Source organism: Carica papaya, chromosome 9 (genome assembly GCF_054855325.1).
Source record: "Carica papaya isolate Zhongbai chromosome 9, ASM5485532v1, whole genome shotgun sequence".
In the NCBI taxonomy this organism is placed as follows: Eukaryota; Viridiplantae; Streptophyta; class Magnoliopsida; order Brassicales; family Caricaceae; genus Carica; species Carica papaya.
In genome coordinates this window covers 11,158,423-11,230,511 of record NC_142317.1, presented here as the reverse complement: position 1 = coordinate 11,230,511, position 72,089 = coordinate 11,158,423, and the positions used below count along the sequence as shown (strand labels likewise).

Sequence of the window (72,089 nt, the reverse complement as noted above, 5' to 3'; positions counted from 1 at the left end):
CATCCTTTAAATGTAAAATATAAGCATATGTATGATGCTATAAATTTTATTGCCTATATTACTAAATAAAAGTACGAAATAGTAACCTTAATCTTAGAGTCTAACTTCCAAAAGTTCGTTCGTATCACTGCTCACTCTGCAGTGGTATCTTTAGTATCTGAAGGGTGATAGGGGGTGAAATAAAAGATTCCGATAAACAATATTATGAAATCACAACATAGTACATGCAATATATAATTTTTTTACATACAACAAAACATTTGTCATAAAATATTTTCAAAACAGATATACGAATCAGAATACGAATGCACAAATCAGAAAATAGATTCACAATTACGTCATTGTATAATTTATCACTATTATAGAATCAATCAGTTACCATACATTATGGCGTAAACACACATACTTATCACTAGTTTTCCATGTACTTGAATACGGAACGATATACATGAGTACCTTAAAACAGTGCTACCCTTCAAACACGAAACAGTTAGGGCACGTATATCAGACTATTTTTTCATGCACCCGAATACGGAACGGTTATGTACGGGCACACACTTATCACTTCGCCAATACACCCGAATACAACACGATTATGTATGGTCATATTGAAGGCTAACATAATGCATGTATTTTCAAAACAACTCATTTCCATAATGAGTGATGCACGTATATCAAAGTCACATTTCGAAAATAAAAAGTGAAATAATACTTGTACCAAAGTAAAACTTTAATAAATACTTACTTAGCAAATATAAAAGACAAATCGAACACTTTCACATTTTTATACTAAAAATACATAAAATACTTCAAAAGTACATAGGTTATGAATCTATAATATCCATTTATATTAGGTCCTTAACAATTATAATCTTAATTTCGGCAGAATTCCAACTTTATTGATGACCTTTTCCTCTCAAAAATTTGATGGAGTTTCGGGATGATTTTTGGTCACTTTCTTTACCAAAAAATATCCAACACAATACTCAAAAACTAATTCTAAAAACTAAAGAGAAATCGAACTTCAAAAGTTAAAAAATCATTACATTTCTAATGATTTATAACATCCTTTTGATCGTGAGCCTTCTTCTTTTTCCTCTGCTCTTACAAATATAATAGAGTTTCCTCAAGATTTTTATCTAAAATATCAAAATACTCTAAAAAAATCGCACACTTCGTACTTCTTATTCTTCCTTCACCTCTATGCTTCTCACTATTTTTCTCTCATACGAAATGTCTCTTCCTCCTTATCTCATCTCCTATTTAAAGGAATGGGGAACTACAAGAGAAAGGTTGTCATTATTTCATCACGTGACTTCATCCAAAAGTTGTCACTTTTTATTATGTCACTTTATTTAAAAGGTTATCACTTTTTACATGTTGTTTTATCTAAAAGATTGGCGTTTTTCACATGCCACTTCATCAAAAGGTTACCACTTTTTACATGTCATTTCATCTAAAAATTATCATTTTTCATATGTCATTTAATCTAAAAGTTGTTATTTTTCCTTATGTCATTTTATCTAAAAGGTTTCTACCTTTTTCCACACCTTTTCATGCTTATTCTAGCTCATTCATTCTTATCCATCATTTTTCCATTTGACTTTAAAATATATCCTTAACCTTATTATATATTTTCAAACATATATGAAGGCTTAATTAAATATATCAAACATAAGAAATTAACTCGAGGGTATTTTCAAGTTATCACATTATCCCTCTCTTAAAAAAAGAAATTTAGTCCTCTAAATTGGACTTACTAGTGGTCACAAACATATGTGGGTATTTGATCTTTATTTCCTCTTCTGGCTCCCATGTGGCTTCTTCAATCGAATAATGTTGCCACAGTACGTTTTCTAAAGAGATTACCTTGGATGTAATTTTTTTTCTGCGATCCACTATCTGCATAAGAAGCTCAAAGTCGGATAGGTTGTCCTGAAGTGCAAGGGGTTGATATCAGAGTACATGCAATGAATTGGGGTGATGTTTCTTTAGTATTGATACATGGAAGACATTGTGTATGTTGGCTAACTCAGGTGGCAATACTAAACGATAGCCAACAGCTCCCACTCTATCCAATATCTCAAAAGGTATGATAAATCTTAGATTGAGTTTTTCTTTCTTCCCAAATCTTATGATTCCTTTAATTGGTGAGATCTTCAAAAATACATAATCGCCTACTTCGAATTCTAAATATTATTTCTAATTTTCGGCATAATTTTTTTGTCTATTTTAAGCTATCAGAAGATATTTCTTGATCACTTCACCTTATCTGTAGTTTCTTCCACTAATTCAGATCTGGTAGAATATTATAAAATATTTTATGTACATAATAGTATGATTATATTTCTAAATATGTTAGTGTAATTAATAAGATGTTTTATGTTGGTTACCATATATGAATCCATCTACATGTATATATATTCTTATTTTTATTTCAATAAAAAAAATGATATTTAGTATTTTTCCTTCCTTATCTCTTTACACGGTATCAAAGCTAGGGTTAGGGTTAGGGTTTTACAGTCAGACCAAATGCAGGGTGAATAACCCATTCCTGGTGTCGGAGGAAGTCAACCATCCTGTGACTAGTTCATATCGCGGCCAACATGGTGGTGCACACAAAGAGGTAGAAGAAGCCTTTCTCTCTTAGTTTTGGGTCTGCAAATGTCAAGTGAAATCGCGTTCGGCTGTTTCATATGCGTGTCGTGTTCAGCCTAAAGTCAAAACCTAAAAAAAAGGTCGGTCAGCCTGGTTTGAGCAAAAAACCAGAAGACTGGAGTAGAGAAAGCAATGGTGGAGCAGATTTTGTGACAACAAGCTTTTTTCGATCTTCCGATGTGATTTGAGGAGATTTTATAAACATCATTATGGATTCGAGCATGCATTTGGGTTATGTGGTGATTTCTAATCGAAATGAGATATTTTGGTGATTTTCGGTGGTGGCACATGGCTCTCCGACGGCAGCGCATGAACTTTGATGGTGGCACGTGCGGCAGTGCGTGGACTCAAATGGTTAGTAATGAGGTCTTAATAGGAATGTTGACAGCTGTATGTGAAGAGGTACTTTATTTTCTCAGAATACAACAAGCTAATGATACATGTCCTGCACCAGGTTCGTCGTCATCTAATTCTACCTCATAAGATCTTGATCTTCCTATTGGACTTCATAAAGGTAAACGTCAATGCACCATTCCTAAGTTAACTTATCCCATTGATAATTTTATCTCATATAACCATCTATCTCATTCGTCTAGTGCTTTAGTTATTTTTATAGATTCAACTTCTATACCCAAAACAGTTAAGGAGGCTCTGAATCACCCTAGTTGGCGTAGTGCCATCTTGAGGAGATAAATTCTCTTGATAATAATCATACCTGGGATCTAGTAGATTTACACAAAGGAAAAAATGTTGTGGGGTAGAAATGGGTATTTGTAGTCAAAGTGAATCTAGAATTCTCTGTGGCGAGACTTAAAGCTCGACTGATAGCGAAAGCTTATACTCAGACTTATGGGGTAGACTATTCTGATACATTCTCTCTAGTGGCTAAAATTACCTCTGTTTGTTTATTCATATCTATTGCAGCCTTCCGAAATTGGCTGTTACACCAGTTGGACATTAAAAATGTATTTTTTCGTGGTGATCTCTTAGAAGAAGTGTATATGGAGCAACCACATGGGTTAGTTGCTCAAGAGGAGTACAAAAAAGTATGTCTCATTTAAAAAAATCTTTGTATGGTTTGAAACAAAGTCTTCATGTATGGTTTGATAAGTTTAGTGAGGTAGTTTGTGAGTTTAAATTGAAGAAGAACAAGTGTGATCATTCAATCTTTTATAGACAATCAACAATTGGTATTATACTTCTTATTATTTATGTTGATGATATTGTGATTATAGAAAATGACCATACAAGAATATTCTCTCTCAAGTCATTCTTGCATACCAAATTTAATGCTAAAGGCTTGTGACAACTAAAATACTTCTTGGGGGTAGAAGTAACAAGAAGTAAGAAAGAGATTATGTTATCTCAAATAAAGTATGTATTTGATCTACTGGTAGAAAACAAGAATGTTAGGAGCTAAGCCATGTAATACACTAATGGTACCAAATGTATATCTTACAATGGTGATCCCCTTGATGATCCAAAAAAAATACATGCGACTTGTTAGGAAATTGAATTATCCCACTGTGAGTCGTCCAGATATTACATACTCTGTTAATTTTGTTAGTCAGTTTATGTCTGCACCTACAGTCAAACATTGGAGGTTCTTAAATAGATTTTGTGCTACTTTAAAGATGCTCTGACACTTGGTATAATGTTTAAAAATTACCAACATACTCACATTGAATGTTTTACAGATGCTGATTGGGCTAGATCTAAGATTGATAGGAGGTCTACTATGAGCTATTGTATTTTTATTGGTGAGAATCTCGTATCATGGAATATAAAAAATAAACAGTTGTATTTCACTCAAGTGCAAAGTCTGAATATAGAGCTATGCCCTAGTTTACATGTGAAATCTTTTAGATACATCATCTTTTAGATGAAGTGAGTTCGAGGCCCACATCTCTTGCAAAACCTGGTGTGATAATCAGGTTGCTCTTTATATTGCCTCGAATCCTGTATATCATGAGAGAACTAAATATATCGAGATTGATTGTTATTTTATCTAAGAAAAGATTTAAGAAAACTTTATATCTACTAGTCATGTAAAGATAAGAAAGCAACTAGGTAATATATTCACAAAGCCTCTAAATAGAACACGGATTGAGTATCTTCAAAATAAGTTGTGCATGATTAATATTTATGTTCCAGCTTGAGAGGAAGTGTTAGAATATTATAGAATATTCTATGTACATAATAGTATGATTATCTTTCCAAATGTGTTATCGTAATTAATAAAGTGTTTCATGTTGGTTACCATATCTGAATCAATCTACATATATATATATATATATCTCTCTATTCTCATTTTAATAAAAGACATGTAAATATTCAGTATTTTTCCTTCGCTATCCCTTTACAAAGTCCACCCAATTTTTGTTCTCCAACTTCTCCCTAACAAATAGGTGATCTGCAAGTTCTTCCATACAAAGCCTCATAGGGTATCATTTGAATGCTGGACTGATAGCTATTATTATATGCAAACTCAATGAAAAGTAAATCATCGCCCCAATTATCTCGCAACTCAATGACACAGGCTCATAACATATCTTTTAGAATTTAGATTGTCCATCCTAATTGACCATCCTTGTGAGGATTGAAAGTCGTACTAAAACATAGCTTACTCCCGATGACATTCTATAAATTGGTCCAAAATTTTTAAGTAAAGCGGGGATCTCAATCGGAGATGATCATGATTGAAATTCTATGCAATCTCACAATCTCTTTGATATAGAGACTAACTAACTTATCCAGTGGGTCATTTACTCTCATAGCCAGGAAATGAGCAGACTTAATTAATATATTAATGATAACCCAAATGACATCATGCTGGGATCTTGTTTTAGGTAGACCCACAACAAAATCCATGGTAATATGTTCTCATTTTCACTCTGCTACCGGTAAAGACTGAAGTAGTCCTGTTGACCTTAGGTCGGACATTCAGGTTCAAATTCTAGAACTCCTCCAAGAGTCTCCACTCTGAGGCCATCATATAGGCAAGAGTGCAAGTACTATTCCTACTAAAACATCTGTAACTATATAGCCTTTTTTTTGGATGGTATATGATCTTACAATCATAATCCTTAAGTAAGTCTATCTAGATCTTTAAGGCAAAAACTATGGTGTTTAGTTCTAAGTCATGGGTAGGATAGTTCTACTTATGATTCTTTAATTATCTGGAACTATGAGCTATCACTTTTTTATATTGCATTAGCACTCATCCCAACCTTTGCTTCGAACCATCACCGTAGATAGAGAATCCACCAATTCTGTTATGAATAATCAATATTGGGGCTGTTGTCAACTACTTCTTCAGTTTTTGAAAACTTTGTTCACACTTATCATTCGACTCAAATTTTGAATCCTTTCTAGTGAGCTGAGTTAGTACAGTAGTGATCTTTAAAAAACTTTAATAAATTTTTTGTAGTATTTAGTTAGACCGAGGAAACTTTGAACTTTAGTTACCGTTATAGGTCTTTTCTAATTTACTACTGCTTCTACCTTAGTTAGTTCTACTGATATCCCGTCTTTTGAAACTATATGTCTAAGAAAGAGAATCTCCTTTAACCAAAACTCACACGTCTTAAACTTGGCATACAACTTCTTTTTCCTAAGTATCCCAAGCACTATTGTCAGATGCTCAGCATGTTCAGGCTCGCTCCGTGAATAAATCAGTATATTATCAATGAAGATGATGATAAACTTATTCAAGAATGACTGGAAGACTCTGTTCATTAAATCCATAAATATTATGAGAGCATTTATTAGACTAAAAGGCATGACTAAGAATTCATAATGGTTATACCTGATCTTGAAGGTAGTCTTGGGAACATCCTCTTTCTTAATATTTAATTGATGGTATCTAGAATGTAGATCAATCTTTGAGAATACTTAGACTCCTTGAAGTTGGTCAAACAGATCATCGATATGAGGTAACGATTACTTATTCTTTACGGTAACTTGGCTCAATTGCCTATAATCGAAATAGAGCCGCATGGTACCATCCTTCTTCTTTAGAAATAATACAAGGGCTCCCCATGGTGATATACTTGGTTTGATAAAACCCTTGTCCAATAATTCTTGCAGTTGTTTCTTGAGTTCCTCTAGTTCGATTTTTTTCATTCGATGTGGAGTCTTAAAGATAGGGCTTGTACAAGAAATTAAGTCAATGAAGAACTCAATCTCCCGATCTGAGGGTAAACTTAAAAGATCTTCTGAGAAAATATTAAAAAATTCCTTCACCACAAGTATTTGTTATAGATTGACTTCTTTACTTTTATTCTCCACTACGTAATCAAATACTCTACACATCCCTTCTCAAGCAATCGTTGAGCTTGAATATAAGATATAAGACATGGATGTTGGGGCTCCCTAATCCCCTTGAATTTAAAAGTTTTATCATTGGGAACATTAAAGGTCATCGTCTTCGCATGACAATCTATATTGACATGGTATGCTGCCAACCAATCCATTCCTAGTATGACGTCAAAATCATACATATTTAAGAGTATGAGATCTACTGGTAACTCTCTGTTGGCAACCTCTCCAATACATGCTCGGCAGACTATACTTATCATCAAGTTTTTATTGGCTGGGGTAAAGACTACTAATACATAATCTAAAGGTGAATGTTCAATATTCAGATGTTGAGTAAACTCATGTGATGCAAAAGAGTGTGTAGATCCTAGGTCTATTAAAACTTTAGACAAGGTACTAGAGATTGTGAGCATACCTTGGATTACATCCTAAGAGGCTTGAGCATCTCACTCTGTAATGGCACATACTCTTCCTTGAATTCTTGACTGATTTGTTCTGTATTGATAAGACATTTTTTGATTCGATGTTGAGTTTTACCGCATCTGAAGTATCCATTTGTCAATTTTTAGCAAGGTCTGCTACTATTATTTTTTCTACTGTGGGCGTAAATTTATTCTTTCTCTTGTGCTAGGGCTCTTAGAGGAATTATAAAACCTGTCTTCTGCCTCTTATCAAGTTGCTATAGCTCCTAGGCCTTCATCTTATTGTGTGGTATGAATCGTCAAGTCTATTAGATTTGTTGTGGGACTGGGTTTGTAGTCTCTTCTATAATTTGGGCTTGTTCTAGTGCTTTTTGATAGTCATTAATCTTTAGAACTGAGATTTTATCCTAGATCTCCTTACACAGGCCTATCTAAAAATTCCAAGCTCTTAGGCTTCCATTTGCTGCTACGTTGAGCGCGAACCAAGACAACTCTATGACCTTTTTTAACATATTTTGCCACTATAATATTCCCTTACTTTAACTCTACAAACTCTATTTGCTTATGTTCTCGAATAAAGGTAGGAAAATAATTCTCATAGAATGTTATTTCAAATGTTTCTCAAAAGGATTGATGTCCTCAAAAATCCCTTCTTTAAGCATGACTAACATTCTGTAACTCCCTTAAACATGAATGTGACTAATTGTACCTTTTGCTCTAAAGTGAGGTTGAGAACCTTGAACATTTTCTCTAACTTCATGATCCACTGTTCAGCTAATATTGGGTCAGTTGCTCTAACAAATGATGGTGGGTTTATTCTCTTGGACCTATAAATGAGTTTTTCATTATTTCCCTCCATTAGTTGAGTGTTATTGATACTAGCATTATTATCGTTAGTAGTACTTTTGTTATAGACTACATATTGACCCATCATCATTGTCAAGTCTTCAACTATACACATGAGTCTATCTAGAATTTTCTTGATACGGTCTTCTAGAACTCGATGTGTCTACTCTCTTGGCCTCCTTGCCATTTCCTACATTCATTAAATTCGAACTTAGAGGCATTTAACTATGTTTTACAACTCTATCTAAGTCTCATATAACCTTAAGTCTCATATTCAAGGGATGTCTTACAATCGTGCTTTAATACCACTTGTCACGAACCATACCATGTCTTATAAGGTAATGACTGGAGAATGCTTACTTAAATTACATAGACTCAAGTTAAGTAAAATAATTTAACTTTATTAATCATAACAGAGTTGCAGAATCGTTACATCTCTTCAATATAAACATAAATATATGTACAATAATATAAATTTTCTTGCTTACATTACTAAATAAAAGTACGAAACAGTAACATTAATATTAGAGTTTATCTTCAAAAATTTCCTTCGTATCACCACTCACTCTGCAGCAATATTTTCAGTATCTAGAGAGTGATGGGGAGTGAGATAAAATATTCTAATAAGTGATATTATGAAATCACGGAACAATACATACAATATATAGTTTTTTTACACACAACAAAATATGTATCATATAATCTTTCCAGAATATATATACAAATCAAAATATAAATGCACAAATTAGAAAATAGATTTACAATTGCTTCGTTATATAATTCATCACAATTATGGAGAATCAATCAGTTACCATACATTATGCATAGGCACACATGCTTATCACTGATTCACCATGTACCCGAACACAAAACAACATAGATGAGTACCTTGAAACAGTGTTATCCCCCCGAACATGAAACAATTAGGGTACATAGATTAGATTGTTTCCCCATACACCCAAACACATAACAATTATGTACGAGCACACACTCATCACTTCACCAATACACCCGAACAGGAAACGATTATATATAGCCATATTGAAGTCTAACATAATTAAGATATTTTCGAAACAACTCATTTCCATAATGAGTGATGCACACATATCAAAATATACATTTCGAAAACAAAAAGCGAAATAATACTTATACCAAAGTAAAATTTTAACAAATACTTAGCAAATATGAAAGACAAATCAAACACTTTCATATTTTTATATTAAAAATACGTAAAATACTTCAAAATTACATAGACTATAAATCTATAATATCTATTTACCTTAGATCCTTATGAATTGTATTTTTAATTTCGGCAAAGTTCCAACTTTATTTATGACCATTTCCTCTCAAAAATTCGATAGAGTTTCGAGATAATTTTTGGTCACTTTATTTTCTAAAAAATATTATCCAATACAATATTCAAAAACTAATCCTGAACATTAAAGAGAAATTGAACTTTAAAACTTAAGAAAATGCTTACATTTCTAACAATTTATAACATCCTCTATTTTTCTATTTTTCTCACTATTTTTCTATAATTTGAAATGTCTCTTCCTCCCTTCTCTCATCCCTTATTTATAAGAATGAGGAACCACGAGAGAAAGGTTACCACCATTCCATTATGCGACTTTATCCAAAAGTTGCCACTTTTCATCATGTAACTTCATCTAAAAGGTTATCAATTTTCACATGTCATTTTATCTAAAAGGTTACCAGTTTTTTCATGTCACTTCATCTAAAAGGTTACCACTTTTCACATATTACTTCATTTAAAAGTTACCACTTTTCATATATCACTTAATCTAAAAGTTACTACTGCGTCCTTTACCGAAACCTAAAAAAGAGCTTGAGGCGCAGAACTAGGTCCCTTATTCTGCTGAATTGGTGCAGTAAGTGCTGACATGCAGTGTGGGACCAAGGGTTTTGGATTGCCCACTGCTGGAGGAAGGATGTGAAGGTTTCTATCTATTAACTGTGCCTTGGCCAGAACTGCTGAGTAGGTACTGAGCTCAAATACATACAATTTTTGTCTGATATCAGGAAATAGGCCCTACTCAAACTTCTTTGCCTTTCTACCTTCGTCCAGTATGCTCCCAGGAGAATACTGTCCAAACTCTAGGAATTTTCAGGCATACTCAGACAGTGTCATCTCACCTTGGATTAGGTGTGCAAACTCCATCTATTTCAAATGCCAAAGATGCTATAGGAGGTACTCTATTTTGAAAGTTATCAAGAACTGTTCCCAAGTGACTGGGATGGGTAGGGTGGCCTACTTCAGCTGCCACCAGTGACCTGCCTCATCCACGAGCATGTAGGTAGCAAGTTTGACCTTTTATTTAGGAACCACTTCAAGAGTTGCGAAAGTCTTTTCTATCTCTACTGACCAATATTCGACCTCTTCGAAAGAGGATACTCTTACAAAGGTAGATGAGTTAAGTCTCTTATAACTCTCAATGTAGTTTGGATCCATCATGAACGAAACTAGGTCCTGTTAAAGAGGGACTGGATTATGCTGGGGAGGGGTCGGGTGGCCCTGTGGCGGCACCTGATTGTATGGCGGGGGCACCAGATTATATTATGGCGATGCCAGATGATACAATAGAGGAGTAGGGTTATATCGGGGTGGCACTAGATCTTCTCATTGCAGGGGTGGTTCATACTACGGTAATGGTGAAGGGTCAGACAACTTCCTCATCTCTTCCTAGTGCTGCTAGGCAAAGATAAGTCTCTCCAGCATAACGAAGAGTCTATTGAGATCCTCTTTAAGCGACCCATCTCAGGCTGCTCTGTTTAGTGAGGGCCTTCATCTCCTCATATCTTAGTACCTACATTTCACAAGAAATGGTTGAGTGTCGGGTTGTATTTGAATTATTCAAATCTTTGTGCAAGGAATGGTTATGAGGAACGCGACTCTGATACCAACTATAAAGGCCTAGAACTTAAGGAAATGAAAATATTAAATTAAATAACTATAAGCAGAAGCAATTTACAGTTTAGAGTTTACATTCATTACACAATAAATTGGGGTGCCCAATACGGTTATGAGAATGCTAATTTTCTTGAGTTTCAGCAACGAAATAAATAAATAAAATAAAATGCAACTAAAGATCCTATGGAGTTAATCTCCACTGGACAACTTTGATTGGATGTGGGAGGCAGCTTTCATTCGCAACCTGCTTGCAATTCAATATTTGGATATTCGTCTTTCTGATCTGAAATGGTTAAATAAGGGGAATGAAGTACACTAACCCAATAAGAATATCACACTTAATACCGATACGAAAAATCAAGGTTGGTAAAAATCGTTAAACAACCAATGAAGCCATTATTTCTTTTTAAATCAATTCGTTTAACTTAAAAATCATCATTTCATACTTACCCTTATGAGTTTTCAAAATCGACCTATGAAGACAATAACCCGAATAACATTTTTATTATAGATTCGAATGAACAATAACAATAAACTTACATTTTTACCTGCTTACCAGTACCTCTAGGGGTCCATAGGGACGTCCCTTTACACGTGAACTCAATATCTAAATTATCAATCAACCGGCCGTCCTTATACCCCATCCAGTAATGGGTGCTAAACATACCACCACCTCGATACCCCGTCTGGTATGAGGGTGATCTATACCTCCCAATCCCTTCAAGTATGGGACTTTTCAGTTCTGTTCGACTGAAAAATTGTCCATGGTAGGGTTTTTTCTATGCACCGGGTCCGTACACCCTTCCCCAGGGTACTAGATACGCTCTTTTACAGGGAAAATAGAACAATGATTTAGTAGACTATATAGTTTAAAATTGAACATTTAGAGAGAAGCATAATCAAAGATTTATTTCAAAACCAATCAAATGATAGGGATAAACAATCAAGTAAATTAATAAACAAGAAGACAATTAAACCTATGAATTTAAAGTGCATGCAATAAACAAATAATAACAATCTAGCAACAATTGAACAGTATCGATGAAATGGGCAATTTCGTACTGACCAGTTACCAGCTCCATTGGTGACCTTTAATTAATTTTAAGATTTTTTAATTTTTATAAAATACACTATTACTAATTATTTAACTTACCTCGGATCGGTGTTCGAAATACCATTCTTTTTACTGCGCCTCCTGGTGGTTCCTGAGTTTTTTGAGTTTTTTATGCAGAAATCAAAAATACGCCACGTATTCTAAAATACCTCAAAAGACCAAAATAATTATTTTTAAACTTTTTCAGACGATTTAGGGTTCCGACATGACGGCGCTACCGTACTCCGGTGCCAATCTACTGCCCATGACGGCCTTTCCTCTTGACCTAGTCATTTTTGACTAGTTTTAGTCCATTTTTGGCTGGTTTTGCATGGAAATCTGTGAAAAACAAGGTTAATGAGCCTCTATTGGCCGGAAAAAGAAAAAACGAAGACCCTACCGGCCGGGGGGGAGGGATTTTTCTGTGCGGCAGCTCCGTCATTCCTCTCTTGCAGTTGGAATTTTTTTTCAGCTAGCCTGCATCAGAAAGAGACGAAGAACACATTGATCAAAAAATTGAAGGAAATGGGAAACGAGAAGGGGGCTATCGGAGAGGTTTTTGAGTTGCGGCCGTGGCGGCACAGTTGAACTCTACTCGCATTTTTTTGGCTCACCCGTTGCCCTTTTGCCTTTGATATGGGTGTGGGCAGGTTCAGAATTCAATTTTGAGTGGAAAGAAATTTTTTTACCTTTTTTGGCGTTGACAGTGGCTCCAGTGCGGCGACGACAGTGTCCCTCCAGCAATTGAGCTTTCCTCTGGATGCCCTTTTTCTTCTTCTCCAGTCAGGGGTGTCAGCTAGGGTTTTAGGAGCCGACCGAAGAGAGGTTTAAATACCTCTCTTCCCTTGATCCTAACCGTCTATTCGCGTCGACGTGGAGCAAGAAGAGCAGTCTAATTCGAGACCCTTTTAGGCCGATCCGTGTGCAAATTTGGGCCGTCTATCGCAATCAAATCCAGTCATTTGATCGCGTTCCGCGTGTCTGCCACGAGGGGCACGGAGACTAGCCGCTCTGCTGAAGTGGTTGTCTACGTGGCCAAACTTTTAAAAATTTTAGTTTTACCCCAATTTTTTAGATTTCTTTTTAAATAGGTCCTGCCTTGTTTCTATTTTAGTCTTAATTTTCGAAAATATTTTTAAATGCATACAAAACCCTATTTTCATAAAAAATTCCTAAAAACTTAAAATTTAAATTATTTTAATTCACTTTTCTTATTAATACTAAATTATCCCGGACCAAATTTTCGGGTCCGGGTGTTACATTTGCTCCTACGTCACGGTTGTGATAGATTTGACCAAATTGAGTTTTGTTTTAATAATATATTATTTTATAGAAAAATAAATATTTTGTGACAATCAAATTCATTTAGTTGAGTTAATCACAATTGATTAATACTCAAGCTAACTTTTTTTATGAAAGAAGTATCACCATCAAAACTTTAACTCTAAAAGGTGAAATTTAGTAAAGTTTAAGAACTCTAAAAATCTTCATAACTTTTCCATCTAAATCCAAGTTTTTTTATCCAATAGCTATTAAAGCCTTTATATTTTGTTTTTTTCCCCATAAAACTCATTGAAAAAGAAATATTCATGAAGCCTTTGAATGCACTCAATCAAAATTATATTTCAAATTTGAGTCTCTCAAACAATCAAATTGTTTTTATGATACTCATTTATTTGCAAACTAACATTAGATTGTTAATCCTCTCATCTTGTTTCTTAAAATAGGAATATGGTAATTTTCAAAGGTCAATATTATTTAAATTCTTAAAATTGTAATTTTGCACTCGTCTTTTTCATGCATGAATCTACAATTAGGAACAAGAAAAAAAAATCAAACTTTACTTTATCTTTTTCTTAAAAAAAAAAAAAACACACACAAACTTAATCAATATTATCAAAATTTTGAATTTTTATCCTAATAATTCTTATAAAAAATTATTAAATTTCAAGTACTTTTGGCATATTGGATTTTAGTTAAAATAGTTAATTGTCATGGCATTAATTTATTGAAATTTCAACTTAAATCTTATAATTTTACCAAACACTTTGATAATTTGTTGAGATTTTCAGGTAATAAGAAAAGAGTGATGGGAAGATTCAACAATCAACAATTTATCAAAGTGTTTTTTTTAATTAAAATGTTAGTTTAACATGTGGAAAATTTATGTCTCCTAAAAAGATCTTTGCATGATTTACAATCATGAAATCTAGAGATTCCCACTTTCTCTGGTAATTAAATAAAGTTGTAGGGGACACACACTCTTATTTCTTCACCATCTTTTTCAATGAAGGAACACTTTTTCTCTACCTTTAATTCTTTAGATTTTTAAGTTCATACTTGTAAATTGCTCTTATTATAATTAACAATATAATTAAGATTGCATTTCTGAGTATATGTTAGTAGATCCTGTCACGCGAAAGTGGAATTTCATAATTTCATCACACTATTTAAATTTAAGTAAAGAGCACTAAAAATAAATAAATAAATAAATATAAATGGAGTAGAAAGGAGAACTCAACAGTGGTTGAACAAATAATAATAAAATTACAAGTCTTCATCAAGTCCAGAAATTGAATAAATAAATAAATAAAAGTGAGGAGGAGCATGTAACGGCCCCGGAAGTTTAAAATGAAATATGTGTATTAAAAATATCAAATGCGGAAGCGTAATAAAAATTTTGATTAACATCCCTTACACTAAAACCAAAAACGTGCTCAAAATATGAAAGAACAAACTAACTAAAAGAGATACTCGAAATAAGAACTATAAATATAACTACGAAGTCTTTAGGCGTCTCCTTCGCCGTCTTCCTGCGGAACGGGCTCGGAAACAATGTCTTCCTGATCTGAAATGGTTAAATAAGGAATGAGCTACACTAGCCCAGTAAAGACATCACACTATCTCACCGCCACGGAAGTAAAGGTGGGTAGAAAACACAAAAAAACTAATGGAGCATAACTTATAATAAACTCGTTTATTAACATAAAAACCTTTACTGTCCACTTAACTCGGTGAGATTCATGAAAATAACTTATAAAAATAATAACATTATCATCATCATGAAATCATATGAACTGTATAACAGAATACTTATCACGCCTTTGTATCTCAATCATTAGACAACATATTTTCCTCATTTACCAGCCTAGTAGTATCCATGGGGATCCATAGGGGTCCCGCTGCCCGTGAACCCTTAACATTTATAACCTGATTCCAGGGCCGTCCCCATAACCCGTCCGGTATGGGCGCCAAAACCATGAACCTCAATACCCCGTCCGGTATGAGGGTGAAACGGGCCGTCCCCATACCCCATCCGGTATGGGCGCCAAAACACATAAGGTCTCCATACCCCGTCCGGTATGAGAGACCACGTTCCTGGTAGGGTTCTCTACGGACTCGGTCCGTCCATCATCTCCCAGGATATCTAGTTAGGCTGTGCACATTATTCACTATCAATTCACATAACCTTTTTGACCTTTTTCTTGGTTTCAATCAACCAAACACACACAACATGTAACCCAGTAATGGACACTAACAGACAACACAGTATCGGGTTAAACATAATACCGACCATAATAAGGAAACCATGATTCATGAATACATGACCATAATATAATTACATCAAACATCATACTGCATTTAATACTGGAAATTAAATCAAACAATAACAGACCAATCCAGTATTAGACTTGGGCTTCATTGGCAACCTTAATCAATTATACATCTATAGAGTCACACAGTACAGTTTAATTATTTATTTAGCTTTAATACCGTGATAGGAAATATGGTGAGCGGTCCTTACTTGTTTCGGGGTCTGAATACGACTCTACAGTGCGCCTACAGACTGTCCCTAATTTTTCCTGAATTTTTCCTGGGGAACTGAAACGCACTACTAGTACTTGCACGTGTCCCAAAAAATCCTAAATTAGACACAGGGCCCCCTTTCGGCCAATGTCGCAATTCCGGCACGGCGGCTCTGCCGTGCTCCAGCGACAGCGCCGCCGCTTGCGGCGGTGATTCGCCTCGGGTTGGCCGTTTTCAGCCGAATTCGGCCATGCTTGCATCGATCCCTGCGATATAACAACCCTAGGGCCCTCGGTGGGCCGAAAAATCACGAAAAACTGAAACTTACCAGCGGCGGTGCTCTCGGGTGCGGCGGCTCCTCCGGTGTGAGTCACGTTTTGATGTTTGGCTCCGATTAACCTGTAGAGAAAAGAACGATGATCACAGTGGTATAAAATTTGCATCAAACGGAGGCTGGGAAGGGCCTCATCGGAGGCAAAAACTGAGGAGGGGCGCGGCGGCGCTGCTGGGTTTCGGCTGGGTTTTTCGGCCGTTTGGCCAGTGGTTTGGCTCCGGTTTGGCCATAGGCGGACTCAGCGTCGAAAAATGAGCAAGGGGGAGAAAATTACCTTGATCGGTGGTCGGAAACTTCCCCGGTGTGGCGGCGAGTGGCGGCGGCTGGCTCTTCCGGCGTTTGATTCTTCTTCTCCGACGTGCACTGGTGGCTAGGGTTTCTTTGGTCAGGTGTGGGTGGGGGTATTTATACCCTTTGCCTTTTAATCTTGACCGTCCATCAAGATTGAATCTGGACCGTCCGATCGCGATTTAATTGGGATTAAATCTGGACCGTTCATCGCGATGCAATCTGGGCCATCTGTGCCTGATCGAATCTGGGCCATCCGTGCCTGATCGAATCTGGGTCGTCTGTGCGCGTGGATCTGGGCTGTCCATGCGCACGTTTGATCTGGGCCGTCTGTGTGCGCGAGAACGGATCTAGGCCGTTCGATCGCGCGCACGCAAATCGCCCACGTGGCCCGTTCCCTGATCAGCGTTGCCTTGCCACGCGGCGCGTTCTGGTTGGCCGGAGCTGCTGACCGAGCCGCTGACGTGGTGCTGACGTGGCACAACTTTTTTAAATTGTATTTTGACCTCCGGTTTCCGATTTTCTTTTCAAAAATACCCCCAGAATCCAAATTTTCACCCCTTTTTCCCAAAATCAATTTCAATTAAGTCCAAATAATATTTTTACCCAATTTTATCATTTTTATTATTTATATTTTTATTGAATTAAATTAAACTAAGTTAAATAAAAAATCAAATAAATAAAAAAAAAGAATAAAAATAAATAAATAAAATTTTTATTTATTTATTTGGGTGTTACAGAGCAAGTCACAACCACTAAAAATAATATTATGTGTAACTGAAGAGACAAAAATGGACTTTTAAATCCTTTCTTTCACTAACCTAAAGCCACTCAAAATTCCGGCTTTCTTTAATCTTCATAGACAAATGATTTTGTTGCTCAAGTGGATGGAATACAAAATTTGCTCCATTTAAAATTTATATAAACATAAACATAAAATGCTTTGTTTTAATTTTCTTTATTCATTATTAGTTACTCACTTAATTTATAAAGGTCCAGAATTTAAAAGAAAATAAAGTCATAAATTAAATGCGTAAGCGAAATAATAGAGTTTAGAGTTTACATTCCTTACACAATAATTTAGAATGCCTAAAGGGTTACGAAAATGTCAATTCTAAAAATTTTTTCAAAAATTAATAAAATAAATAAAAAGCCAATAATTGAGTATTCTATGACGACCTTCACTAGCTTTTGAAGGGAGTCCAGGTGGTGAACTTATTCACAACCCTCTTTTTGATCGGGATATAGATCTTTGTCTCTTTATCTGAAATAGTTAATAAAAGGATGAGCTACACTAACCTACTAAGAATCTCATACTACTCACCGATACAAAAGCTGAAGGTTAGTAAATATCATAAAAATAACTAATAGAGCTATTGATTTAAATAAATTCATTTATCATAAAAAAAAATCATTTGTTGCATATATGTACTCTTGCAAGATTTTTAAAATCGACCTAAAGAGATACAATAATTCAATAACATTCCAATTTCATTTTAAAGTGAGTAATAGCAACCATTTTTCTATTTTATTTGCCTACTGGTATCTTTGGGGGCCTATAAGGATGTCCCACTACACGTGAACCAATATTCAACATTGTCAAGTAACTGGCCGTCTCCATACTCCATCCGGTATGAGTGCCAAAAATATCATTTCTTAATACCTCGTTCGATATGAGGGTGAATTAGGCCGTTATCTCATCTGGTATGAGCACCAAAAATATCATTTCTCAATATTCCGTCTGGTATAAGACAAAATTCACGGTAGAATCCCCTATGTATCTGGTCCGTCTACCATCTCTCAGGATATCCAGTAAAGATACTATTCATTAATTCACATGACCAATCAATTTCTCGTTTGCGTATTAATTTCTAATTTCACAAATCAACCGTAAATCACACAAGATGAGTAATATATATATCAAGGAAGCACAACTGAATCATTCAACTATTCTAGTATATCATCATATATTTAAAACTGTAAATTCAACAATTAGTTAAATATGACAAATAAAGAACTAACAGGTTCAAGGCTCCATTAATAACCTGTAATTATTCTCAAACTTTTCTAAATTACACAAAATACCATATTTCCGATTATTAAGGTTCAATTTCCTAACAGAGAATAAGGTGAAGGATTCTTACCCGAATCGGTGTCTGAAATACCAAACTTTCTACTGCGCCTATTAACAGTTCCCGGATTTCCTAAATTTTCCTACAGAGATTAAAACACACTTCACGTATATAAAAATATCCTTAAAAATCCAAAATCGGTATTAAAAATATTTTCTGGCAAATTTTAGAATTCTAGCACGGCGGCACTGTCGTGCTTCAGCGGCGACACCACCGCCAGCAGCGGTGGTTTGCCTCAACTTGGCCGTTTTCGGTCATTTTTTTACCAGTTTTAGTCGATTTTATATCTATCCTTGCGAGAAAATACGTTAGGGGATCTTGGTTGGCCGAAAAAAGTCAAAAAATAAAAACCGATAGCAGAATTTTCCGGTGCGGCGGCTCCACCGGCTCACCTTCGTGGATGAGCATTTTTCTTCGGTCAACCTATAGAAAACAGAAAAGTGAACATAATAGTTGAAAAATCGCACGAAATGAGAAACGAGGAGGGGCTCATCGGAGGCGATTTTAGGTTTTGTCTGTGGCGGTGCAGCTGGACTTTACCCACGATTTTCGGCTCATCCGTCGTTCCCATTGCTCTGATTTGGCCATGGGGGCTCAAAATCAAATTCCGAGCAGATAAGAGAATTTTTACCTTTTTTAGCGGTCAGAGGTGGCTCCGACGTGACAACGGACGGTGGTCGGCTCCCTTCTCCGGCGACTGGTTCTTCTTCTCCGGGGGGAGGCTGGCGAGTAGGGTTTGGGTTCGGTGTGATGTGAGATATTTATACTTGTCTCGCGTTAATCTGGGTCCTTCATCATGTTTGATCTCGACCGTCCGATCGCGTTTAAAGAGAAAATGAATATGGATCGTTTATTGCGATTTGATCTCGATTGTACGATCGTGTTTAAAGATGGAACAAATCTAGGCCGTTCATTGCATTTAATCGTGACTGTCCGATCGTGCTTGAGAGAACGGATCTAAACCGTACACGCGTGCGGGAACGCTTCCGAATCGTCCGATCATGAGACACGCGGAATGCCAGCGTGGTCTCCTGCATAGCACCGAGTCATTGTGTCTTACTACCCGGTGCACTCTAGTTCGTCGGGGCTGCTGACTGAGTGGTACTACGTGGCACAATTTTTCTTAATTATATTGGACATCTAGTTTCTGATTTTTCTTTCAAAAATACCATCTGAACTAAACTTTTCACTATTTTTTTCCAAAATTATTTTCAATTTCATTCTCAACCTATTTTTTTCCTTAATTTTTCATTTAATAAAAATTTATTAATTTCAAAATTATATTTTTATACATTTTTTAAAAAAATTTAAAATTAATTCCGAACCGGGGTATTACATAATTTATTGTAGAATTTTCACTTAATCACTTTGTCTAAATAAAGAAATGTAAACTGCATGTATAGAGGAATTTATATTTTTACTTTAAATAGAAAAAAATAAACAAACATTAGAAAAAAATTAAATAATCAATTACCCACTAAAAAAACTATTAACTCATTAATTCATAATTGCTAAAATTAAAAGGCTATTATTCTATTATTAAAATACTATTATTCTATTATTAAATCACTAATACTCAATGATTGATAAAATTGAGTATTCAATAACTCATATCTAACAAATTTTAAATAAATAATAAAATCTTAATACACTTGACACCGAAATTGGAAAGTGGGCATGCGAGTGAGAGGTGAGGAAGAAGAAATGAAATATTGAGAGAGAATGAAAGATGTATAGTTTAGGATAAATACATACATGTTTTTAGTTAGTTAATAGTTCATTTTATATTATTTTTTAATTATATACATATTAGATTTTAATTCATTTTGGTTTAAGAATGTTGAGATCTAAAGCATAATCAAATTAAACATTTTAATTTAGTTTCAAATCAAAATTAAAATTTAGGGAGTTAAAACATCAATCCAGCTTGTTTTGTTATGTTTTGTAGTAACTAAAAAAAAAGAAAGAGAAAAAGTGGGGGAAACAACGTTGTTTTGAAGGCGGAAAATGTAACGCTCAAATAATTTCAGCATTTTTATTATTATTTTTATTAATTTTATTTATTTAGTTTAATTTATAATTAAAAAAAAAGTGTCACGTCAGCAGCCACGTCAGCGGCCCAGTCAGCAGCCCTGGCCAACCAGGACCTGCCGCGTGGCGAGACCACGTCGACCAGGGAACGGGCCACATAGGCGATCCGCGTGCGCGAGATCGGACGGCCCAGATGCGTCCCCGCGTGCACGGACGGCCCAGATCAAGCGTGCGCATGGACGGCCTAGATGCAATCGCACGGACGGCCCAGATGCACGCGCACGGACGGCCCAGATGCACGCGCACGGACGGCCCAGATTCAATCAAAAACGGACGGCCCAGATTTAATCAAAATGGACGGCTGTGATCAAAAGGCAAAAGGGTATAAATAGAACCCCCACACCTGACCACAAAAACCCTAGCCGCCTGCCCTCGCCGGAGAAGACGAACCAGACGCCGGAGGAGCCGGCTGCCACCACCCACCGCCGCACTGGGGAGTTTTCCAACTGCCGATCGAGGTAAATTTCATACCCCCGACTCGTTTTTCCACGCTGAGTTCCCCTGTGGCCAAATCAGAGCCAAAATCCCGGCCAAACGGCCGAAAAACACGGTCGAAACCCAGCGGCGCCGCCGCGTCCCTCCTCGGTTTTTGCCTCCGATGAGGCCCTTCCCGGCCTCCGTTTGATGCAATTTTTATATCACCGTGATCACCATTCTTTTCTCTACAGGTTGATCAGAGCCGAATCACCAAAACACGAACCTCGCCGGAGAGCCGCCGCACCCGAGAGCACCGCCGCCGGTAAGCTTCGATTTTCTGTAATTTTTTGGCCCCCCGAGGGCCCTAGGGTTGTTTTATCGCAGGGACCGATGCAAGTGTGGCCGAATTCGACTGGAAACGGCCGAAAACGGCCAACCTGAGGCGAATCGCCGTCGCCGGAACACGGCGGAGCCGCCGTGCCGGAATTGTGATATTGGCCGAAAGGGGCCTGGGTCTAATTTGGGATTTTTTGGGACACGTGCAGGTACCAGTAGTGCGTTTCAGTTCCCCGAAAAAAATTCAGGAAAAATTAGGGACAGCCTGTAGGCGCACTGTGGAGCCGTGTTCGGACCCCGAAACGAGTAAGGATTCCTCACCCTATTTCCTATCACGGTATTAAAGTGTAATAAATGATAAAATGGTATTTCATGAATCAATAGCTGTGTGAAATTATTTGAGGTTGCTAATGGAGCCCGAGTCTGGTGTATTTATCGGTCAGTTGTTGTTTGTTCTATTTTACAGTTTTAAATGCAGTATGATGTCTGATGTTTTTATTTCATAGTTTCGTGTGCATGTATCACTATTTCATTGATTATAGACTGAATGACTGAGAACCCGGTGTTGTATTGTCTTGTTGGCGTGAACTACCGGTTTGTATGTTTGTGTGTGATTTGATGATGCTGACTGAGGAAAAAGGGGGATGAAAGGTTATGTAAATTGATAATTGTATAATGTGGTCAGCCTGACTAGATATCCTGGGAGATGGTGGACGGACCGGGTCCGTAGGAAACCCTACCAGACTGTGGTCTCTCATACCGGACAGAGTATGGAGACCTTATGTGTTTTGGTACCCATACCGGACGAGGTATGGGGACGACCCATTTCACCCTCATACCGGACGGGGTATGGGGACGGCCCTAGAATCTGATTACAAGTGTTAAGGGTTCACGAGTAGCGGGACCCCTATGGATCCCCATGGATACTAGTAGGCTGGTAAATGAAGAAAAATATGTTGTGTAATGATTGAATTGCAAAAGGCGTGATAAGTATTATGTTATACAGCTCATATGATTTCATGATGATGATAATGTTATTGCTTTCGTATATTGTTTTATGAATTTCACCGAGGTAAGTGGATAGTAAAGGATTTTATTATTGATAAAAGAATTTGTTGTAAACTATGCTCCATTGGTCCTTTTGTGTTTTCTACCCACCTTTACCTCCGTGACGGTGAGATAGTGTGATGTCTTTACTGGGCTGGTGTAGCTCATTCCTTATTTAATCATTTCAGATCAGGAAGACATTGTTCTCGAGCCCGTTCCGCAGGAAGACGGCGAAGGGGACGCCTGAAGACTCCGTAGTCATATTTAGAGCTTTTATTTTCGAGTTTCTCTTTTAGTTAGTTTGTTCTTTTATACTTTGAGCACGTTTTTGGTTTTAGTGTAAGGGATGTTAAATCAAGTTTTTATTACACTTCCGCATTTGACCTTTTTAATATACATATTTCATTTTAAAATTTTCAGGGCCGTTACAGAAAAATGACGTCGTTTTGAAAGGAGAAAAACGACGTCGTTTTGAGAAAGTAGGTGAGATATAAATAGGGGATGGGACAGAAAAGAAAGGGGGAAGAGGAAGAAAAAAAAAAGAAAGAAAGGAGAAAACAGAGAAGGAAGAGAGCGAGAAGGAGAAAAGAAGGTTCGAGAAAGAAAGAGAGGGGACTCGGAGCGGAGAGGAACGAGAAGGGAGAGAGAAAAAGAAAGAGGACGGTGACAGTGCGATCAGTGGGAGGAAGGAAGATGGAAATGGGAGGTACGGTAAAGTTAAGTTTCATGTGTGGATTTGAGTTTGCAACTTTGGTGAGAAATCTGGTTTGGTTTGAGATATAGAGTAGATTTGTGAGTACATTTGGATGTGGTGGTATATGGAGGAGGCCGTGGAAGGGAGTGAGTGCTGTGTGTGAGTGAGATTTACGAGAGAGAGTAGACTTGTGTGAGTACATATGGAGGAGGCTGCGGGAGAATAGAGAATGAGGAATGCGGTGTGAGTGAGGTACGTGAGAGAGAAGGACTGCGGTGTGAGTGAGGTTTGTGAGAGAGAGTAAACTTGTGTGAGTATACATGGAGGAGGCTGCGGGAGGAGAGAGAAGGAGGAATGCGATGTGAGTGAGGTACGTGAGAGGGAAGGACTGCGGTGTGAGTGAGGTTTGTGAGAGAGAGTAGACTTGTGTGAGTATACATGGAGGAGGCCGCGGGAGGAGAGAGAGGGAGGAATGCGATGTGAGTGAGGTCCGTGAGGGAGAGGAGCGTAAATGTTGAGATTTGTGAGAGAGAGCAGATTTGTATGAGTACACATGGAGGAGATTGCGGGAGGAGAGAGAAGGAAAGGGAGATCTGTGGAGTGTGTATGGTGGGAATTACTTATAGGTTGCTGTAAATTAGTAGGTTGGCAAGCGGAATTTGCTGTTGTGTGCTTGTTAAATGTTACTATGTGTTCTATAGGGGGACGCCGACATTGGTTGTCACTACTAAAGGGAGTAGGTTTGGAAAATTAGAGAGTAGGAAAGGGAGATCCGTGAAGTATGTACGGTGGGAATTACATATAGGTTGCTGTAAAGTAGTGGTTGGCAAGGGAAAGTTGTTGTTATGTGCTTGTTAAATGTTACTGAGTATACTATAGGGGGACGCCGACATTGGTGGTCACGACTAGAGGGAGTAGGTTGATCACCGATAGTGGTGTTGGTCGGGAGATCCTGACGGACAGGGGTTGGGTAGCTGATGTTGGTGACGGGAGAGAATAATAACTATGTGTGTGTGTGGCCTGTTAGGGATCGAGAGGTAGATAATGGTCGCCGATGTTGGTGATGAGAGAGAATGATAATAGAGTGTGTGTGTGGCCTGTTAGGGGTCGAGAGGTAGGTAATGGTCGCCGATGTTGGTGACAAGAGAGAATAATAATAGAGTGTGTGTGTGGCCTGTTAGGGGTCGAGAGTTACATAATGGTCGCCGATGTTGGTGACGAGAGAGAATGATAATAGTGTGTGTGTGTGGCCTGTTAGTGGTCGAGAGGTAAATAATGGTTGCCGATGTTGGTGACGAGAGAGAATGATAATAACGTGTGTGTGTGGCTTGTTAGGGGTCGAAAGGTGGATGATGGTCGCCGATATTGGTGATGGGTGAAAATATTTGTACGCTTGGGGTGGCGTTGGGAGACGGTCACACCTGATAGGTATGATAGTTGAGATACTGGGGTAAGTTTTAGTCATGAGTAGTCCCATGATGATAATAAGGTAGGGCTTAAGTTAAGTAATGAAGTACGTGTGGAAATATTGGGTTTTATATTGTTGTATATCATACATGTAAATTAATTTTTATTGTACTGAGTCATATAAACTCACTCTTTATTATTTACAGATGATGTAGAAACAGAGTCCGAATCGGAGTTGCGGGTGTCCGAACTTAGTGTATAGAGCGACGGGATAAAGAATTTCTGTTTTGGTAAAATTGAGTGTGTAAAAGTTGATAGTAGTGTAGATGGTATATACGGTTGTACTTTGCGTGATGCATCATATATGATTGCAGGTTTATCTTCACTTTGAATTAGAGATCGTGATAATATTTTTATATGCATAATTGATTTGATCATGGAATTGTTTTGTTTTAATTACGTCATTAGAAGTGGAAAAAAAAAACGGGACGTTACATGTTTGGTAATTGATTTTGCATAAAATAACATAATATATGCAATTAAATAAAGGTAAATATTATAAAAAATATCAATTTTCTAATAAATTCATATTTTTGTTAAATAAGTGATATATGTTTATTAATTATAATAAATTGAAAATATACAACACAAATTGAAAATAAAAATAATAAATTGGGTTATTACCACATAATTTGTATTGATAATGTAGAATATCTTAATATATTTGAAAATTAGAACCTTTAATTTCAGTTATTTTTTGGAATTTTATACAAATTTTAAATATATCTCTTGATTACTTTTTGAACACCCCATAAAATTTCATTAAGCAATTGAATATCCTACTTTACAGTCTGTGATTTACACACGATATGAAAGGGAGATTTTTTGGAAATAAAAGCAACCACTCCATGCTTATATTACATTTTCCTTAACAGACTCAACCCCATAATATATTGCGTGTATACATATATATATATTACATGGAGGTTCCTCTTTTCTAAAATGGGGTTTCAGAAAGAACCAACCAAAAATATAAAAAGACAAAAAAACCTTCATTAGTTTACAAAGGACTGGAGACACACAAAATAAAAGAATTGAAGGTTCTAAATTACATTTGTTTGTGGTGGAGAAGGACAAAGGAAGACATGGCTTTGGCTGATACCACTTTCTTCGCCAGCAGCCTCCACCTCCCATCATCACCTTTCTTATCCTGATGTGCTCTTAATTTGAATTGCCTGTCACATTTGATGATTCATCCACCCAATTAATATTTAGATTAAGATATTATCAAATAAAACATTAGACCCACCATTCAGATTTTTATGGAAACTCATTACAACAGTTTCAGAATTATAAACGTAATTACAAAGTGAGTGGTTATCAACTAAAAGAAAAAAAAAAACCCACGTACGTGTATACATTGAATGTTTGATAATCCATTTAGAAACATCCAAATTAAATATCATATTATGTTATGATTGAATCACGACAACAACCATGTTCCAATTGGTAGAAGAGTTGGGGGTGTGTGTCCCTCCCATGTAAAGCTTTATACCAGCCTCACTAGAGGATGTAATTAATTAAATTGCCAAGATATTTTGTGTCTATCCACCAATCAATTGTAGTTAAAATTGAATTTTCAAAATTTTCAAAATTTCTTATGTCTGTCACATCATTTTCTCTCTTAAAATTCTTTTGTTTTTTAGGTGGAAATTCAACATTTCTAACCAATAATACTCTATCCTTCTCAGTCGGAAGCATTATCCTTCTAAAAGCTATTGTTTTATATTTGGACTCATGAGAAATTAATTTCTAATAAAAATAAAACATAATAGCCTTGGACCAATCATTCCGACACACTATTAACCTAAATAAAAAAATGTTTAAATTCATTAAGTAAAATTGATTACCGGCAAAGTGGGACTCTGCAAATATCGAGTTGGTCGCAGATAGAGGAGTGGAGTTTAAAAAGCTGCCACATCCGCTTACACCTCAAGCACCCACCATTGACCCTCTTCTTGCAGGTGGCGAAGTGTCTGATCAGCTGCTGCACGCCTTGGCACGTCGAGAATTTGCTGCACGGTAATCTCTGTTTTGTGGGCTCCATGTCGCACGGTCCCACACTAGTACAACCCTCTCGGCAAATGTGCTCCAAACACTCCATTGCATCGCCTAGCTGAACGTACAGCTCCTGCTCCCCTCTCTGCCTCCTCCTTTTCTTTTTCCTCTGTTAACATCAAATTTTTTTCTTATAGTTTTCTCGGCACCAAAACAAAATATTATGAACCGATTGCAGGAGAAAGCTCAACAACTCACAGATTCATCCTCATCGATGAATTGGAGGATCTCGAGTTCGAGCCAGGGGTCGTGGTCTTGCAAGAACTTCCATCCCTCTGTGTTCTCCACTGCCTTGAAATTAGTGGAGACCAGCTTCACACACTTGAGGTAAAGATCTGGTGCATCGCAGAGTCTGGCGAGTTGAAGCACGTCTATCACGTTATCGATCTTCAACCGTTGGCCAACTCCCCTTATGCACCTCTGCTTCAGTTTTGGAACCAGATATACATGAGACAGCGCCAGCATATGAATCCCGTACTTGTCAATCTGTTCCTCCGAGCACCTGCCATCAGCTTCATTTCATGTAATCTTCCCCCAACTCTAATTATTAACCATTCAATACTTTTTTGTATATAAATAATTCCGTCTTTTCTTTCTCTTTTAATTTCTTATTTTGATCGATGCAGATCGAGAGCCGTCAAATTGGACAGAAGATGAGGTGTTGTGTGATAATTAAGGATATACGTATATATATATATATATACACACACACACACACATATATACTGACCTTGAGGAGTAGAGGAATCCAACGAAGGCGGAAACGGCGTCGCATGGAACACCGAGAATCGGGATGACATTCTCGGAGCTCCGGCGCTTGCCCGGCCTTTCTATAACGTTTTGCAGCACCGGCGACACTGACGCCTACAGCTCCATTAATCCAACAACCAAAAAAAAAAAAACGGAAATCACGTTAGATCTCAATCATCCGAGCAAAACAAAGAAAAGAAAAGAAAAGCTCAGAAACACAATGTATTCGGAAATTCTAGTAATGTGATAAAGAAAAAGAGTTTCAATGTATACCAGGACGCTAGAGTGGGCCGGGATGCGAAGACCACCGGATGTGAGGATCCGAAGATCAGGTTCCGGCGATTCAGGGGAGAGGACGTCGGTGGACGTCGGCGAATAGGCGGAGAGGTAAGCGGCGGTGGAGTTTGTTGTGTTGTAGATTACTTCCATGGCCGTGAGTGATTTCTGAACGAGAGCAAAACGTTTGGTTTGTGTGTGGATTTATAGCCAAGTTCAACCGCGAGGAAGACAAACGTGTTTCCAAACAAAATTAATGGTCAGTTGTTAATCGCCCCCAAGCGCTTCCACAGGCGCGTGTCACCACTAAAGTTCATTTTCTCTGATGCGTGGTCAAGCGAAGTATGCGATTCCCCTGGATAACTTGAAGACTTTCTAATCATATTGGAAACTTCCATGGAAATTAATCAGATCATATTATATAAAATTTATATGATTAATCTTATACAGTAATTAACTAAAATACCGAGATTATTTTGTGCCCCAAAAGCAACACAGTTACGCGCGTGGATAAGATTGGACTGTTAAAATATTTAGTATCTAATTTTAAGTTTTGCACTTTTTAAAAAAATTTAATTAATATCTTGGATTATGTGGACGATCTTTTTGAGCTGACGTGGAAGAGATAAGCCACCTTGTCAGCCTAAAATAAGGTCGGACTTATAATAAACGGCTCTTGGCAATCGGAAAAGCCTTACCTGGATCTGACGTGTCAGTATTTTCAATTACACTGCCGTAAATCAAGGAAAATTCGACACGTCATTCTCTTTCGGACACGTGGCACGTACTTCATTTCCCTTGTTGTGAATCCTCGCATAGCTGAGCCAGCCAAACGTGTCATGTGTCATTAGAGAAAGACGACATGCGCTGACGTCAGGGCAAACGTGTCGCGTGTAATTTGGAGGCGTCACTAATTCAATGCACGTAACCCGGTTGGGGCGAATCGGTCCAATCAGGAATTTGTATAGAACCGACTTTGCTGCGTGCTTTTTTTTTGGTTATATTTTGTTTATTAATTAAATAGATATTGTTGTTATTTGCTAATTTAAAATTAATTATAAAAACTAGTAGTTATTAATTTATGATTTTCTTATGGTTGAAACTTGAATTGAGAATCCTAATTCGAAGGGGGGTTTTAAAAAGAAAAATGGGTTATCTATTTATTTAAATAATGAAAAAGGGGATTAGTTTCCCAGACAAAAACGAGAAACACAAGTTAGTAATTAAATATTAATGGTGGTTTATTACATGTGGGATTAATAAAAGATTCGTGATTAAAATAAGGTATGGTTGTTTCTTGGACCGTTCTTCAATTTAGATAAGGGATTAAATGTAGAAAATTGAATTAGAGCGGTCTTTGTGTTTGTATTAATTAAATTAAAACAAGTGAAGTTATTAATATAATTGCAACTTTACTTCGTGGACTTCTTGGAAGCAATGGACGGACTAATTCTAATTTATTTATGTTAAAGACAACATACCCTATAATATATATATATAAATTTGATGTTATTGATTACTATTCACTCGTTAAATAATTAAATAATTTCCATGATATTGTCTCATGAAAAATTGACAATATCATTATATGGTTAAACAAATACAGCCAATGACTGTAATTTTTGCTCTAAGTATAAAAGTTTTGATAAAATAATTTTTCAATAAAGCACTTTTAATAAGAAATTATTAAGTATTTGTTATAACCAATTTTAAAAAAAATTTGTCGTCTACAAGCTATTAATTTGGTTGAACAATATGTTGATATTGAAATTAAAAAAACAAAATCTATAAGAAGAAAAATAAGCCAAAACAAAAGTTTTGTATTTCTTTATGTTGTATAAAATTAAAAATGTCCGCAATATATTATAAAAATATAGGATCTTTCGTAAGTTTATAAGATAAAAATATTTTTTTAAAAAAATTATGATTTTTTAGTGAGTATATAAAGAAGAAAAAAAATGTTTCTGTTTACTTAAAAAAATAGATAATATTATAAAAAAAACATTACTATTATCTCTATTACGTTAAGTTAAATCATAAGCAGAATTAAATTTTGAGATTTGAAGATTATTCAAAATTTTAATAGTATTTAAAAAAAAATAGAAAATATTAATAATTATTTTTTATGAGCAAAAAAATAAATATTTTATTCTATTACTTATATATTAATATTAGTTCTAATTTTCTAAGAGTGATATTAGAACTTAATTATTTTTATTTGTCCCTGCAATAATTATGTTCAATCTAGATGAAGTTTGTTAATTTTTTTTATGTTGATAAATTCAGATGACATATTTTTTTTCACATGTATATATTTTTCATTAAGAATCAGTAACCCACTTTTTTTTTCTGTGTTTAACACTAAATTAGCATAATTAGTGAAATCCATAAAACCTCAAATACTTTGACTTGCTGTAGGTGGCAGAATGAAAAAAAAAAAAAGGGTGTGCCTACCGTGTATGCATGAAGAAAGAAAAAAATATTGGGAGAGAGAAAAATATTGAAGATATATCTATGTACGATATATATATAATATAGAAAATTAAAAAAAAAAATTAGAAGGAGGATGATGCACTGTCTGTGCCAGAAGAGAAAAAAAAAACGAGAGGGGAGGAGAGATTGAAGATATATATATATATATATATATATATATATATATAACCAACTCTATGAAAGAAAAGCAAGACCCCTATATTTTATTATTATTTTGTTTCTTCTTTTCTCTCTCATCATGATAAGTGCTTTAATAAACTGAACTATGAAATATATATGAATATATATGTTTGGTTGTCATTATGTATATTTTTAATAGTATTTCATATATGTATATTATTTTATTATTTAAACGATATATTAGTATTTTTTTATACTATTTTGTATTAATATATATTAATTAATTTATGTACATTAGTTAGATACCTATTTTTTGTTAAGTTGATATAACTACATATATATGCGTTGTAACGATCTCAAAAATTAAAAAGAAACATATTTTTTGTTAAGTTGATATAACTACATATATATACGTTGTAACGGTCTCAGAAATTAAAAAGAAACGCATATATAAAATTCTAAGTGCGGAAGCGAAATAAAATATTATGATTAACATCTCTTACACAATAATCAAAACGTATTAAACGTATGAAAAAATAAACTAACTAAAGTGAATAATAAAAATAAATACTATAAGGAAAACTATAAAATCTTTAGACATTTACTTGCCATATTCCTGCGGGCTCGGAAACCAAGTCCTCATGATCTGAAATTGTTAAGTAAGGAATGAGCTACACTAGCCCAGTAAAGAATATCACATTATCTCACTGTCACAGAAGTAAAGATTGGTAGAAACCAAAAACGACTAATGGAGCATAATTTATAACAAATTCATTTATCAATAATAAAACCCTTTACTATCCACTTATCTCGGTGAGATTCATGAAAACAACTTATTAAAATAATAACATTATAATATCATGAAATCATACGCACTCTATAACATGACACATGTCATACTTTAATATTTCAATCATTAAGTAACAAATTTCCTCATTCAACAGCCTACCAGTATCTATGGGGATCCATAAGGGTTCCCGCCACACATGAATCATTCATTTTAACAACTTAATTCTAAGGCCGTTCCCATACTCCATCCGGTATAGGCGCCAAAACAATAAACCTCAATACCCCGTCCGGTATGAGGGTGAAGCGGCTCGTCCCCATACCCCGTCCGGTATGAGCACCAAAACATTTAAAGTCTCCATACCCCGTCCAGTATGGGCGCCAAAACAATAAACTTCAATACCCCGTCCGGTATGAGGGTGAAGCGGACCATCCCATACCTCGTCCGGTATGAGCGCCAAAACATTTAAAGTCTCTATACCCCGTCCGGTATGAGAGACAACGTTCCCGGTAGGGTCCCTTATGGACCCGGTCTGTCCACCATCTTCCAGGATGTCTAGTGAGGCTCTTAACCTATCTATTTATCAAGTCAATCTCATTCCTATTTGTTTTTAGTCTCAATTACCCAATCAAACATGAATACGTAGACTAGTAACGAACACCAAACCAGGCAAACATAACATCGACTTCATAATAATTAAATCATAATAAATTAAACAGTGAATCATGCATACGAAGCCACTGAATAAACAAATCAGATACTACACTACATTTAGACTGTAAAATAAATCAAACAGGAACTGACTGAAAAACATATCAGATTCGGGCTCCACTAGTAACTTTAATTAATTATACATATCCATGAATTCATAAAATACTGTTTTATCATTTATTAGACTTTCATATCGTGATAGAAAATAGGGTGAGAGATCCTTACTTGATTCGAAGTCTAAAATCGGTCTTTTCACTGTGCCTACGGGCAGTCCCTAGATTCTATAATTTTTTTTTTCGGGAACTGAAACACACTTTCGGTACCTGCACATGTCCCCAAAAAAATTCCAAATCAGACCCAGGGCCTCCTCGGCCAATTTCAGAATTCTGGTACGGCGGCTCCGCCGCTTGAGGCGGTGATTCGCCTCAGGTTGGCCGTTTCTGGCCGAATTCAACCAAACTTGCATTGGTTCATGTGATAAAACACACGTAAGGCCCTCGGTGGGCCGAAAAAACTCAAAAAACTAAGACTTACCGGCGGCGGATCTCTTAGGTGCGGCGGCTCCTCCGGCGCAAGTCACGATTTAGTGTTTTACTCCGGTCAACCTGTAGAGGAAAGGACAGTAGTCACAGTGGTGTAAAAATTACATCAAACGGGAATCGGGAAGGGCCTCATCGGAGGCAAAAATCGAGAAAACTCACGGCGGCACCGCTAGGCTTCGGTGGCGTTTTTCGGCCAATTGGGCAGTGGTTTGGCTCCGATTTGGCCATAGGGGGGTTCAACATCGAAATAAGCCAAGGAGAGAAATTTTACCTCGTTTGGCGGCCGGAAAGTGCTCCGGTGCGGCAGCGGGTGGCGGCGGTCAGTTCCTCCGGTGGCTGGGCTGTCTTTTCCGGCGAGGGCTCTAACAGCTAGGGTTTAGGGTTGGGTGTGGATGAGATTATTTATAACATTTTCCTTTTAATCTGAGTCGTCCATCACGTTTTAATTTGGACTGTTCGATCGCAATTAAATTAGAAATGAATATGGACTGTCCATCGTGATGCGATATGAGCCGTCCGTATGTGATTCAATCTAAACCGTCCGCACGCGTGCAATCTGTGTCGTCCGTGTGCGCATTTGATTTGGGCGGTCCTTGCGCGCGGGAACGGATCTCAGTTGTCCGATCGCGCGCATGCGGATCGCCCACGTGGCCCGTTTCGCGTGGCCTTCCCGCGTCAGCGTCTCTGCCACGCGGCGTGTCCTGGTTGGTCGGAGCTGCTGACCGGGCTGTTGACGTGGCTGCTGACGTGGTGCAATTTTTTTAAATTACGTTTTGACCCCCAATTTTTGATTTTCTTTTCAAAAACACTCCCAAAATCCGAATTTTCACCCATTTTTTCCAAAATTATTTTCAATTAAACCCTAAAAATAATTTTACCCATTTTTATCATTATTATTATTTTTATTTCCCATTAAATTAAATTAAACTAAATTAAAACAAATATATTATTACTTAAATAAATAAATAAAAGAAAAATTAAAATAAAATAAAATTATAATAATTCCAATAATAATAATAAAAATAAAAATAAAAATTAGGGTGTTACATGCGTGATATTTTTTATACTAATTAGTTTGTCAAATTTAAAGGATTATATAGATATGTTCTATTTAATTTTTTTATTACGATAATTAAATTATATTATCTTTAATTTGTATGATATGTGATGATTATGAGTTTAAAATTTTTTTCGAGGATGTGATATAAAAATAAAATTTTGATAATTTATTTATGAAAAATCGTGCATAATATCTATTTTTTATATATACTTATATAAATGACAATCAAGAACATAATTACTGATTTGTTCACTAACGAGAAATTGGATGAGACAAATTATGATATATGACATAGGAAGATTTAGTATCTTTTTAATGAGCGCGAAGTTTTGGAAATTTTAACCACTATTGTACCTGAACCAAAATATCGGTAGTGACCGGTACAATGAGGATCCGACTGCATAGCAGGAATGGTCCAAGAAGGATTGTTCTGTGTGCTATACTATGTTGTACTGCATGCATAACGATCTCATTGGAGAGTTTGAGAGTTGTTCTACAGCTAAGGACATGTGGGATAAGTTTAAGGTCACTTATGGCCAGACATCTACTACAAGGCTCACTACCTTGGATTTAAAGTGGATGAAATATGAAATAGATATAAAACATAATATAATTGAACATTTACGTGTCATGAGTGTTATGGTTAGTGACCTTAAGGCTGAGGGCGTGACATAAGAGATCAGGAGCAGTTTTTAAATATGATTCATTCACTTCCAGATGAACCTAAATATTGGAAAAATTTTAAACTCCTGATGGTTCATAGTGAACACATTAATACTTTTTCTAAAATTGATAGGCACATTGATATGGAAGTTGAGGGTCAAAAGGTGCTAAATCCTTTCAATGTGAAACTTGTTGCCCATTGGGTCAAACCTATGGGAAACAAGCCTAATCGTGCCAAGCAATTTAAGAAAGGTCGGCGCCCCTTTTAAGTCAATGGACCTAAAGGTGGTGTGGCCAAATAGTATAGGGCTAAGGGTCATAGAAAAAAAAATGCAGTACCTATGATGTAGCAGCCCCGGAAATTCATAATGGAATGTATATTAAAAATATCAAATGCGGAAGCAAAGTCAAAATTTGAATAACATCCCTTACACCAAAACCAAAAACGTGCTCACAAAATATAAAAGATCAAACTACCTAAGGGAGAAAACTTGAAAGTAAAAACTACGAATGTGACTATGGAGTCTTTAGGCGTCCCCTTCGTCGTCTTCCTGCGGAACCGGCTCGGGAACGATGTCCTCTTGATCTGAAATGATTAAATAAGGAATGAGCTACACTAGCCCAGTAAAGACATCACGATATCTCACCGTCAAGGAGGTAAAGGTGGGTAGAAAACACAAAAAGACCAATGGAGCATAATTTACAACAAATCCTTTTATCGATAATAAAACCTTTACCATTCACTTACCTCGGTGAAATTCATAAAACAATATACGAAAGCAATAACATCATCATCATCATGAAAGCATATATATGAACTGTATAACATAATACCTATCACACTTTTCGTAACTCAATCGTTACACAACATATTTTCCTAATTCACCAGCCCACTAGTATCCATGGGGATCCATAGGGGTCCCTCTACCCGTTAATCCTTAACACTTGAAATCATATTCCAGGGCCGTCCCCATACCCCGTCTGGTATGGGCGCCAAACCATAGACCTCATTACCCCGTCCGGTATGAGGGTGAAATGGGTCGTCCCCATACCCCGTCCGGTATGGGCGCCAAAACACATAAGATCTCCATACCCCGTCCGGTATGGGAGACCACAATCCCGGTAGGGTTCCCTACGGACCCGGTCTGTCCACCATCTCCCAGGATATCTAGTCAGGCTGAACACATTATACAATTTCCATTCACATAATCTTTCATTCTCCTTTTCCCTCAGTCAGCATTATCAATCACATACAAACAAGCAAAACGATAATTTATGCCAAACAGACAACATACAGCATCAATATCCCGGTCATTCAATCCATAATCAATAAAACAGTAAAATATGCACACGAAACTATAAAATAAAAACATCGAACCTCATACTGCATTTAAAACTGTAAAAGAGGCCAAATAACAGTTAACCGACAAACACACTAGACTCGGGCTCCATTAGCGACCTTAAGCAATTTCACACATTCGTTGATTCATGAAATACCGTTTTATCATTTATTGAACTTTAAAACCGTGATAGGAAATAGGGTGAGGGGTCCTTACTCGTTTCGGGGTCCGAACACGGCTTCACAGTGCGCTTGCAGGCTGTCCCTAATTTTTCCTGAATTTTTCTCGGGGAACTGAAATGCACTACTGGTACCTGCACGTGTTCCAAAAAAAATCCAAATTAGGCCCAGGGCCCCTTTCGGCCCAAATCGTAACTCCGACACGGCAGCTCCGCCGTGCTCCGGCGACGGCGCCGCCGCTTGCAGCGACGGTTTGCCTCGGGTTGGCCGTTTTCAGCTGTTTTTGGCCAAATTCGGCCACACTCGCATTAGTTCCTGCGATAAAACAACCCTACGGCCCTCGGGGGGTCAAAGATTTACGGAAAACAGAAGCTTACCGGTGGCGGTGCTCTCGGGTGCGGCGGCTCTCCGGTGAAGTTCGTGTTTTGGTGATTCAGCTCCGATCAACCTATAGAGAAAAGAATGGTGATCACGGTGATATAAAAATTGCATTAAACGGAGGCCGGGAAGGGCCTCATCGGAGGCAAAAACCGAGAAGGGGCGCGGCGGCGCCGCTGGCTTTCGGCCGTGTTTTCCGGCCGTTTGGCTAGGATTTTGGCTCTGATTTGGCCACTGGGGAAATCAGCGTGGAAAAACGAGTCGGGGGTATGAAATTTACCTCAATCGGCGGTCGGAAATCCCTCCGGTGCGGCGGCGGGTGGTGGCGGCCGGCTCCTGGTTCGTCTTCTCCGGCGAGCGGCAGGCGGCTAGGGTTTGTGGTCTGGTGTGGGGGTTCTATTTATAACCCTTTGCCTTTTGATCTCAGCCGTCCATTTTGTTTTAATCTGGGCCGTCTGTGCGTTTAAATCTGGGCCGTCCGATTGCACGCTTGATCTGGACCGTCCGATCGCGCCTACGCATTTCGTCAACGTGGCCCTTTTTGGAACGACGTGGTCTTGCCACGTGGCAGGTCCCGGTTGGCCGGGACTGCTGACGTGGCTGCCGACGTGGCTTTTTTTTTTTTTTTTCGGCCCCTTTCCGGGCGCTACATATGAAGTGCTATAACTGCAACAACAAGGGTCACTTCACTCGTGATTATTTCGAGCTGAAGAAGGTACCTTTCTCTATTTTTCCTTTTAATTTATTTATTTGTTCTCATGTATTAGTTGCTAATATTTTTCCTAATTGGATTGTAGACATGGGAGCAAGTAAACATATAGTTCAAGATCGCGCTGGATTCGTGGACTACCATCGTGTCCTGGTAGGTTTACAAACTGTTATATTGGGCAACGACAACGAAGAGGATGTCCTTGAAATCAGAACATACCAACTCAAGCTACGTGGAGGAAATTCTTTACTCCTTCATGATACTCGCTATGTACCCGGGGTGTGATGTTGTTTACTTTCAGTTGTTTCTTTATTAAGATTGAGTTTCTCTTTTAACTTTAAGCTTGGTACTTTAGAAATTTTATATCATGGCGATGTATTTGGTCGTTGATCTTTAAAAAATAATTTTTTCGTTCTTGATTTGGAAGATAATATATATAGTAATTGTATGTTTGCTTATGTTTCTCACTTTGATTGTGATTTTGAATTTGTTAAGTGACATACTAGACTTGGCCATATTGATCAAGACTGAATGAGTAGACTAGTTAAAGAAGGTCTTTAAGATCGGTTTACTAAAGTTAAGTTGCCTAAATGTGAGTTATGCTTAGCCGGTAAAACGAGTAAGAAGTCTTTTGGTAAGGCTTCAAGGGCGTTAAGTCCCTTAAAATTAATCCATTTTGATATTTGCGGGCCTTTAAATATCAAAGCACGTCATTGTGCTACATACTTTCTCACTTTTATATATGATTATTCATGATATGGATATGTATATTTAATTTCTCAATGCTATGAAGCGTTAGATATGTTCAAACGTTTTGTAGTAGAAGTAGAAAATAAAATGGATCGAAGAGTAAAGACTCTTCATACCAATCATGGTCGTGAATACATTTTTGATATGTTCAAAGAATATTATGAGAAAAAAGGTATACGTAGACAACTTAAAATTCCCCATACCTTACAAGAAAATGGTGTTGCAGAGCGAAAGAATCGTGCATTACTAGACATGGTTAGATCGATGATGACACATGCTAACCTCTCTAATAATTATTAAGGAGATGCATTGCTTATGATAACTTACATCCTTAACCGTGTATCAAGTAAAAGTGTAACCGTCACTCCAAATAAGTTATGGAATAAAAAGAAACCTATTTTGGATCATTTATGTCCTTGGGGGTCGGCAGACTATATGCATAACCCAACCCACAAGCATAAAAAACTAGGTAAAAAAAAAAAACTAAGACGATGTTCATCAGATATCCCCAACATTCAAAAGGATATGTAATGTTTGGAGAACACCTGAATGGTGGAATGACTGAAATAGACTCTTGCAATGTTGATTTCCTTGAGGATGAGTTCCCAAGCATTAGTGAAATAAAAAAGAATCTCGAATTGTATGAGTTACAGGAGGATATGCAACTATCTATTGGTGAGAGATTCTTCAAGAGTCTCAGGTCCCAGAAGTGCATGATAAATACCGCCAAAGCCCAAAACTGCGGAGGAAATTAAGTGAAGTACTCCAGATACAAAGTATGGAAAGGTGTCTATAACTTCTCCCCCAGGACCTACCCCCCAGCCTAGAGTCGCTAGTTGGGGAAGTAAAATTAATCCTTGTTCGTACATGGGCTTTTCTGGTACAAAATGAGCCACTTCAAATAGGTTCATTGCTCCGGCCCAGAATACGATTAATCCGACATGGGCTACAAAAAATGATAATAAATCTCGTCGTTAATAAAAGAAATTAAAAGAAATCGCGATGCGTTTTCTTGTTCCTGAATGGGCTTCTTCCATTTTTTATTCAATTTAGGTTTAGGCTCTACTCCGAGTAAAGATCTGCCCGATTTAGATTTGCACATATAGGACAATTACAACTCTTGTAATCTATGTTTCCATCTTGCCCGGATTACAAGTAGATGTTATTTGAAATCAATGTAAGTGATGAAAAATAAACGATTCTTCCCTCTGAATCATAAAAAATTAGGTATTGAGAACCTACCAAGTCACCAAAGATAGTGAAATTCCACTAAATGAAAGAGATAATCAGAGTGATCCTATTATTTTAAATGGTAGAAACTTGCCTACAAATTATAATCTACCGAAAAATGTGGTTAGTCCTCAAAATCTGAGCTTAGAACATAAGCTTAGTTTTCAAGTTCGAAATCCATGCCAAGTGACAGTGAGAGAGATTTATCATCTAGTTAGGCAGGTGATAAAAGTCCTAGAATCTGAAGGAGTAAGCATTGAAAAATTTCTTGACGATATTTTTAAATCGAATGAAAAATTTTCTTATGCACTCCTTTAGAAATTGAGGAACCCACTTCCTTTAAGGAGGTTGTGAATTCACCAAATAGTAAAGAGTGGATTGATGCCATGAAGGATGAGATGGATTTAATGATGAGAAATAAGGTTTTGGAAATACTTGATATTCTAACTCGACATAAATCAATTGAAAACAAGTAGATTTTCAAGATAAAACATGAAGCAGATGGATCAATTGAAAGTTTAAGGCCGACTAGTGGCGAAAGGTTTTACCTAAATTGAGCGTACAGATTATGAAGAGACTTTTTCTCATGTGGTGTGATTTGCCTTTATTCGCCTCATTCTAGCCTTGGTTGCCCATTTGGACTTGGGGTTATTTCAAATGGATGTTAAAACTGTTTTCCTTAATGGTACACTTGAGGAAGAAATATGAATGGATCAATCTATTGAGTTTGTCTCAAAATGTCAAGAAAATAAAGTTTGTTATCTTAAAAGATCCATATATGGTCTCAAGGAGTCTTCCAGATAATGGTATTTCAAATTCCATGAAGCCATTACTTCATTTGGCTAATCCTTGGTAGATGAAGACCATTGTGTGTATATTAAGAAAATAATGGGAGGGATTCTCTCCTTATACATTGATGAGATACTATTAGATGAAAACAACATGGAGATGATAAATGCCACTAAGCAGTGGTTGTCCTCTGTTTTTGAAATGAAGGACATGGGTGAAGTCAGGTTTCTCCTTGGCATAGAAATAATGAGAGACCGTCCCAATAAACTTCTAGAACTGTTCCAAGAAGCATATATTAAGAAAGCTTTGGAACGATTTTAGATGTATTACTCCAAACCCATTGACACTCCTATTGAGAAGGGTCTAATCTTAAGTCTTGATCAATGCCCAAAGACAGATGAAGAGAAAAAGAAAATGAGTAACATTCCTTATGCTAGTGCAATAGGCAATTGATGTATGCCATATTGTGTACATGATTGGACATTTGTTTTGTGGTTGATTTGGTAAATTGTTATCAAAGTAGCCCTGAACCTATTCATTGACAAGTAATCAAGAGAATCTTGGGCTACCTTCGTGGTACAAGTGACATGGTCCTCTATTATCAAGGAGGGGACTTAAGATTGAAAGGATATTCAGATGCAGACCAGGATGAGTATAAGTTAACCTTGGGATATATTTTTGTCATTGATAGAGGTGTCATATCTTGGTGTAGTAAAAAGTAAGACTGCATTATTTTATCTACAATAGAAACAGAGTATGTTACTGGTTGTCTTGCTGTACAAGAGACAATTTAGTTGAGAAGCTTTCTACAGGATCTCAACATCATCCCTAAAGTTGATGAACCTGTAGAAATGCATTGTGACAATACTGTTACCATCCAATATGCTCAGGATATGAAATTCTATAGGAAAACCAAGCATGTTAAGAGGTGTTATCACTTTGTTCGAGGCACCATTAAAAAAGGAGAAGTTGATTAAGTATATATCCACTAGCAAAATGGTTACTGATCCTTTGACTAAGCCTATACGTAGAGATGTTTTTCATGTGAAGAGTCTAGGTTTGCATAGACTTTAATTTTCGAGTGGGATTTGATACGTAATGGACATATATTTTTGTGTATTGATCGTTCATACAACAAAAGTTGTTATTTTCTTATGAAATGTTCATGAACATAATTGCGTGATTAGAAATGTAATAATGTCACCAGGTTTTATGATCAACTTTATCACATGGGTGATCTCCCTAGCGCTTGAGTAACGGGTATGATAAGACTAAATCATATTGGTGTTAAGTATGTGCAATATGGACTATCTTTATACTTGTGTTGTATTAATAACAAAATATTAAAATTTTATAATCGTCTTAATATGTCTAAGATGAGACTCTGGAGAGTCGAGTATGAACTATACCCGATTCTATAATAAAGCCTTAGAGCTGAATATCGAGTGTCAGGTCATACATTGAGTATGTTAATCAAGTGACTCAAGTTAAATACTTGAGTAGTATCTGGACTTATGATTCACACGACATAGAAGAGTGACATGCCCAACTTGTTGGGACCTATGTTGTGACATACATATTATACTGTATGTGCTATATGACGATCGATATAAGGAGTGACAAAATAATTTCCTTCTTTATCACTATGTAAAACTTATGGACTCTTGTGTCCTCCTTGTATGATACCTTTTGACTTGGAGCTATCACATGAAGTCAAGATTTGATGTTACTACTTTAATATTTTTCCAAGGATTGCGACCTATACGGTCCAATAGAGCATGTTAGAAAAATAATCAAGTTGAGATGGATTGTTATGAGTGTCTAAAGAATAATTTGTTTGACATCATCACATAAGCTCAGACAGTTATATTTTGCACATAACTAAGTAATATAATTATAACATAGTGGGACAATGTATGCTGACGGTGATGTTCAAATGATTTAGGGTATTATAAATATGAAAGTGTTATATTAGTTATATGGTGACTTAATATAACACTATTGTCATCTTTTGGTTGCACACCCTATATCCTGTATGACGCGTGAGAGATATGTTGATGTTGTAATATATTGTAGTTAGTGTAGTTTGTGTAGCCGAGTGAGAGATGTTGTATAAAATTAGAAACGTTCATAACACCTATTGTAAAAAGACACGACCATTCGTAAGTCTATAAGATAGAAATCCTTCTTGTAAAAATGTATGACTCTTGATGAGTATCTAAGGGAGAAAGTTTTTTTTTTCTGTTCACTTAAGAAAGCAGATAATATTCAGAAAAAAATATATTAACATTCTCTCTCTAATGTTAAGTTAAACCATAAGCAGACTTGGGTTTTGAGGTGTGAAGATTACACGGAACTTTAGTAGCATCGAGGATAAAACAAAAGACATCAACAATTATTCTCTGTTGGCAGAAAAACAAGTATCTTATCTTATTGCTTCCATATTAAGGTTAGTCCTAATTTTCTAACATTTTAAAATAAGTGTGGATATTGAAATAATATAGAATTGATACAAAAATTTAATTCAAATTATTATGTTTGTATAGTAATATTAGTACACACAAAATGTATATCTATATATACACTATGTACTGTTATATTATATATAACTATATATTGTATATAATATCTATATATATATAAGACATATATAGTTGTTATATATATAATATCTAATATAACACTCAATAAAAAAGTTAATTACGAAAAAAAAACCTAAATTGAAATGTTATTTCTAAAATAATATCAAATAGTAAAAGTTAATCAATTAATTTTTTAATTTTACAAATATGTAATGGGATAGTGTGAACAGTGATGACAATTGACAATAACAAAGACAATAGTGGCTAGCAACAACAAAGAATGACGGTAAACAATGATAGTGCGTGACGGACAATGAATAACACTAGACAATGGTGAGCAAGGATAGTAGCATCAATAGTTGAGTAAAATGAAAACATATGATTTTTTAATTTAATTAAGAGTAATATTGTAGGAGTCATTTTTAAAATATAAAATTTCAAACTTAAGTATTAAAATATACCAAAAGCAAATTTTCATTTTGCTTTTTATTAAAAACGTTTTTGATTTTCCCATTTAGCAGCAATGTGCCTTCCAAATATATAAGCTACACTTAGGCATCCTATATGCATCATCATCACTTGTTAAAAGAGAAACTCTTAAAAGAAAGAGTGGGGGGTTAACCCCACTACGATATACAATCTTATAAGGATATGACATTTTTAATTTAAGTAAACACCTAAAGAGCTCTTAAGAAATAAATATGAGAGATCAACTTCACTATGATATGAGATATTATTATTAGAAGCGCAACTACTTAAGTAAGATGGTCTAAAATAAAAAAATAAAGTTTGGCATCTTTAGAATACTAGCTTTTAGATATAAGAAAGTTGTTGAAATTTTTAAAAGAAATACTAACCTTCATGTCAATTAAGTAAATGATCTAAAAAAATATGTTTATAAGAGCAAACAACCAATAAATGATGTAGATTCTTAGCCAAAAAAATTAATATGAAAATATCTAGAGATGTCAATGAGACATCAGAAAAGAAGGTCGCAAGAAAGAAGTTTAAAGCAATTTCTCTAAAATTAGAGAAAATATAAGCATATTAAAGGGATCTTACCATAGGCATGGAAATCTACTTAAAAGAAGTTAGAAATAGAACTACTCACGAGGGTGTTTATGGATTATATTATCAATATGATTCCTAAACTCTCCACGATAAAAAAAAAGAATTTATATTCCAAATTTGATTTACCTCACTTGTCAATTTATTATCTATTATATGAGTCCCCTCATAATTGGCTTCTCTCTCAACTAATATTGAGCATTTTCTTGGTTCCCAATGGTGATAAATTTACAGTTTTAGTCTTCTCTTGATTAGTCCATTATAATAATCTTTTTCATATTCCTCCTGTTTTTTTCTTACTAATTTAGGATGATGGTGTTTTGTATTTTTTGCTTTGTTGTTTGTGCAATATAGATTGTGTTTACGTGTGTGGTTCAAGAGGTTGTGCGTGTTCCTCTCATGGAATCACTCCTCTACTAAGCTAAATGGTTGTGAAAATAGGAATGTTTACGGTGCTTAAAGTGAAGGTGATTACTATCTCATGCTCAATTCTTTTCTGGGGTAGTAGAATAACTTAGTTCCTGTTGATGAGGGATGCGTGCGTAAGAGTGAATTATTAGCAATCATGTTTTTTTAGAGCTGATGACAAGGCTATGGTGATTAAAGGGGTCCATGACGTCATGATCGTGGCTGAAGGGGTTGTTTGTGGCTTACAACAAATCCAAATGCCTATTTCAACGGAGTTAGTTGAAGCACAAGCTCTCAATTATGGCTTACAAATTGTTGCACAACTTGAGGTCTTATAATTGATAGTAGAAGGGGTCTTTCAGTGAGCGATTAATGAACATGTCATATCTAAAGCAAAATATTGAATTAGCTTATTGTTGATGATTTCATTCATCTTTCTTCTATTTTTCATTATATATCTATTTTCATAGATTTTTCAGAACCATAATAGGATTTCTCATGCATTGACAAAAAGAGTTTTCTTTTTTTTTTAATTTTATTTATACCGCTTTCTCTAAAAAGAAATTACTTCAATTAAACTATTATGATAGGGCAGAATACCTCATTAATTAACGTATATGTGATTAATATACACTGACCTTTAAAAAAGAGTGCAACCTATAGAAATTAAGAAAAGATAAAAAGATTTCAGTAGTTTTAGATTAATTTATATAGATATGAACTTATTAAATATTTGTATTTATTTAGATGATCTCCAAAATGATATCGACAGATGACTTGAGGTAAATTCAACCTTTAAGGTGTTATCATATAATAGTACAAGAAATCTACATAATTAACTATTCAAGATTTTAAAGTTGAATATGCAAAATGTTTTGGAGTAGAGTAGAAATAGAGATTGCATGCATTTCTAGGATCACTTTATATATTTATTTATTTTATTTAAAACATTTATAAATAATTCTTAATTAAACTTTTTTTAAAAAAATAAAAAATTATTTATCATATTAGGAATCAATTATTGTTTTATCCTAAGCAAGAAACCAAGAAATCAAGTGGAAACACAATAGAATTAAGTGTTAAAAGTATTTTCCTATATAAGACATATATTACCTTATTACAACTTCTAAAAATATAATGAGAAGAAATAAAATAATAAGAAAACATCGACAAAAAATAAATCGAACTTAGCATAAAACACAATTTTTTTGACATAATTAAAAAGAAAATTCATGCATCACCTCCATCATAATGTGAAACTGTCACCTCCAAACTATAGAGCAAAACCATTAGAGGTTCTTTGTTGAAACTAATCATAGTGCCAAAAAGATTTAGGGTTTATATTCAGTAGTATGCATTAATTTACTAAATATGAATTCGATATTAATGTTTTTTGGTTTAAAAATATAACAAACCCTCATTATGCTAATTTAAAATTTTATTTTATTTGATTCTGTGAAGAATTTGAAGCAAGAAAAATGATAAGATTTGACAAAAATTTAGTAGAAAATTGATCGAAAATGGAAATCGGTCATGAGAAGTTCACAACCAAGAACGAAAGTCGACATTGGGAATTTTGAAAAAATAAATTATGCCTTTTACTAAACAAATGAGAAAGTATTTATACATAAAAAGTAAAATTACAAAAGTAAAATCCCTTCTGATGATCGAAGAACCTCAAGGCCCAAAAAAAATTTCAACTCACCAAGGTCTTTAATTTTGAAATCAGCATGAAAAAAATCTTTAACAGATTGAATCTCATTCAAGCTGTCACATGCAAGTATAACATCATCCACATATATCAAAAGTACAATGAATGAAGATGTGAATATTTAAGAAATAATAAAAAATTGGAAGTAGCTTGAGTGAATCCATGACACTTTAAAACATCAGTTAACTTAAAGTGTCATTGCCTACTTGCTTGTTTAAGACCATACAAGCTTTTGATAAGTCTACATACCTGATTACCATTAGCTTTGAAGCCAGGAGGGAGAGTAATTGATATAATTGAATTTTATAGATATTTTTCTATTTTATTTGAGTTGATTTTGATTGATTTTTACCACATATGCTGTTGGATTATTTTGGGTCTTTTCAACAATGACTTTGGGACTTGGAAGCAAATTAGAACGGATTAGAACTAGATTTAGCCGAAAAAGGGTTGAAACATGAAAATGTAGGAGACATGGCCATAACACACGACTATGTGTTACGGAGCCAGCATTTCTATTTCTGAGAAGTGAGGTATGACCATGTTCTTGGAAGACATGGTCGTGTCCCTTATACGGGGTTAACACATGGCCATGTGTTAAGAAGCCAACGTTTATTTTTCTGAGTTAGAGTGAGACATGTCCTTGTTCCTGGAAGTCATGGTCGTATACCCTATATTGGGTTAACACATGATCATGTGTTAAGAGGGCAACGTTTCTATTTCGTTCGGTGAAAGAGACACGGCCGTGTATCTTGGAGACACGGTCGTGTCGTGTCTAAAAGCTGAAAGTTAATGTAATTTTGAGGAAGACATGGTCGTGTGTCAATTCGACGCGACCATATGACGTGTCAGATCAGAATATTAGGTCTTGATTGATATTAAAAGAGGAGGAACCCAAAAAGAAAAGGAGACTGAAGGAGGAGAAAAGAGAAAACGATTGCAGACATCAAGAATTTCTTCTAGTCGGTTATTCTTAATCATTTCATGTTTCCTTTAGAATTCTCTTTTGTAATTTTCTTAAAGATGTGTAACTAAACTTTTCTGTTGGGATCTTTGATGAAACCCTAAGGAATATTTTGTGATTTCTCTATGAAAGGCTTTTTTTCCAATCACTATGTGTTATCTTGTAGCTTAATGCATAAGTAGATTGATCACCTATTTTTATTAATTTATGATGAATGATTGGATTGAAAGATTGATCGTTCATTAGAATATCAAGTTAGCACAATAGATTGAATGTGAGTGGAGATACTTGACATGATCTATATATTTGATGATTGAATGTTAATGCATTGATTCATATTAATCCATAGAGATATGTATGTTATTATGAAGTAGGTAGGGTAATTGATCTTAAGAAAGAGATTACTACATGATTGAATGAAATTGTGGAAAAGTTCTGGTTGTAGATTGAATTAAGGAAATTCATAGTTTAACTTAAGGTGGATTCTAAGATCTTAACCGTCGTTATACATTTATTGTTAATTATTTCTAATTCATTATTTCTTTTTGTTGTTAAGTTTTAGTTCATACTCTTTCTCTTAATCGTTTGCCAAATAATATCAATTAGTTGTAATTCTAATAATTGTTATATTAGTACTTGTGGGACGATATCTGAATTTATCGTTATAGTACGTGTTCAAACTAGTGTACTTACTAGGTGAGTTGACATCACAACAAGTTTTTGGCACCATTGCTAGGGACTAATACTAGCAATATTAGAGTTGACTAATTTTTATTAGTTTGGTATTTTTACCTTATTTGTTTTATTTTGCGAGCTATTTACAGGGGTTTCTGTAGTGCATGACTAGAAGCAGGGAAGAAATATTGATTTTTTATTTGGAGGACTTGGACTTGTCGTAGAGTGAGAGCACAAACAAGAAGTAGACGACTCTCGTCTTGTGTCAGAAATTCGTTGAGAAGAGGAACAACAACAATGGGTGATAAACCAGAAGGGCAAAAAGAGCGCACAATGATAGATTATGCTATTCTATCTCTTATTAGAATTGAATCAAGTGTCACAAAGTCAGCTGTAGCAGCTAATGACTTTAAGATTAAGCCAGCCATCATCCAGATGATTCAGCAAAGTGTACAATTTTCTTGGTTCCCAGTTGAAGATCATAATGGGCACATTGCTAATTTTTTGAAAACTTGTGATACTTTCAAGTACAATAGAGTGAGCAATGATGCAATCAGATTGAGACCCTTCCATTTCTCATTGAAGGATAACGCTAAGACTTAGTTGAATTCATTAACAGCTGGTTTCATTATAATTTGGGAGGACATAGCTCAACACTTTCTAGCCGCCAAGTACTTCCCCCTTTAAAGACAGCTAGGTTGAGGAATAACATCACTACGTTCGCAGAAATAGATAGAGAATCATTATATAAGTCTTGGGATCACTATAGGGATCTGTTAATGAGAGTTCCTCATCATGGTCTACCTATGTGAATCCAAGTGCAGATATTCTATAATGGTCTCACTGCCAACATCAAGACCATGATTTATGCAGTCACTGGAGGAACACTGAATAATAAAATACCTGAGGCAGCTTACAAGTTGATTGAGGAGATGGCGAACAATAGTTACCAATGGGAGAAGGAGAGATCATCATCAAGAAAGAATGTTAGCTTGCATAGTCTTGATAACTATACAGCTCTATCTGCATAAATTAAGGCTTAACTAAGAAGATAGACAACTGAATATGGTGACAGCGTAACTCGTGCAAGTTCAGAATTTTAAAGTTTAACAAGAGAATCCTTATTCTAATAATTACAATCTTGGATGGAGGAATCACCCTAATTTTTTATGAGGTAACCAAAATAATCATAGACAGGCTACCCCACTATCTTAGTCCCCTATTTAACGAAGGCCAAACATGGAGGATATTCTCACCAAATTCATTACAGCAACGGACACTAGACTGCAAAGTAATGAAGCCTCCATCAAGAGTATAGAAAACTAAATTGGAAAGTTGGTAAAGTTAAATTCGGAACGTGCTTAAGGAACTTTTCTAAGCAACATAGAGAATAACCCAAGGGAGAATGTGAATGCTATAATATTGAGGAGTGGAAAACAATAAATGGAAGTGGAAGCAACTAAAAGGACAAACAAATGAGAGCAACTCAAGTAAGGATAAAGTTGGAAAAAAGGAAGGAGATCAAGAAGAGTAGCCCAATCGAGGAGGGGAACACTCTAACATTCCATATCCGGGGAGATTGAAGGATCAACAAAAGGATAAGCAATTCAATAAGTTTTTAGATATTTTTAAACAATGCATATTAACATTCCTTTGGTTGAATCTTTAAAACATATGCCTAACTATGCAAAGTTCCTAAAGGAGATTCTCTCAAATAAGAGGAAGTTAGAAGACGTGGCCATGGTGATGCTTAATGAAGAATGCTCATCTATTCTACAAAAAAAAAGCCACAAAAGTTGAAGGATCCAGGTAAGTTTACTATTCTATGTAACTTAGGTGATCTGTCAATTGAAAAAGTATTATGTGATTAAAGAGCTAGTATAAATTTAATGTCATATGATACTTACAAGAAGCTATGATTGGGAGAACCTAAGTATACTAGGATTACTTTGCAATTAGCAGATAGGTTTATCAAAATTCCGGTTAGAATAATAGAAAATGTACTAGTTAAGGTTGATAAGTTTATATTTTCAGTAAACTTTGCGATCTTAGATATGGAAGAGGACTTTGAAATACCAATTATCCTTAGAAGACCATTTCTAGCAACTGTTAGAGGTTTAATTGATGTTCATGATGGTAAATTGACTCTTAGGGTACTTGATGAGGAAATTACTTTTTATATATCTAAATCCATAAAATATACGCATACTTTATATGATACTTGTTTTATGATTGATATACTTGATTCGATCGTGTAAGGTGTTTTTTTAGAAAAATTACTTTAAAAATGCATTAGAATAAGATATCATGATTGGAGAAAGTAATGACATTAAGAATGAAGAAGTTAATGAGCAAATAACTTTGCTAAAAGTGAGACCTCAGTTTAATGCACCAAGGAACTTCATATTTAAGGAGATTCATAGCTTTAGTGAAGAGAAAGACAAACCATTAACTAAGGAACCACCAAACAAATTGAAATCAAGGTGGTCGAGGCCTATAGATAAGGTTGAGCCTAGCTCTCCCCAGGCCAATATAGGAGCAGTTCCTAATTCAAGTTCCATCATAGAGGAGAGATTAGAACAGCTAAGTAGGGAGCAAGAAAGAACTGAAGAACGCCAAAGACAAATGGGGCATTATATGATGGTGTACTTTCAACATATAGGATTCCAGCCCCCACCCTACTCAACATAAGACAATTAGTCTCATTTTTATTTTATTTTATTTTTATTTTCAATTTTTTTATTTGTTTTTCAGTCTATCTTTACTTTTTATATCTTTTAGTTCCCTTCTCTCATTTACCACTAATTTACTTGTTTAGTTTTCCTTTAGTATTTGTTGATATATTTTTAGGTTTTTTGCAAACTTCACCAAGGTTGCGTGGATGCTACTCTATCAAAATTTTTGGAAATTTTGTTTCTTTTGTCGTCACTATCTTTCATCTTTCTGCTTTGTGAACTATGGGGAGATAGTCACAATTAAGTGTGGAAGAGTGGTATTCTAATTCTTTATATTTGTTGTTATCCTCTAAATCTTAATAAAGTTTCATGTTTTGATCTTAATGTGTCATGTTGCATCATGACTGCCTATAATGATAATTATGGCATTAAACCTATATGTACTAAGATAAGAATGTTTGTGGAAACAGTTTAGCAATAGAAGTATTTAACCTTTTTAGTTTATTCAAGTTTTAAGGGTTTAGAATCTTTTACATCTTATGAGTTGTGAAATTCGTTCTTTTGTCTAAACTAAATAATTCTTTACAAAAGTAAGCTTATTTTAGTATAGAATTAGATATATATGTATGCAAAAAAAAAAATACTCCGTTAATCACTCAATTTTACATCACCAAGGAGCGTAGCTTAGCGGTTCGGTGATATGCTAGATTAACCAGAGGTCTCAATTTTAAGTCATGGGAACCCAGTTGCCTTTGATAGGGAGGGCTTACTCCTTAGTGGACTGATGTAGCTCGAAAAATAAAATATTAATTATGAGTAGAGCGGTCATTTGGAAGTGTGACCAACTGAGTAACCGGGGGCTAGCATTACCAATGTCTACACTCACGTAAAAAGGTTTACTGACATTCCGAACAACTAATAAGGTGCTTCAAAAAAAAGTAAAAATAAAGTTACATGTATGCCTACTCTTTTGCCAACTGAGCTTGATTATGTTTTGGATTATAAAGTTTGGATATTACGAATGATTGAATGACTCATAGAATATTTTGGATACTTAATTTCTATGAATAAGATTGGACTGGATGGGATCTATATTTTGAAGTTGTTGAATTGTCTTCTATTGATGATTGTGCCTTTGTACATACTATTTTGTATTATCCTGAGGTAATATAGTCTTGGTGAGGAGGATTTCATTAATGGTTTTGCTGTGGAATGGATTTAAGATTGCTTGAGGACAAGCAAAACCTCAAGTGTGGAGGAGTTGATATAATTGAATTTTACAAATATTTTTCTATTTTATTTGAGTTTATTTTTATTGATTTTTGCCACATATGTTATTGGATTGTCTTTGACACTTTTCATGAATGATTTTGGGACATGGAAGAAAATTAGAATGGATTGGAACAAGATTTGGGCGAAAAAGAGTTGAAACATGAAGATGTGGGAGACATGGCCATAACACACGACTATGTCTTACGGAGCTAACATTTCTGTTTCTGAGGAGGAGTGAAACACGACCGTGTGCCTTATATTGGGTTAACACATGGCCATATGTTAAGAAACCAATGCTTATTTTTCTAAGGCGGAGTGAGACATGACCATGCTCCTGGAAGACACGACTGTGTGCCCTATACTGGGTTAACACACGATCATGTGTTAAGAAAATAACGTTTTTGTTTTGCTCGGTGAAAGAGACACGATTGTGTCTCCCATGCTCGGTGAAAGAGACACGGTCGTGTGTTTGGGAGACACGATTGTGTCATGTCTAAAAGCTGAAAATTGATGAAATTTCGAGGAAGACATGGTTGTGTGTCATTCAACACGACCGTGGGACGTGCCAGATCAAAATATTAGGTCTTGAATGATATCAAAAGAGGAGGAGCCCAAAAAGAAAAAGAGACCGAAGGAGGAGAAAAAATGAGATGGTTGCAAACATAAAGAACTTCTTCTAGTTGGTTATTTTTTATCATTTCATGTTTCCTTTAGAATTCTCTCTTGTAATTTTCTTTAAGATGTGTAACTAAGCTTTTCTGTTGGGATCTTTGATGAAACCCTAAGGGATACTTTGTGATTTCTTTATTCAATCTATAAAAAGCTTTTTCTCTAATCCCTATTTGTTATCTTGTGGCTTAATACATAAATAGATTGATTACATATTTATTGACTTATGATGAATGATTAGATTAAGAGATTAATTGTTCATTAGATTGAATATGAGTAAAGATACTTGCTATGATCTATCTATTTGATGATTAAATGTTAATGCACCGATTCATTCTAATCCATAGAGATATGTGTGTTATTATGAAGTAGGTAGGATAATTGATTTTGAAAAAAATATTACTATATGATTAAATAAAATTGGGAGAAAGTTCTGATTGTAGATTGAATTAAGGAAATTTATAGTTTAACTTAAGGTAGATTCTAAGATTTTAACCGTCATTATATATTTATTATTAATTATTCCTAATTCATTATTTTTGTTTGTTTGTTAAGTTTTAGTTCATACTCCTTCTCTTAATCGTTTGCCAAATAATATTAATTAGTTGTAATTCTAGTAATTGCTATATTAGTCCTCGTGGGACGATATCATAACAGTCATATAAACGTATTCCTTTAAATTACAATCTATAAATGCATTATTAATATCCAGTTGGTGTAAATACTAGCCTTTTATAGTAGATACATCCAATAGTGTACGAATAATTGTCAGTTTTACAACTGGAGAGAAAGTATCCAAAAAATCAACTCCTGACTGCTGGGAATAGTCTTTAGCCACCAATCGAGCTTTATATCATTCTATAGACCCATCTGTTTTTCTCTTTACTTTATATATCCATTTGTCACCAATGGGTGTTTTTCCATGAGGCAGATCAACAAACTCCCATGTTTGATTCTCTTCTAAGGCTTTAATCTCATTAGACATTGCCTCTCTCTAACAGGGAAAATATATGGTTTGATAATAGGTTTTAGTTTCAATGTCTTGTGAGATAGCAAAAATGATTTGTGTGTGGGTTCAAGACGGTTATAGGATATAAACTAGGAAATACAATGTGATGTGGATTAGAATTGACGCAAGACTTTAAACCATAAAGATAGTAATCACTTAATGAGATGGATGTCGTGTAGACCTGGTTGATTTCCTAACAGGTACATTATTCTGAGTAATGGGTTCAAGAATATGGGAAGACTGCGGGCTGTATATTATAGGATCATCATTATGTTGTGTAAAAGAAAGAGGGGATATTTCATTAAAGGAAGGGTGAGAGACATTACCTAAATGAAGTGATTTAACAGGAGTGCTTGGTACTGCAATATCTTAAAGGCAGTGAAATTGAAATATGCTCAATGTAATATGTCATCAAATCATTTGGATGAGGAAAAACATAAGAATTAGAGTCGTTATGAGAAGGAGAATTAAATGGAAATACATGTTTAACAAATTGAACATCAAGGGAGATAAATATTTTCTGAGTTATAAGATCATAAACTTTGAACCCTTTAATGTGAGAAGGATAACCCAAAAAAAGACACTTGGTTGCTGGGTAATCAAGTTTAGATTTTTCGGGCATGAGATTAGACACATAACATAAGCATTTGAAAACTTTAAGATGCTTGTATTTAGTAGCAGAAAAAAAAAAGCTCAACAAGAGTCCTATTATTGATGACTGGAGAAGGCAACTGATTAATCAAATAAACAGTATGTGCAACGCAGTCTGCCCAAAATTGCTTGGGTAAACTGGCTTGAAACATTAAGGACTGCCACATTCATAATATGTTGATGCTTGAGTTCCACCACACCATTTTGTTGTGGTGTATATGGACACGAGCATTGGTGTGTCGCTCGTTTGGTGACAAAACATTCAGATATTTTAAACTCTGTTCCATTATCAGTACAAATTCATTTTATTTTTGCATTGTGTTGAGTTTCTATATATGCAAAAAAAATTAACCCCCAAATTTATTGCTTCTCCTTTTTCCAATCATTGGATATAACCAAGCATACCATCTCTTGTCATCAACAATAGTAAAACAAATAATGATGACCATACATTGAAGGGATGGATATGGGACCCTAGATGTCAATATGAATAAAATCAAAGCAAGCTTTAATTATTAAAGTACTAATAGGGAATGACAATCGCTTTTATTTTGAGAGATGACAAACATCACAATTGAAGGAATTACAAGGAAGAATATAATTATGCTTTTGATGTATAACATGCAATTTTGGCGCAGAAGGATGACTAAGAAGGAAGTGCCACAAATTGTGGTTATTAACAATGCTATTACAATGAAAAAAAAAAACTAGAACAAGACTTGGGATTTAAAACAACATTTACAGTAAGTACCCTTTCAGCCTCAAGATAGTACAATCCTTACCTCTCCTTAGTTAAACCAATCTTCTTCTGGGTGTGAGTATCCTGAATAACACATAAGGTATTATGAAATGTTAAACAACAAGGCAAATCCTTCAACAGTTTACTCACAACTATTAAATTCAATGTGATATGAGGTGTATATAAGGAATTATAAAGAACCAGTTTATGTGAGAGATGAACATCATCAACATGTGTAACCAAGACTGATTATGAATTGGGTAACTTGAAATACATGTTTGTAACTAGTCTGCACAGACTAAACATCTCAAGTGAACTAACCACATGGTCTGTAGCACTTGAGTCAATAATCCATTCATTAGGTGCAGTATGAAAAGGTAGAGAGAAATTAATATTTTCTGATTGTGCAGATTATAAGTTGGCAGTAAAGGTGTTCACTTGTGGCATGACACATTTAACTGCTATAGATGAAGATGCAGAGACACTAGGCTAAAACAGGGTCATAAGTTTTTGGTATTATTCTAGGAGTGTTCGATATTGGTCTTTGGTGGAAACAGAAGACAATCCATCAGAGACATTTCCTAAAGAGTGCAAATTTTCTTGGGAGTTCCTTTTCTCAGAATCATTCTGAACCAGTTGAGTGCTGATCTGATTTACACTCAGAATGCTTCTTATGACACTTATCAACAGTGTGACCAACGAGACCATAATGTGTACAAGTTGGCCTCTTGTTGCTGTTATTGAATCCTCCAGTAATTCTCCTATTCTGCCCATTATTATTCTTTTTCTGTTGGTTAGAATTCACATAAAATAGATTGGCCTCATATGAAGATCCCAAGTGTCTAATGTTAAGGGTTCTCTCATGTTGTATTACTAGTGCAAATAACTTGTTTAGTGGTGGTAAAGGCTCCATCATGAATACTTGTGTCCAAACCACCTCTAGATATCTTTTATACATATCATCTACTCCACATGCACACTGTATATTGCACTGACATTTAAATCCAGGCCGCAGATTAGCTAGTTTATACAAAGCATCTTAATTTGAGTAAAATATTCAGTTACCAACTCTGTGTTTTATTTCAATGAAGAAATTTCATCCTGTAGATCACTAATTCAGACGCGGTCGCCTTAAGTGAACCTATCCTCTAAGTCCTTCCAAAGGTTTATGACGTAATCAATAAAGATTACGCTCTGAATAATTGAGGGAGACAGTAATAAAATTATCCATGAAACCATAATAGGGTTGCCAAGCACGGTAAGAAGGATCATCCTTCGGTGGAACATGAATACTTCCATCCACAAATTACAATTTATTACCTGTTAGGACAGTTAATATGAGCAGAAATGCTAGACTTTCACTTAGATGCAGGTAGTAGGGATTTGTAAGTACCTCGTTTGTCTTCACAGTATCAAAAACAACTAGAGCGTCCATGATTTTCTGATGAACAAAACAGCTGGAGATCCACCACTAGAACGATTCACTGTGAGTTTAGAGATTCTTGAATGTGAATGAATTGATGATACCGAATAAATCAGAATGCTCTGATACCATATTTGATTATGTGAAAAATATAAAGCAAGAAAAATGATCAAGTTTGACGGAAATTTAGCAGAAATGGAAATCGTTCGTGAGAAGTTCACAAACAAGAAAGAAAGTCTGACATTGGGAATGTTGGAAAAATGAATTTGTGTCTTTTTATTGAATATATGAGAAAGTATTCATACATTAAAAAGTAAAATTACAAAAAGTAACCAGGTACTTGTAAGCATTTACATTCAATCTAATATTCTAATATATTTAATTTTAGATAAAAATATAATTAATAATAAATAGATTAATGTTAAATAAAGAGAAATTACATTTTTTTATGTCTATATCACTAATAATTTTTTTAAACATTTAAACTACTTTTTATTGAATATATGAGAAAGTATTCATACATTAAAAAGTAAAATTACAAAAAGTAACCAGGTACTTGTAAGCATTTACATTCAATATAATATTCTAATATATTTAATTTTAGATAAAAATATAATTAATAATAAATAGATTAATGTTAAATAAAGAGAAATTACATTTTTTTATGTCTATATCACTAATAATTTTTTTAAACATTTAAACTACTTGTAGATTGTATATTGATAAAAAAAAAAAAAATTATCCTAAATTGTTGTTAATAATATATTTACTTCCGTGTTGCTCAAAACATGAGTGAGCTACATAATTTGAGTCAAATATTTTTAGCATAATACAATCAAATATATTATAAATCAGTTTGAACTCCAATTTTCTTTTAATTTTTTTTTTTTTTCCAAAGCACATCATTTGCAAATTCACTCAGTTTTTCCGGGACATTAATGAATATTTTTCATTGATTTTGAACTTAGTTTAAGTTTTCATTATTTTTATTTTTTAAAAAAGAAATTGGTTGGAAATTTTGATAAAATGGAAGCCTATGTAAAAATATCAGAAGTCCATTTTTGCTTTTTAAAAAATTTTGAACCCTAATTTTCAAATATATAATTCATTTCAATTATCTTTCAGGTCCAAAATGCTAATGAGCCCAATCCCACTTCTAAAATTTAGGCCCATTTTAAGATATAAATCAAAACATGCATCAACTTTGCCAAATAAGCAAAATTCTGCGACTTTAACAAAATTAGTAAAATTCTGTTGAATTTGATTTAGATTTAAACCTTATAAAATAAGAATAGAACTATAATATATATATATATATATCAGATAAAAATAGATAAAATTAAATTCTAATTTCAAAGTAATTTCATATATAATTTAAATTAGCTGTTTTCATGAATCCTAATTAAGAACAAAATTCCATCATTATATATAGAATTGATAATGCACGCGGTTTTAATCAAATTATTAATGTAATATGCAGACTCGAAAATCAGTCTGCAATAATTTTTTTCATTAATTTATTTATAAAATTATTATTTAATTTATTATATTTTAATTTTATTGAAATTTTGAAAAAAATTTGAATTAGGAATGAAATTGAAAATAATTCGGGAGTTGTTTTGAAAGAAAAATTAGAAATAGAGGGTCAAAATATAAATAGAAAAATTTTGGCTATGTGGGACAGCCCAGTCAGCAGTCATGACGAACCAGGGTGAGCCGGGTGGCAAAAACAAGCTGATATCAGCGCCACGCGGGAGGCCACACGAGTGATTCATGTGCCAAGCGATTCGACAGCCCAGGATTGATGTCGCGTGTGTGGATGACCTAGATGCATTTCTCCTTTAGGCTTGATTAAACAAATAAGATCAAATGCAATGAACGAACGAGATTCGACCACGCCATCAGCCTAAATGGGAAACCATCGAATGGTTCTCCCTGCTCTACGTCAACGTAAACAAACAACACGGATCAAAGAAGAGAGGAGTATTTAAACTCCTCTTCATAGGGGAACCCAAACCCTAACCGCCAGCCCCCGCCGAAGGAGAAGAATCAGACACCGAAGAAGAAGGCCGACCGCCAACCACCTCCGCCACCGGAGTCACAGTCGACAACCAAAATAGGTAAAATTTTTCTTTACTCACTTGGAATTTGATTTCGAGCCTTCTTGTGACCATATCAGAGTAAAAAGGACGACGGGTGAGCCAAAAACCACGGGCAAAGCTCGGTGGAGCTGCCACACCCAAAACCCAAAAATCTCTCCAATGAGCCCCTTCCCGTTTCCCATTCTACGTGATTCTTTCACCATTGTGTTCACCGTTCCTTTTGATGCAGATTAGCCGAGAATCCCCAACCGTGAAGGAGAACTGACGGAGCTGCCACGCCCAGAGACTACTCCCGCCGGTAGGTTCAGTTTTTCAATTTTTCTGGCAAACCGAGACTTCCTAACATATTTTTCGTAGGGATGCGTGTTAAAACTGGCTAAAATCGACCAATATCAGCAAGACCAAGGCGAACCACCGCCGTGGGCGGTAGAGCCAGCACCACCATGTTAGAACCCTAAAATTGGCCGAAAAAAATTTTCAACACCGATTTTAAATTTTTTTGGATATTTTTATGTACATGACAAGTATTTTGGGTTCCTGCAGAAAAAAATTCCAAAAATTCGAACTCGTTGGAGGCGCGGTGGACAGTTCGATATTTTAAAATACCGATTCGGTTAAGGATCCCTCACCCTATTCTCGATTACGATAAATTGAGGATTAATAATAAAAAATTGTGTGTTTTGTGAAAAAATATAAAAATCCTAAAAATATTACAGGTCACTAATGAAGCTGGAACCGGTTAGTTCACATTTGTTTTGATTCCCTTTTTATTTTCCTATACTGCCTAAATTGTTTACTATTATACTGTACATGTTTACATTGATAGTTTTTATAGTCTTCTCGATTATTTGGGTTATTTGATCCTTTCTTGCATGATTTATCTAGTTATCTGATTATCTGGTTATTGGTTATGATAAATTAAATCGTTTGCTTAAGTGTTGTTTAAATTGATCAGTGAATATGACATGAAATGTTGGTATGCTTTGGTGGCTGTGTGGAGAATCTAAACAAAAAAAAGCTTACTGGGCATCCTGAGAAAAGGTGGACGACCCAGTATATAAGAAACTCTACCGTAGACATTACCTCAGTCGGACAGGATTGAGAAGTCCCATATTGTAAGGATTTTGGGAGATTTGATTCACCCTCTTACCGGATGAGGTATTGAGGCAATGATGTTTCTAGTGCCTAATACCAGACAGGTATGGAGACAGTCGGATTAATTATCAATTTTTGATACTAGATCCACGAGTGAAGGGGATATCCTTATGGACCCCAAGGGTCCTAGTAAGTAGGTCAAAAAAAGGAAGAATTGTGATTCTATGAATGGAATTAAAATGTCATTTAGTTATTTATCTTCATAGGTCGATTTTGAAAAAATCGTGACAGTAAGTATCGAATAAAAAATTTTAAAGTTAAATGTATTTACTTAAAGTAAGGGCTCAATTAGTTATTTTTTTATTTTTACCAATTTTCGATTTTTCGTATCTATGATTAGTGTGATATTCTTATTGGGTTAGTGTAGCTTACCATTTTATTAACATTTTAGATATAGAAGACCAAGATCTAGATCTCAATCAGCAAAAAGATAGTGAGCAGTTTACCTCCCAGACTACTTTTAAGTGTTAGTGAATGTAGTCCTAGAATGCTTATTTATTCGTTTTTTCTTTAATTACCGTTTATCTTTTAGAATGGACATTCCCGTAGCCCTATTGAGAAATCTAAATTATTGTATAAGGAATGTAAACACTAACTTTATTATTCACTTCCGCATTTAAATTATGAATTCATTTCCATTTAAGTTTCGAGCTTTTACAACTGATATCAAAGTCGCGTTCCTCAGAATCATTCCTTGCACAAAGGCTTAAAAACACTAAATGCAAACTATCGTTCAACTCTTCCTTATGAAATACAGGTAAAATGATATGAGGAGATGAAGACCCCTACTAAATCGAGCAGCCCGAGATGGTTTGTTTTAAGATCATGTTAACCGACTCTTTGAGATGCTGAAAAGACCTATCTCTGTCCAGCAGGCCCGAGAGGAAAGGAGGGAGTTGCTTGATCCTCCCCCACTACCACAATTTGTGCCACCCTTGTAGTGGGAAGATTCGTAGCTACCCCGATACAACCTTGCTCCTTCACTGTATCATCTGGTACTGCCACAATATAATTCAGTGCCTTCACTATATCATCCGGCATTGCCACATGGCTACCTAGTCCCTCTACAGCACAATCCAATCCTTTTTCCATGGGATTCAGTTCCACCCATGATATATTCAAGCTACATTGAAAGGTACAAAAGATTAAACTCATCTAACTTTGTAGGGGTATCCTCTTTCGAAAGGCCGAGTATTGGTTAGTTGAGACAAAGAAGGTCTTCGGGACTCTTGGGGTGGTTCCTGAATAGAAGGTCATACTTACCACCTACATGCTTGTGGGAGAGGTAGGTCGCTGGTGGCAGCTCAAATCGGCCACCCTACCCATTCTAGTCACTTGAAAATTTTTCTTGATGGCCTTCAATACAGAGTATCTTCCAGAGCACCTCTGACATTTGAAGGAAATGGAGTTTGCACACCTAGTCCAGAGCGATATGACTATGTTGGAGTATACCTGAAGGTTCCTAAAGTTGGGCCGGTATTCCCCTTATAACATGATGGATGAAGACAGGAAGGCAAAGAAGTTCGAGTGGGGTCTCCGTCCTGAGATCAAACGACAATTGTACGTATTTGAGCTCAGTACCTACTCAAGCGTTCTAACCAAGGCACAACTAGTAGAGAGGAACCTTCACATCTTTCCTTTAGCAGTGGAGAATTCCAAATCTTCGGTCTCACACTATAGACTAGCACCCATTGCACTGGTTCAACAGAACAAGAAGCCTAGGCTGGTGACTCAGATTCATTCTTAGGTTTTGGTAATAGGACGCGGTATGACTTACCAGCATTGTCGCAAGGATCATAGGAATCGATCCTACTATCGTCTCAAAAATACCTATCGTATATGTAGAAGTGTCAATACTACGCGCAAGAGTGCCCACAAAATCAGAACCAGACCAGACCTCCTATCTAGAGCAGAGCTTACAACCTCACTCAGCAGGATGCTGAAGGCAACCCGACGTGATACAGGGTCTGTATATTATCTGTAATTACATTACACATGTTTTGATTGATACTGGTGCTTCACATTCATTTATCTCACACGCATTTACACCAAACTTAAATGGATTACCTGAAAGACTTGATTCTGTGTTGTTTGTGTCTACTCTTGGGAGTATGACACTATTAGAGAAGGTTATATACAAAGCTTGTATCATAGACATAGCCGATAAAAAATTGATTGTGAACCTAATAGAGATTGACACAGAAAATTTTGATGTAATTTTAGGAATGAATTGGTTAGCGGCGTATCACGCTACCATAAATTGTTTCCACAAGAAACTTGTATTCAACCATCCTAATAAAGAGTCATTTATAAATTAATAAAAATTTTAAATATTATTCCCTCATGGCAATTTCCTTATTACATAGTGCTTTAACGTAGTTGTCTTGTCTACATCAAGTAAACCTAAAAAAAATTGTATTCAAAAGATCCTGACAGTCAGAAATTTTTTGGATGTGTTTCCTGATGAACTACCCGAACTACCAATGGGTAGAAAAGTTGAGTTCACTATAGATCTTCAGCTTGACACCAAATTTATATAGATTGCCCCTTATCGCATGAGTCATGTTGAGATGGAAGAGTTGAAGAAACAAATTAATGAATTATAGAATAATGGGTTCATCTGACATAGTGTGTCTCTTTAGGGTACTTGAGTCACATTTGCAATAAAAAGGGATGGGACGTTAAAATTATGTATTAATTACAGGGGATTAAAGAAGGTCACAATCAAGAACAAGTACCTCCCTAGGATTGATGACCTTTTTGACCAGTTACAAGGTGCTTAGGTCTTTTCCAAAATAAACTTGCGTTCAGATCATCAGGTAAAGATCAAGGCAAAGAACATTCTCAAGACAACCTTCAAAACCCGGTATGGACACTACAAGTTTCTGGCTGTGCCATTTAGACTAACCAACACACCAACCATTTTTATGGAATTGATGAATAGAGTTTTTAGGTAATTTCTGAATTAGTTCGTCATTGTGTTTATCGATAATATCCTACTCTATTCAAAGAGTATAGAGGAACACGCTCACTACCTGACTCAGGTTTTGTAGGTTCTTATAGAGAAAAAGTTGTATACAAAATTGAGTAAGTATGAGTTCTACCTCGAGCAGATTACCTTCTTATGACACATTATATCAAGGGAAAGATTATAAGTAAACTCTGAAAAAGTTGAGACAGTACTTAGTTGAGAGAAATTGACCACGGTTAAGGAGATTCGTAACTTTCTGAGAATGACAGGTTATTACTGTAAGTCTGTGAAAAGATTTTCTAGTTTTCCCGCTCCTTTGGCCCAATTCACGAAGAGAAATGTTAAGTTTGAATGGAATGAGAATTGCGAAAAGAGGTTTACAGAACTCAAAAAGCAGTTAACTACCATGTTGGCTTTATCGAGTGGGATAGGTACATATATAATGTATAGTGATATCTTTTACTTGGGGTTGGGTTGTGTTCTGATGCAGCATGAGAATGTCATAGTCTATGGATCTAGGTAGTTGAAGAGTCATGAGAAGAATTACCCCACCCACAACTTGGAACTTGCCGCCATTATCCACACCTTGAAGACCTAGCGCCACTACTTATATGGGGAGATTTTTGAAATTTATACTGATCATAAGAGCTTAAAGCATATATTCACTCAAAAGGATCTCAACATGCATCAGATGCATTGGATAGAGCTCCTCAAGGACTACAATTACAATATTTTGTATCATCCGGACAAAGACAATGTGGTAGCTGATGTAGTCAGCGAAAAAAGTGCATGTACGTTGGTTCACTTAATAGTTTCTGAATGCATGGCAATAGGGGCTGCACAACAGATATGAATTAAGGACTTGAAGAGAGTTGCATGCTTGAGCCACCTAACTGTCCAACATGAATTGATTTAGAGAATTAAGGAAGCCTAATCCACCGATTCCACCTTAGCAGCTCTCAATAAGGATGCAGAACAGAGAGTAAATCTAAAATTCCGAGTCTCTGTCAATGGGTTGCTCAGATTTCAGGACAAGATGTGTGTTTCAGGTGATAGTGAACTGAAAAGGGACATCATGACAGAGGCTCATAGCTCAAAGTTCATCATGCATTCTGGAAGTACTAAAATGTATCAAAGTATGCGAACCTGGTTTTGGTGGAGCATGATGAAAAGAGAGATAACAACTTTGTTTTTAAGTATCTGGTATGTCAACAGGTTAAGGCAGAGCATCAACGCCTAGGTAGGCTACTTCAACCATTACTGATCCCAGAGTGGAAATGGGGACATATCACAATGGATGTCATGATAGGGTTGCCTAAGACACGCTCAGACATGATGTTATCTAAGTAATTGTCAACCAACTCACCAAGTGTTCTCACTTCTTGGCTATCAACATGACCGACCTCTTGGACAAGTTTGCAAGAATATATATCCAGGAGATCGTCAAGTTACATGGGGTTCTAGTGATAGTGATATCCGACAGAGACCCTAGGTTTACTTTTCAATTTTTATCTAGTTTTTAGAAAACCATGGGGACGAAACTGTGTCTTAGTACCGCATTCTACCCTCAAACGATGGACAATCAGAGAGAACGATTCATACCCTAGAGGATATGCTCCGAACTTGTATTCTAGACTTCATGGGTCGTTGGGATGATCACTTACCTTTGATAGAGTTCGCTTACAATAATAGCTATCAAGCAAGTATCGATATAGCCTCGTATGAGGCATTATATGGTCGACCCTGTAAGTCACCGATCAGTTAAGAAAAGGTGGGCGATAGAAAATTGTTTGCCTCAGATCTTGTAGAGGAGACTACAACTAAGATAGTTAAAATCAGAAAAAATATCCAAACAGCTCAAAGCAAGCAGAAGAGTTATGCGGACACTCGGATGAGGGATTTGAAATTTGAGAAAGGCGATCGAGTATTTCTTAAGGTCACTCATTTCAAAGAAATCAGCAGGTTTGGTAAGAGAAAAAATTTAAATACCTGGTTCATTGGGCTATTCGAGATCTTAGACAAGATTAGTGCGACCGCCTACAGACTGACACTACCTCCAAAGCTGTTCAGAGTTCATAATGTGTTTCACATGTCCATGCTACGCAAGTACAAACCAAACCCCTGACATATCCTGTTCCACGAGCCCCTTTCACTTTAGGATGATCTATCTTATGAGAAGGTGCTGGTAGGCATTATAGACCGAAAGGATAGAGTACTTCACAATTGAGAAATTCTCCTCGTCAAGGTCCTATGGTAAAATGATACACAGAAAGAGACCACTTAGAAATTGGACTCAAGCTTCAAAGCTCAGTACCCCCAGCTATTCGACTGAGTGAGAGAGTGACCATTTGAGGAAATAAATTTTCTTAAGGTGGGAGAGTTGTAATACCCGGGCTCAAAAATCAGCCTGGGATAATTTTTTTATTAATTTATTTATAAAATAATTATTTAATTTATTATATTTTAATTTTATTGAAGTTTTCAGAAAAAATGAATTATGGACGAAATTAAAAATAATTTTAGGAAAAATGGGTGAAATTTTGAGTTCGGAAGATGTTTTTAAAAGAAAAATTAAAAACAGGGGGTTAAAATATAAATAGAAAAAATTTGGCCACGTGAAACAGCCCAATCAGCAGCCACGGCGAACTAGGGTGAGTCGTGTGGTAAAAAAATGCTGACGTCGGTGCCACATGGTAGGCCAACGGGCAATCCACTTGCCCAGCGATCTGATGACCCAGATGCATTATTCTTTTAGGCTTGATTGGACAATTGAGATTAAATGCAATTAACGGATGAGATTCGGCCACGCCATCAGCCTAAATGAAAAACAATCGAACGATTCTCATCGCTCAGTGTCAACATAAACGAACGGCACGGATCAAAGAGGAGAAGAGTATTTAGACTCCTCTTCATAGAGAAACCCAAACCCTAACCCCCAGCCCCCACCAGAGAAGAAGAATAAGACGTCGGAGAAGAAGGTCGACCGCCGCTACATTAGAGCCACCACCGACCGCCAAAAAATCGTAGGCAAAGTCCAACGGAGTTGCCGCATCCAGAGATTCCTCCCGCCGGTATGTTCATTTTTTTGGTTTTTCTGGCCAACTAAAGCTTCATAACGTGTTTTTTCACAGGGATGTGTGTAAAAACCGGTCAAAACTAATCAAAATTGGCCAATTCGAGATGAACCACTGCTGTGGGTGGCAGCTGGCGCTTAAGCACGATGGCACTGCCATGTCGAAACCTTAAAATTGGTCGAAAAGGGTTTTAACACCGATTTTAGATTTTTTTGTATTTTTAGATACGTGACAAGTATTTTTAGTTCCTGTAGAAAAAAATTCAGAAAATTCGAGACTTGTTAGGAGGCATAGTAGAAAGTTTGATATTTTAAAATATCAATCCTAGTAATGATCCCTCATCATATTCTCAGTTACAATAAATTGAGGATTAATAATTGATAATTGTTGTTTTGTAAAAAATTAGAAAAACTTTAAAAATATTACAGGTAGTTAGTGGAGTCGGAACCGATTAGTTCACATTTATCTTAATTCTCTGTTTGTTTTTCTATACTGTCTAAATTGTTTACTATTATACTGTGCATGTTTACATTGATAGTTTTTATAGTCTTCTCGATTATCTGAGTTATTTAGTCCCTTCCTACATGATTTATTTGGTTATTTGATTATCTAGTTATTAGTTATGATAAATTAAATCACTTGCTTAAATGTCATTTAAATTGAAAAGTAAATATGACATTAAACATTAGTATGCTTTGGTGGCTGTGTGGAGAATCTAAATAAAAAAAGCTTATTGGGCATCCTAGGAAAGGGTAGATAGACCCGGTACATAAGAAACACTACCGTGGATATTACCTCAGTCGGACAGGGCTGAGAAGTCAATACCGTAAAGGTTTTGGGAAATTTGATTCATTCTCATACTGGATGGGATATCGAAGCGATGGTGTTTTTGGCATCCATTACCGGACGGGGTACGGGAACGGCTAGGTTAATTGTCAATTCTTGATACTAGCTTCACGAGTGAAGGGATATCCTTATATACCCCTAGGGATCCCAGTAAATAAGTAAAAAAAAAGGAAGAATTGTGATCCTATGAATGAAATTAAAATGTCATTTAGTTATTTGTCTTCATAGGTCGATTTTGAAAAAACCGTAACGGTAAGTATGGAATAAAAAGTTTTAAACTTAAATGTATTTACTTAAAATAAGTACCTCATTAGTTATTTTCTGATTTTTAACAACTTTTGATTTTTCGTATTTGCGATTAGTATGATATTCTTACTAAACTAATGTAGTTCACATTTTTATTAACATTTCAGATCAAGAAGACCAATATCCAGATCCCAGTCAGCAAGTGGGTTATGAGTAGTTCACCTCTCAAACTCTCTTTAAATGCTGGTGAAAGTTGTCCTAAAATGTTTATTTATTTGTTTTTTTTAATTACCATTTTTCTTTTATAAGGAACATTCTTGTTAACCAAATATGAGGATTGTCCCAAATGTTAGACCATAAGAGAAGATACTCTCCAAATTCTTCATAATTACATTTCAGTAAAATAACTTTTGAGGGATTTGATTGATATAAGATACTTTTTTCTATTGATTGATGGTTCAAAGAGAATTTAAAAGCTAATATCATTATTCATGGCAAAATGAGTTAAAAATATTTTTGTAATCTTTTTAATTATGGTTTAACTCCTTTAAAAGAAAAGAAATATGATCACCTTTGTTGATACTGAAAGCATTACCTCCCCAAGAATGCAAATACCATTTATATTCTATTGGCGTATCAATCGAGTTATAATTTTGCCTATCCATTCTCTATCAGGCCATTACTAGTTGTTCCTCTAGATGGGTTTGAAGGCCGACCCTATGGGTGGGATAAGATCACCATGAAAGGCTATGCTAAGAAAGACTTAAGGCAAGTTATGGCAAGAGGTTTGATTAGGGAGGTAAATGATAAATGGATGGAAGGCTTTATGTACAACATCGACATCCACATAACAATTCAGATAGAGCTACATAGGATTATCGAAGGACTCAAGCTTGCTTTAGAGAATGGAAGAAGCTTGTCATTGTAGTTGATCTTTTATACCTCGAGTAGATTATTTGTCATCATGAAAGGAACATCTCCATCTGTATGGATTTAATTAAACACGACCTGAGATTACTATTGAATAATGATTAAGAGATTCATATTTTGCATATTCATCAATAAACCAATAGTTGTCTTGTCCACTTGGCTTGTTGAGCTCATGACATGCTATAGTCAATACCGGATTGGACCATTCCCATGAGAGTCTACGTGTCCATCTTTATTTAGATTGTTGGGATACTGCTTGAGGTTGGTTAACTATTTAGCCTTATTTGTTTTTTTTTTGTTATGTTTTCTTTTTATAGAAAAAATAATAATAAAAAATTTGGTACAAATTCTAATCTTTTATTTAATTCTTATTAGAAAAATATTAATTAGATTTGATCTCGTTAAATAAATTATTGATTTATATATTAAATCGATTAATCTCAAACACGTCATAATTTTTTTACGAGTATGAGGACAAATTTCATTTGATCTCAGAAAAAATTGAAAATTTGCTAATATTTTATTTTAAGCACCGACTTATTTAATATAAAAACATATTGATTTTTATTAGAAATCTACCAATTGAAGAAAAATTTTATTATTGTTTTTCTTTTAAATGGCAACAATTTAAGTACGCTACAAACGGAACCAATGTAAAAACATTTATTTCCAAACCGTTTTTGTCAAAGGATATATAATGTAGTTGTACTCAGTGGTAACCAATGACCATTAGAGACAGTCACCAGTCTCTCAAAGCAAAAGCAAAAAGCAGCATGTGATATGCTTCCCTGCTTTTTCTGTTTTCAATTTTAAAGTCTAATCCTCTTCGAAATTCGCCAAAAATCTCTTCTGGGTCCTACTTCACTTCCCTTTTATTTTCCCTCCTATGCTCTGTTTTTGCATTGGTGAAAGATAAATCTTTCCGTTTTACGAGTAAACTGTATATACACACACATACCCACATAATAATATTGTATATACATACATTATGATGGTTGTTCAAATTTCATAATCATTTGAATTGGTTCAAGAAACACCACTTCATAACTTGTAATTGATTCTTGGCAAGATAAATTAACACAGAGAGTAAGATACTTCATTCATTTTCATATAATAAATAGAGTGTATATATATATATATAGCAACACATCTGCACTTGCTTCCTCTAAGACCATGAAGAAGAGGAATTTCCGACATGGTTCTGAGAGTAACAGGCCGAGGTTGTAAATGTTGAAAGTTTACGAGAGGAGAAAACAAGAGGGAAATTACCAAGAAGAAAAAGCCAAAGCATATATGATAAGACTTTCTCTTTTTCTTTTTCTTGGTCTTTTTCTTTCATCTTCCCCAAACTGTCTCTCCTCTTTTTCTCTAACTAACTGCAGTTCAAATCACTTGCAACAAATTAAATTAATTTCTCTCTTTTCTTTTCTGCATTTTTCTCCAAGTGGGTCACAATCAGCAACGCGAACCCTTTTTGCAACTGAGTGCACCTGCGCTCGTGGTTATCGCACCAACCAGAGACGATGGTCTCGCACCCAGGCTCGATGCCTTGGCATAGCTCGACGAAGCCCCTGCACCTGACGGAGTGAAAAACGCACCGTTCATCATCAAATCTCCCTCCGATCTCCAGTTCCAGTTCTTCCATTCGCTCTCTGGAGCATCTTCATGCTTCGTCACCTGCCTCATTTTATACATTAATTAAAATCACTTCACAACATTATACAACCAGGATTCAAAGGGATTTTCCTTGCTGAGTGCTTACCTCTTTGCTGAATCTGTCATTTGGTGCAAGAAACCTGTTGCCTTGACTGTTAATGGTTGGGTTCGCACTGCCTCCAATGGCGTACATTTCCCAATGCGTGTAGTCATTGTTCACCACGTGGAAATACCCATGTCTACACCTGTAAACCCACATGGAAGAAAGTTCAGTCAACATTTTGAAAAGGATCCCCACGTCATATCCATATATACATATAAGAATTTTATTAAGCTACTACCTTGGCATTCTTTGGACAAGACCTTCTCCGAAGTGATTGAAGGCTATAGTGACCTGCATGTTCTTGTCCTGCGTGTAAGAGTCACTGTGTCCTAGCAACATCACTTTGTCATGGTGGGTCATATAGTTGTTGGATATGGTGATGAAATTAGAGCCGTGGATGGCATCTATCAGCCCATCATGGCAGTTTGACAAAGAGTTATGGTCAACCCAGATGTGACTACCACCAAAGATGGAAACACCATCACCGTCCGATATCGTTCTCCACCCATAATGATGTGGGCTGTCCCTCACGTAAGTATTCCCTCCTTGCTTACAATCATGAATGTTGAGTCCATGTATAATTATATTAGTAACATATTGTATAGTAATGCATGGACCACCGGCGATATGAACACTAACACCTCGACCGTCAATTGTCTTAAACGAGTTCATGATCAACTCTTCCTTAAGATTGATCGTCATGTCTCTTTGAAAAATGATCCAGAGAGGCTCGTCTTGGATCACAGCGTACCTAAGAGTTCCTGGTTTTGGGTTCACCACGTCATCATCACCGGGATCTGTCACCACGTAGATCTTCCCATCTCGTCCACCAATGGCGTTTTTCCCGAACCCAATGGCGCAATCAGCTAGCCGCTGACGGTTCTTCTCCCAGTTCGCGTCGCACCGCCAGCAATCGTCGATTGGGTTTCCGGTCCCGCAAGAGAGGTAACCCAAGTTCCTCCTCGACTCGTTGATGCTCCTGTAGATACGTAGACACAGGTGAATACAATAAAAACGTGACACGTTTTTCACATTACATTATATAATATAAAGAAGCTACTAGCCATTATTAATTGGAGTGGAGCCGGGCGGGGAAGGCAAACTTGAATTTACCTGTGTACTTGTTGTACTACGAGTTCTGGGTCCTGAACAGGGGAGTTGCAGGAAATTAGGGTTGGGATTAGGAGACAGGTGAGGAAGAAGAAGAGGGAAAGTGAAGAGATTGCCATTTTCTTCTCTCTGTGTGGGGTTTAGTTTTAGTACGGGAGAAAATGGAGGGAAGAGAAAGGTATATAAAGGAATTAAAGCCGGGGTAACTGGCGTGATTAATTAAACTATGAAAGTGGGTCCCACTCACCTCCACCTATCATTCTCTGTATATTTTAATATTAATTTTGAATTATAATGAAAAAAAAATATATAGAAAAATAACCCGTATCTTAAAAATTAATAAAATATTTCATTTGAGATTTTTCCAATGATGTTATATTAAAAAAAAAAAAAAAAAAAAAGAAGCTGGTGGGTCCCAAATGCCTGGTAATTTCTGATGTCACGGGAATCGTGATTACCATTGGGTAGTTTTGGCCGTTAACCATGGCTCGCATCGGAATAAAGTTATCAACTTATCCAAACGGTCAAAAAGGAACCAACATATAAAAATATTTTTTTATCATCAAAAGAATAAAAAATTCATAACATTATGATCCTCATGGAGGTGGTGATGATGAACACACCTTGCCTGCCTGCGTCTATTTAGATGAAAACCATAAAAATAAATATGTTCGAAAATGACTTTTAAATATTAATAAATTATAAAATTGTTAGTTTTCTCGTTATTTTACCAAGATTTTGGATTCTTTAGTTAAACTAATTACATTTCATATGGTCCATGCACTTATTATAATATAAATATATGTGTGTATAACGTGAAATCAGGAAAAAGGAAGGAAGGAACAATATAAAGTACCGACATTGACAAATCTCATATTTTTCTCAATTAAGCATGTCTTTTGTATCATTATTTCTCCCATGCTACAATTTTAATCAACCTTTGTCATTTTTTCTTTGGGTAGATTTCATGAGAGGATTAATTGGTCAAGGTAGATCCATATAGAGGTTTACTTTGCCTCTTTAAAACCAAAAATTTCGAGGACAATGACACCTATTATATTATATAATAGAAAATAGAGTGAAAAATACGTAAAATTTGTTGTTTTTCATTGGACTTTTTGTGCTCCTAATTCGTAAACTTTTTTTTTTTTTTTCAATTAGATTCTACAATCTCCCCTTGAAATTTTAATTTGAAATTACATTGACCAATCCAAAACATTACTAAATACCCTTTATTTGTGTGAGTTTGAAATAAGTTGGGATTATTTAATTCATGCTTTATCTGTGCTTATTGATATGATAACTTAGTGAGCATGAACATGAGGTCAATATCGTGATATTTTATTATTTTTTAATAATATTTTAAAAATAATTATTAATAAAATTACCCAAAAATTATTTGATGAGAAATTTTATATATAAACAATATATTGTATGGTTGTTATAAATCATTGGGATCCTTTAAATTAAAATTCAGATTTGGATAAGGCAGCAAAAGCATGTCACATTTGTTATGCTCCACTAGCTTGGAGGACAACAAGGCCCTTCAATTTTAGTTCATACGAATATTAATTTTTTTTTAATTTTTAATTTTTCATAAATAAAATAAAATATAATAAAATAATATAATGAGAATTTGTGGTGACACCAGCACGTGCTTTTGGCAAAGAAATCAAACTGCACTGCGCATGTGGGCCCACATTATTTAATTTAATTTAATTTTTTGTTTATTATAGTGAAATAACAGAATCAAATCCGTAAAACTCGGCGTAAATTATAACAAAAAATTTTCACCATGCTGACATGGCAAAATCCTGAGTGTAGAATCCTGATAATTTGATGACGTGGACAATCCACATGGATTGTTATTAAATTAAAAAGGAAAAGAGAGACAAAGGCAACGTGCAGGTCTTTGTTAAGCAGTTAAGGTTGCAAATCAAATAAAAAAGCAGAGGCATGATAGTTGGTTTCCTGTTTTATTTTATTTTAATTTTTAATTTATTTTTATAAAAAACTGATAAGTACGTGGCAACGTCTCTCCTCCACTTGCTACGTGGTACCCGAGTGGTCCTGCCACGTGGCAATCTATTCTCAGCCAATACTTTTGCTCATCTGCACATGCACTCATCTCTGTCATTTCACATCAATTTGTAAATAAATCCTCATAATTACCTGCTTAATTAATGCGTTTAATATCCTTTTTTTTTTTTTTTTTTTTCATATTATTCATTATTCTCATATATATATGTATATATATGTACACTACACTCTTAAACACTAGCCTAGTCTAGTTTTTAGGTATTAAATTTTTTCCCATGCCACCGACAGCATAAT

At 35.5% G+C, this 72,089-nt stretch overlaps 3 protein-coding genes and 2 long non-coding RNA genes across 5 annotated transcripts; 2 read left to right on the top strand and 3 right to left on the bottom strand.

Annotated features, from left to right (window-relative positions):
* Positions 1-25,691: 25,691 nt before the first annotated feature.
* Positions 25,692-28,221, bottom strand: BT1 (BTB and TAZ domain protein 1). Its single transcript, XM_022053316.2, has 5 exons — positions 27,963-28,221; positions 27,670-27,803; positions 27,138-27,441; positions 26,732-27,048; positions 25,692-26,056 (listed from the first exon to the last, which is right to left on the bottom strand). Exons 1-5 carry the CDS (start codon positions 28,116-28,118, stop codon positions 25,930-25,932), a joined length of 1,038 nt encoding a protein of 345 aa, XP_021909008.1. The 5' UTR covers positions 28,119-28,221; the 3' UTR covers positions 25,692-25,929.
* On the top strand, positions 27,321-28,715 carry LOC148239804 (uncharacterized). The gene is made up of 2 exons (XR_015816416.1): positions 27,321-27,462; positions 27,566-28,715. It is a non-coding gene; the product is annotated as an uncharacterized LOC148239804 (long non-coding RNA).
* An 18,706-nt stretch (positions 28,716-47,421) lies between these two features.
* Positions 47,422-48,155, top strand: LOC148239803 (uncharacterized). The gene is made up of 2 exons (XM_088212059.1): positions 47,422-47,661; positions 47,949-48,155. The coding sequence occupies exons 1-2, from the start codon at positions 47,422-47,424 to the stop codon at positions 48,153-48,155; spliced, it is 447 nt and encodes a 148-aa protein (XP_088068185.1).
* Positions 48,156-53,927: 5,772 nt separating this feature from the next.
* LOC110823027 (uncharacterized) lies at positions 53,928-55,852 on the bottom strand. The gene is made up of 2 exons (XR_002541328.2): positions 55,533-55,852; positions 53,928-54,223 (listed from the first exon to the last, which is right to left on the bottom strand). It is a non-coding gene; the product is annotated as an uncharacterized LOC110823027 (long non-coding RNA).
* A 12,108-nt stretch (positions 55,853-67,960) lies between these two features.
* On the bottom strand, positions 67,961-69,918 carry LOC110823044 (putative pectate lyase 5). Its single transcript, XM_022053311.2, has 4 exons — positions 69,759-69,918; positions 68,884-69,624; positions 68,649-68,787; positions 67,961-68,563 (listed from the first exon to the last, which is right to left on the bottom strand). The coding sequence occupies exons 1-4, from the start codon at positions 69,872-69,874 to the stop codon at positions 68,342-68,344; spliced, it is 1,218 nt and encodes a 405-aa protein (XP_021909003.1). The 5' UTR covers positions 69,875-69,918; the 3' UTR covers positions 67,961-68,341.
* Positions 69,919-72,089: the final 2,171 nt, after the last annotated feature.

Coding starts and splice junctions, on each gene's coding strand:
- BT1 (XM_022053316.2), bottom strand. CDS start 28,118: ATGGAAGTAATCTACAACACAACAAACTCCACCGCCGCTTACCTCTCC. Junction 27,049..27,137: donor TCATCGATGAGGATGAATCT/GTGAGTTGTTGA, acceptor TGATGTTAACAG/AGGAAAAAGAAAAGGAGGAG. Junction 26,057..26,731: donor TGCAGAGTCCCACTTTGCCG/GTAATCAATTTT, acceptor CAAATGTGACAG/GCAATTCAAATTAAGAGCAC.
- LOC148239803 (XM_088212059.1), top strand. CDS start 47,422: ATGGGTGATAAACCAGAAGGGCAAAAAGAGCGCACAATGATAGATTAT. Junction 47,662..47,948: donor ATACTTTCAAGTACAATAGA/GTGAGCAATGAT, acceptor ATCCAAGTGCAG/ATATTCTATAATGGTCTCAC.
- LOC110823044 (XM_022053311.2), bottom strand. CDS start 69,874: ATGGCAATCTCTTCACTTTCCCTCTTCTTCTTCCTCACCTGTCTCCTA. Junction 68,788..68,883: donor CTTGTCCAAAGAATGCCAAG/GTAGTAGCTTAA, acceptor GTGGGTTTACAG/GTGTAGACATGGGTATTTCC. Junction 68,564..68,648: donor ATGACAGATTCAGCAAAGAG/GTAAGCACTCAG, acceptor AAAATGAGGCAG/GTGACGAAGCATGAAGATGC.